Genomic DNA, 72,089 nt, shown 5'->3' with positions numbered 1-72,089 from the left:
ATTTTGTATTTTATTTAGAGACAGGGTCTCACTGAGTTGCTCAGGGCCTCCCTTTTGCTGAGGCTGGCTTTGAATCTGCGATCCTCCTGCCTCAGCCTCCAGAGCTGCTGGGATGACAGGCGTGCGCCACTGTGCCTGGCTGGCTTTAGTCTTTTGACCTCTAAACTCCCGACGTGGTAAATCTGTGTTGTTTTTAAGCTGCTAAGTCAGCGGCGATTTGTTATAGCAGCAGCAGGAGATGAAAACACCTGATCTTTATCTGCAGATGCCCATAATACCCCACCCCTGTTGTGATGCCCAAAGTGTCTGGGCACCTTGTCACATGTCCCCCTCCTTGGGGGACAAAACTGCCCCCCATGGAGAGATTCCAATAGAAGCACCAGCCACAGATGAAAGACCGCGGTGCCCTCAGTCAGGCCGCAGGGCTTCAGGTGGGTGTGCTGTCAGCCAGGCTGGGGAGCTGGGGACAGAGGCCAGCCGTCCTGTTCACTGTCACTCCTCTCTGCTCCTGCGTCCCGTGGGGCTTCACGCCTGGATGCTCCGGTGTGACCGCGCAGGCTGGGAATCCTTATTGAAAGTGACAGCCTGCCCCGAGGGGCCCCAGCCGCTGAGCGCAGGATGACGGGAACTCTCCCTGGCAGCCCTTCCCGGGGGTCGGGCTCCTCTGCCTGACCCACCAATTCCCTTCTCGCCGCAGGAGGACTTCCCTTCCACCCAGGCCACAAGACCTAAGCCTCTGCTGGTTCCAAACCAGAGAAACTGACTCTGGGTAATAGAAGGAAATGGGATCTCTGATTGTTAGAATAGCAGGGCGTTTAATCAGGAAGGAAAACACTCATCTGGCTCACGTCTCATGTTCCCATCTTCTTGTAATTTTTTTTTTTTTTTGGTACCAGGGATTGAACTCAGGGGCACTCGACCCCTGAGCCCCATCCCCAGCCCTATTCTGTATTTTATTTAGAGACAGGGTCTCACTGAGTGGCTTAGGGCCTCGCTTGGGTGGAGGCTGGCTTTGAACTCATGATCCTCCTGCCTCAGCCTCCTAAGCCGCTGGGATGACAGGTGTGCACCACTGTGCCCCGGCTGCATCTTGCTTTCTTAGCTTCGGAGTTCTAGAGGAGAGAATCCTGTGGCTTGGGCTTGGTCGATCCATCGGGTGAGACCATGTCAGAAGGACTTAAGCAGGTCTCACAGCCCCTACAGCAGAGCTGGGCCTCTTTCCTGACTTCCTGAGCTGCTCTGTTTTGCAACCTGGGACTGGAGTCTTTGGGGAGAGCAAGTGGTCCGATGGGAGAGCTGCTAGGACCAGGGGGCACGGAGTTCTTGGAGGCTGCAGAGACCCTCCCACCGTTCCACACGGGCAGAGGTTTTTCTACTGAGACTCAGGCACTGAGACTTTTTTTATTTTTTATTTTTTTGGTGTCTAGGAACAACACAGGTTTCACCAAACAGACTTAAAATAGTTATGATAGAGTTTGGGGGGATATAGTTATAAACCGTGGTGGAGTGGGGTTTTAAAAGGCTCCTTTATCTTTTTAAAATAGGGTTCAATTCCCACCTGAGTTCTCTGGGATCCACCAGCTGTTTGGATTTTCAATTTCTGACAGGGGCGCCCCAGGATCCCTTTCCTGGGTCTGCTGGGGCTGGGATTGAATGCTTCCCTTTGGGTCTATTTAGACATTGCAGCCTTTATAGGTGTCACTTAGTTTTGATTCAGCCATCAATTCATATTTATTGCATCAAAAACCCCACAGAGATGCCAAGCGGATTTTTAAGCATCACCCATGATCTCCCCATCCTTTACAACAGCACGTCCCATTTTTCCTTTCTACATCCTTCTGGTCTCTTTTCCTGACAAGTTTCTACTTTAAGAAAAAAAAAATTGGGATTGCACGACCCTCTCGTCTGTGACTGAGTCTATTCCTTTAGTCACCAAAACCTCTTTCAAGACCTTCGACCCGGGACTCGGACGCCTTCCCTTCCGTGGTTAAGCCACAACTGGTTTCACTTGTCCCTTGTTGGGGACGCTTTTGGTTTCCGTGTGGTGGGAAAGTCTCTGGTGTTCCCACGGCCACAGAATCCGCCGGGAACCTTCGTGATTTCGTGAATGAGGTTCTTCCTGTTTGTGTCTCGTGAGAGAGTCACACGGCTCTCTGTCCTTTCTGATCCCGGGATGCTCTGCCGTCCCGTCCCCTTGTGACGTCAAGGAAGGCGCGGGCTCTTTCTCGAGGTCCTCTTGATGGCGCTGCGTTGGCCTGTGAAGAGCGGTCAATCTTACGTGCCTGCCCACATTGACCAACGCCGGCTGCCCCCGTCTGATGCCCCGAGGAACAGGAGACAAGGCGTCTTGCTGCAACCACGGCCTGAGACTCGGTCCACAGGTCACTCTCTGTTCTCCACCCAGCAGTCTGCAAAGCATCCTGGCCTTCTCCGCTCCTGGGACAGGATTTTACTGAGCACGTAGTATGTACTGGACAGGGCGCTGGGCGTTGGAAACACGTACGAATCGTCTTGTGGCGTCCAAATCCTATCAAAACTCAAGGGCGTTCTTGGTGTGAAATACACAGTTCTGTAGCGATGATTCAAAGCCCAGCGCCCTGTCCATCAGGGTCCATGTGGCTTCGTCCGTTCTTTGTGAGCTCTCCGCTGCGTCTCCTCGAGAGCCTTGTCCCCTGGGTCACCTTGGAGAAGGACAGTTCTGAGATGGGACCAGGCCCGTCTCCTCTTCTGATCCGGGAAAGGCTGGGATCATGCTGAGTTCTGAGAGCTGGCCGGCGGCCGGCAGAGGAGCCGACCTTGAACTCCGGGGCCTTCGCTTATTAACCAGGCGACCGGGCTCATGGCCAAAATGAGGTCCATCATGACTGCAGCTGGGTGCCTCGCGGTGAAGGTCAGTGGGGATCATGAATTCACGGACCGTGTTTCACAGGACGCTGGTCCACGCTGAGCCCCAACCAGAGCTCCTCTTCCCGTTCCTGTTGGCGCAGAGAGAGGATGAGCAGCAGCCCCACCTGCAGCCTTTACAATCCAGGGGATGGTCTTGGGCACTTTGTTAGCACCTGCCGGGTGCTCGCCCTCCGGCCTGGCCTTGGACGGCAGAGGCCCCTTCGGATTTGCACCAGACTCTTCTCCCCTCTCATCCTTCCTCTCCCGGGGTTTCTACTCATGGCTCCTTGCCAGAGTCGTGGAGCAAGAATTCTTCCTCTTTACAGATTTTCTTCCCTTAATGGTCCTGCTCTGGGCGGTCACCCCCGGTGCCCTTCCACCTCTCCTGCTCCCGGCAGCTGGCAGGAAATGTTTACAGAAGAAGCTTTTCTTTCTAATAGCCTCCTAGGCCGCAGTCCCCGGAATGAGAGCCTTGTTCGCCAGAGGACTCTGAGCTGCTGATTTGTATTCCAGTCACACGGAGGGTGGGGGGGTTACAAAGGGAGGAGGAAAACGCGGATGCAGCCGGGGACTGATCCCCACCCCCTCTCGGCAGCGCTTCGTGGCCTGGATGCTCAGGAGGCTTCCAGATCTTTGGTATTTGACCTGTTGTCTTGGGTCACATGGATTCTCTGTGCCTCTTGCGAATTTGCCGAGAGCCGAAGGAACCGTTCCGTCCTCCTGCGATTTCATGTAAGAAAGCCACTCGTTCCAGCAGAAGTGTTGGTGTCTCAGCACCTCGTGGCTTCAGAGGATGGCCAAGGGCTCTCTTCCCATCACTCCAAACTCTTATTGAAGGGGCGTGATTAGGCAAAGGTCCCAAGACACCCAGGTAAAGACCTTTGGTGGCCAGAATTCTAGCTCGGAGCTGGGGGTGGTGGCTCATCCCGTGATTCAGCAGCGTGGGAGGCTGAAGTTGGGGGATCGCAAGTTCAAAGACAACCTCAGCAACTTAGTGAGGCCCCAAGCAATGTAGCAAGACCCCGTCTCTAAGGAAAAAGGGCTGGGGATGTGGCGCCGTGGTTCAGCACCCCTTGGGTTCAATCCCCAGTACCAATAAACGATAAAAGAATAACATTGGTGTCATAGACACGGAATCTCTGCTTTTTAGCTGGGCCCTTCACCCCCCCGCCCCGGGCGGGGCTGCAGTTCTGTGGGACAGGGCTGGCAGCAGTGGCCACGATGACCCCCTGCCATGTGACTTTGTGACTCGCCCCATTTAGCAGTGCAACCCGTTTCTTCATGCTTGAGTCCAGGCCAGTCTTGTGACCTGTGTTGACCAATGTCGTGTGGTGGGGGAGGGGTGACAGCGTGTCCACTCAGAGCCTGTGCCCCAGCAGACCTTGCAGACTCTTACCCGGTCCCTTGGAGCCCTGCCCTGCTGCCATGTGGACGAGCCAGAGCTGGCCTTCTGCAGGATAGGAGGCCACGTGCAAAGGGACCAAGGGCCTCTGAGGCCAGCCAGGACCTAACCGCCCAAGCAGTGGACCCCTGAGAAGAGATGGGTCCAGCCAAGAACCAGAACCACTCAGCTGAACACACCCCCAATTGCTAACCCAGAGAATCAGGGGCTAAATAAATGCTCACTGTCCTCAGTTACTAAGTTTTGAGGTGATGGTTTGTGACACAGTAAAGCTCAGACGGATCCCCATGCAACTGGGTATGTCTGTGGACTGAGTTTCTGTAAATAAATTGTGTGTGTGTGTGTGTGTGTGTGTGTGTGTGTGTGTGAGTGTGTGAGTGAGTGAGAGAGAGAGAGAGAGAAATTTGGAGGGTATTATCTTACAGGGAGGAGCCAGGGTCTTTTCCCAGTTTTCTTTCTTCCTGTCAGAATGAGAATATGATTCTCCATGGAATATGAGAACTAATGAGAATATAAAGCTCCCTAGCTGGAGCTCTGGCAGCCATCCTGGACCATGAGGAGAATTTAGGAGTAGAAGACACCCGTGGCAGAACAATGGGCTAAGGATCTCTTTTGTTGTTGTTGTTTAAATATTATCTTTTAGTTGTAGTTGGACACAATACCTTTATTTTAAGTGGTGCTGAGGATCAAACCCAGAGCCTCACACGTGCTAGGTGAGCGCTCCATTGCGGAGCCACGACCCCAGCCCAAGGGTCTTGTTCCTTTGAAACCATGTATTACTTTTTTGATCGTATACCGACTACATTTAAATATATTAAGCAAAAGAGATAAACAAGCTTTCATCTTATTTGGGTCACTGTTATTTTGAGTCTTGCAGTTACACATAGTTGAACCTAATCCAAGATGGTACTGATGATCCAGATTTAGGTGAGCAAGTGTGTTGTTAGTACTGTGACAAAATACCTGAGAAAAGAAAATTAAAGGAGGAAAGGTTTATTTTGGCTCATGGTTTCGAGGTATCAGTCCCTCATGGGCTGGCTCCATTTCTTTTAGGCCTGTGGGGAGGCAGAGAGGCTGTGGTGGAACAGAGCTGCTCACCTCATGGCCACTGGGAAGGACTGAAAGAGGCGTGAAAGAGCAGCCAAGGACAGGAAGCGCCCTGCAAGGAAGAGCCTCAGTGACCTCCATCCTCCAAAGGGCCCCACTTTGAAAGTCTCCATCACCTCCCAATAGCACCACCAGGGGGGACCCAGCCTTCAACACACAAGACTTTGGAGGGATGTTCCTGTTCCATCCAAAGCATGACAGCAGGATGGTAGACAAGGGCATCCATGATTCAGGGAACACATCAAAGGAATGTTCATGGGTGATGTTGTAGAAAAGGGAAAGGGCAAGGAGTGTGCATGGGCAACTCTGGACAGTTCCGTGTAATTCCCCTGGAAGTGATAAAACTGGGAACACCGTGGAGCCAAACTTTGCAGTCTTCCGATCCTTCTCAGTCAGATGTGACTACAGTTAAGCCGCATAACAAACATCCCCATAAATCTTGCTTATGACAAAAACACTTCTTTTCCTCACTCCCAGGTTGACACGTAGGCTGAAAAATTCCGTGGGGGCTCGGTTGGCTTGGCTTGGCGTGACTCCAGGTTGCTCCGAGTCCACATTACATAACAGTTCTTTCTGGGACCAAGGGGACCTAGAGTTCGCTCTTCTCAAGGTAGATGGTGAAAGTGCAAGAAATCAAGCCAGACCACAGAAGCACATATAATGCCCCTGCTTGCATTGCAACCACTGACACTAACTGGCCAGAGCAAGTCACATGGCCAAGACTGACATCATGGGATCAGGAAGTGCATCCACCCGCACCAGCAAGAGAGCAAAGTTGCAGATAGACTTATGTTAAGGGTGAGAGCAAAGAGCTGAGAACACCAGTTCACCTCACCGAGGAAAAGGGGTGCTTCTCCATTTTTTTCCCGAGCTTTCACGTAGGTCTGAATAGTTTTACTATTCAAGAAATCATTGATATTTCTTGTTAGATTTGTTGCAAGGCACCACATTTCCTTTTGTTTAAATTTTACTTAAAAATGACACATGCACATGCAGTAAAAAGTTCAAAAAAGCAAAACCAGAAGATTTAACAGTGAGAAAAGAAGGCTGGTCCTTGTTTCCTTCCACAGATGCCAATACTGACTGTGGGCACACAACCAAATATCTGCATATACTTAAAAGAACCAAAATGTTATCATATGATCCTTCCTCCCCTGCACCTACCTTTTTTTTTTTTTCTATTTAACAATAGATCTTAGGAGGAGTTCAATTCCATTTCAGCCAGGACTATTTCGCTGTGTTCAATGACCGTGTGGCTTTTCATTGAGGGGCTGTGCCCTGATGGATTGAAGCAGTAGCACACCGAGAGACACTTGGATTATTTCCATTTGTTTGCTCCGATCACCAAGGACTCATTAAATATCCCGGTACATTGACCTTTATGCACATGCCTAAGTATATCAGCATGTTAAATTTCTTCCATAAAAATTGCTAGCTAGGTTAAGGGATAGGCTTCCCAAAGTTTGATGGGTAGAGACTCTCGATTTCTAAAAAGAAAGGATTCCTTCCGGTTGCTCTATAGACATTTCTTTATCTTTCCTGTTCTCTTCTGATTCTTGCTCTATGGTGTCTTTTGAGGGCTGAAAGAATGCGATAAAGCAACTGAAAACTTATTCCTACAGAACCTCTTGGGACACTCTTTTGAGTCGCGTCCTGTGAATGGGCCGAGGTCCCCAGTTTGAACACAGGAAGACCTCGGCAGCACCGATCATCCCTCTAATGGACATATCGGAGGAGCTTCGAACGTTGCTTTCACACACACGTTGGAGGATGATTTATCTCCCTGAGAGAGCCCAGCAAAAAATGTGCACAATACCCTCTAATTTGATCTGCTTTCCCTGTAGCCCCTAAATATTTAGGGCAAAGAGAAAAATAGTTCTGATTTACAATCTCTATAAAAATTTTAAACAACCTAATAGGACATTTGATCATGGAATTGCTGGGAATAATGTGGGCAGTACTCAGCCGTATTTCTTCTAAACGGCCTGTCACTTCAGCGCCGACCCCCAGACATGGATTTTTTTTTTCCTCCCCGCTAATAACAATCTTATTAATAAAAGAATGATTTTTTCCTTGCTGATCCTCGGCAGCTGTGTTGCGGGTGCCTTTGTTCAATCAAGGTAGAAATAATAACTGTCAGTCGGGAGAAAATGGGCTGAGGTTCCCTGGAGAAGCGGTGGAAAGAGGTCTTTTATTAAATCATATCAAATGGTGTTTCTTGTTTACTTTTTTTTTTCCTCCCCATTTCAATGGTATCTGCTGGGTTTTGTAAACCTCGCCTCAGGGGGATAAATTTGACATAATTAACTGCCGTAATGACATTTCCGAGTTTGTTTCTCTTTTGACCCCTGCGTAGAGAAAGACACAGGGACCTGTCTGGAGGTGTCCCTGGCCCAGGTCCGGGGCGTGTCCTGGCCTCCTATTTTCCTCTGAGGATCCGCCCTTCCCTGAGCCTAGGGCGGGTGGCCTTGGGGGCCTGATCTGTTCCCAGAATCAGGGGGGACACACACAGTCAGACCTGGGCAGCTGTCGCTCCAGCTGGGCCAGTCCCACCCAGTGAGAATCCTGGGACTTCTGTTACAACCACCGGGAAAGAGAGCCATATCTATTTTTACTGGACGTTCTAAATGGGCTCTGGGTTATCTTTCCTTTCCACGGAGAGAGAGCCCTTAGGGGAACCCACGGCAGAGGGTATCGTGCGTGAGACGAAGGAAGCAGATTCCTGATGAGGTCCCTCGTCTGATCTTCAACGAGGCCAGCTAACTACTTTTTAAAAATCGCTGTTCTAATTTGTTATACGTGACAGCAGAAGGTCACTATATACACAAATGGAGCACAACTCTTCATTTCTCTGGTTGCACGGATGGTGTGACTCTACATTGTGTACAATCATACGGGTACCTAGCGTCATAGTGTCCGTCTCAGCCCACCGTCTTTCCCACCCCCATACCCCTTCCCTTCCCTCCCTCCCCTCTGCCCAATCCAAAGTTCCTCCATTCTTCCCTTGTTCCCCCACCCCTTATGGATCAGCATCCACTGATCAGAGAAAACATTAGACCTTTGGCTTTTTGGGATTGGCTAACTTGGCTTAGCATGATACTCTCCAACTTGATCCATTTACCCGCAAATGCCATAATTTCATTCTTCTTTAAGGCTGAGTAATATTCCATTGTGTATATATACCACAATTTCTTTATCCATTCATCTACTGAAGGGAATCTCAATTGGTTCCACAGTTTAGGTATTGTGAATTGAGCTGCTATAAACTTTGAGGTGGCTGTGTCACTGTAGTATGCTGATTTGAAGTCCTTTGGGTATAGACCAAGGAGTGGGATAGCTGGGCCAAATGGTGGTTCCATTCCAAGTTTTTTGAGGAATCTCCATACTGCTTTCCAGAGTGGCTTGCACCAGTTTGCAGTCCCACCATCAATGAATGAGTGAACCTTTCCCCCGACATCCTCGCCAACACTTATTGTTGCTAGTATTCTTGATGACTGCCATTCTGACTGTGGTGAGATGAAATCTTAGTTTTGATTTGCATTTCTGCTGCAGTCTGGCTGGGCACAATTCAGGAGCTACTTGTCAAGCAGAAAGGAACTTTATTTTTAGAACACACAGGCCACACCACACAAGCTCTTCAGGAATTCCCTCAGAGCCCAACTGCCACCACCAGCTTCCCACAAGCCTCTCAAACCCCCCCCCCCACTCCTCCTGCTCTTGAGGCTGATTGGCTGGGTCGTGTGGGTGGAGCCAAGAGTCCCCCAGTGAGCAGCTCCGTGGTCTGAAAGGGCGGGGAAACAGCCCAATGAGCATCACCGCAGAGGAGCCAATCAGCTGGCAGCTGGAAGTTTGCTGGGGCTGCTGTGAGCCAATCATCAGCTGGCAGCTGGAAGTTTGCTGGGGCCCCTTTGGCTGTGGCTCTCAACACATTTCTCTAATTGCTATCGATGTTGAACATTTTTTTTCCATATATTTGTTAAGTGCATGTCTTCTTCGGTGAAGTGTCTGCTCAGTTCCTTCACCAACTTCATATTTTGCTTCACTTGGTTCGACTTGGGTTTCTGTGATCTGCCTCCCAGAGAGTCCTGGATACTTGCATCTTCTGATTCCGGTGGAGTTGGTGAGTAGGAGGATGTGGTCACAACTGCTCCACCCATGTCCATCAGGTCCGTGTGGGACCAGCTCTCCTCCCTCCTGGTGTGGGTGACCACTGCTGTGTCATGCACGGTCATTGGGGCAGAGTGACTGCACTGCACACAGTGCACACAGTCCTGGGCCGGCGGATCTCCTGCCTTCCCAAGCACTGTCATGGCTGAGGTTAGTCACAGCTGCCCTGGCGCCATGCTCTCAGGCTCGGGTATGTCCTGCCAGGCCCTGCCCGCCCCCTCCTCGCCCCCAGGAGCTCGGTAACTCCTTCTGAAGGCATCACACTTCTCTCAACTGACACCGTCCCGCTGAGTTTCCAAGTCGACAGCTACTGAGAACTTTCTTCCCGCTTTGCATCTCTAAGATCTCAGGCCATTTCCAGCTCCTTCCTTGCCTTGCTTGACGTAGGTATGACCTTTCTGTGGGGGAAGAGGAGATGTAGATGGGCAGGGACTAACCATACAGTGTGCCCACTGCCTGTGGGACGCGGTGCTTGGCCTCTGTCCTCTCCTGGTATCTTGTGTTTTGCATGATACCCAACACATTTTAAGGGCTAGATGCTGTCAGTGTCTCGTGAAACAGCATCTAATTTAACCCTTGCAGAAACAGAGGAAAGGCATCCTTATCTCCATGTATAAGTGAGGCTCAGGGAGGCCGAGCCATTTCCCCAGTATCAGACAATGAGGAGATGGCAGAAGCCACAGTTCAGTTCAGGTCTCCACGGCTCTGAATTCAGTTTTCTCATTGCTGATGTCAGCATTTAATGTTATTTTGTTGGTCTGTGTGCCTCTTTCACCTGAGATTTTATGTACTCTGTGTATCTTTGGATTCCCAATCCCCACTCTAGCCCTGTGTGAAATGAGTTCTCAAACACTGTTTACTGAGTAGAGGAGTCTTCGCAGCGATTTTGTAAGGTGACCATTTTCTTCCCACTTTACATGTAAGCAAATTTAGAATTGGGAAGGTTGAGCAAATTACCCAAAGGTCAGGAACTAGCAGTCATGAAATATAATCCTATATCCTGGAATTTTCTGCTTTAATTGAGGAGTACTTACATTTCAGTATAGGTAGGTATATCAGTCAGTTTCACGTTACTACCACAAAGTACCTGAGGCAGCTAACTCTGTAAAGAGAAAAGGTTTATGTAGCTCACAGTTTGGGAAGTTCAAGTGCAAACAGCACAGAGAAGACTTGTCAAGGTCCACCTGATGGCACCAATGACAATGGCCAGGAGCATATTTTTTAGCATAATGCTCATACCTGGAACTACAGCAGAAAAAGGGGACTGGCCAGGGTCTCATCGTCCTCTTTGAGGACACCCCCCCCCCAGTGTTCTAAGAACCTCCCACAAGGTTACACCTCCTGAAGGTCCACAGCATCTCCTAATAGTGGCATCCTGAGGACCATGCCTTTAAAGCATGGGCCTTTGGGAATATTTAATATTCAACTATAGCAATAGGTCACACAGAAACAGGAAAGCAGTTTACCAAATTTCTTAGTGGAGGATGGGTTTCCATGCAGAAAACAGCAGAGAGGTTCTTATGTGCCAAAGCTCAGCTGTGTCATTCTGTCTGCACGGAGCTCCTTAGGATTTGCCAGCAGGAACAACATTGTTTAATGGCGCTGGACGAAGCTCAGGTGCACAAGTCTACAGTGGGGAGACCTTTGATGGAAGCGGAAATGGTTGCTTTAGGAATCTGAGCTGCCCCCTTTCCTCCCGAGTCTCTGCTCTCTTGAACCCTGGTCACACGGTGGACACCTTGGGTATGGAATCCTGGTGGCTTTGCCCAGCGAGAGGACCCTGTAAGGAAGGTCTGACGTTGGAGACCAGTGGCCAGTGGGGACACTCGCAGAGCTGCATCTCTGCTGGAGGGACCCGGCATCTCTAAAGGGCACCTCACAGAGACCCACTTCCCAGGACATTTCAGAACCTGAACGCCAAGCCCCGGGGCAGATGCAGCGCTCTGGGCTCCAAGCCCGACATTCTGTTAAGTGAATGGTGAGTTTTCTCATCGTCTTTCCTTCTAATGCACAGACTGGGCAAAAATGCAAGGTGAGAAAGAACAAGAAGCCATTTCCAGAGTCTTCAAGGTCCTTAGGGTGGCTTCTGACCCGAGTCACAGTGCGGTCACCCTCCAGCTGCTGGCTCCTCTGGCGCAGTCACTGGCAGATTAGCAAGTGTTGAGAAAGTCAGGAGGAAATGCCGACTGAAAACAGGACTGAATGCTTCAAGTGCACATTTTGAAATACTTTGATCACCCCATGTACTCAGGGAAGTCTCTCTGTAATGTCATTAGTTAAAAGTCATTTTTTTCTGCCATGGAGACAAAACTATATATAATTTAACTAACCCTAAATTCCATCCATCCACCCACTTACACACCCATCCACCCACGTATCCATCCATCCATCTATATATCCATTCTTCTACCAATTCCTTCCATCCATCTACCCATCCACATATCTGTCTGTCCACCCATCCATCTGTCCATCCACATATCTGTCTGTCCATCCATCCATCCACATATCTCTCTGTCCACCCATCCATCTATCCATCCACATATCTGTCTGTCTGTCCATCCATTCACATATCTATCTGTCCATCCATCCATCCATCCATCCACATATCTGTCTGTCCATCTTTCCATCCACCCATTCACCCGTCCATCCAAATACCCATCAATCCATCTATCCATCCATCCATCCATCCATTCATGTATCTGTCTATCTGCCCATCCATCCATCTGTACATCCATTCTTCTACCCATTCCATCCATATATCCACCCACTTACCCAACCATCCACCCACATATCCATCCACCCATCTGTATATCCATTCTTCTACCAATTCCATCATTCATCCATCCACATATCTGTCTGTCCACCCACCCATCTAGCCATCCAAATATCTGTCTGTCCATCCATTCACATATCTGTTCATCCATCCATCCATCCATTCACATATCTGTCCATATGTCTGTCCGTCCATCCATCCATCCATCCATCCATCCATCCATCCATCCATCCATCCACATATCTGTCCATCTGTCCATCCATCCATCCATCCATTCACATATCTGTCCATCTGTCCATCCATCCATCCATCCATCTATCCATCCATCCATCTGTACATCCATTCTTCTACCCATTCCATCCATACATCCACCCACCCATCCACATATCTGTCCATCTATTCATCCATCCATTCACCCACGCACCCACCCACCTGTCATTCATTCATATATCTATTCTTCTACCCATTCCATTCATCCTTACATCCACCCATCTACATATCCATTCACTCATCCATCCATATACACACCACCTTCCATCTACTCATTCATTCATGCATCCATCCATTGATGCACCCATTTTTCTACCCAGGCCATCCATATATCCATCCACCCATCCACATATATGTCCACCTACCCACAAATCTATACATCCTTTCTTCTATCCCATCCATCCGTATAGCTGCCTACACACCCATCCATCCATCCACCCATCCATCCTCCCATCCACTCGAGCATTGATAATGGGCTCGGCGTTTTTCAGGGCTACCAATGCTTGGTTCTCAGGAAATTCCAAGACTGCACTTTTTGATATAATATGATTTTGGAAGGTAAATTTACTCTTGAGATTTATTTTTTGTTAAGGTGAAGCAAAATGTAGTATTGAGTTTATATAGATTTTGACTCTTATGTAACAGTACACTTGGCTTTGAAAATCTTATGCAACTTATGAGGGAAAAGATGGTCTAAGGGTACAAGTTGCTGCATCATGCAAAAAGATGGTTTGTGAAAAACAGATTTTGTTGAGGCTTTGTTTTTCATTAGAAGCTGTGAAATTGTTGAGCTCAAGTTGTTTTGCTTGGTCAGGTGTTGCTAGTCAACTAAAAATAAGTCTGTATCACTGAATATCTTATATTCAAAGAAAACTTGGATGTGAGGGAAGTAATTTCACCTTCTTGCATTCTGCTGTATGACACCACATTGAACACTAGGGGGCTCTCTGAACAGAGTCACCCACCACTAGTTCCAACTCCTCCCCTACTACTAAATTGCTCTGTGGCCTTGGGAAAGTTCCTTGCCCTTTCTGAGACTTAGTTTTCAAAACCATAAATGGGATGAACAATGGCATCTCATAATGTCATTGTGAGGATTACCTGGGATGATGCACATAAAGCAACTCTCCCACCTTTTTGGGGGGGAGTGAAGTTGCCATTTAAAGGAGCACAGGATAGTTCTGTTCATATTCCTTAGCCTGCCAGGGCAAAGCAAGATCCTCACATATTTTATTTTTGCAGAGCTGGGGATAGAACTCAGGGCCTCGTGCATGCTGGCGGGTGTTCTACCCCTGAGCCGCATCCCCACCCTGATTCCTTTTTAAATATTTTCTCTTCCATCCCCATAAAAAGAGAAATCGAACTCTTCTCTAACATAAGGGCATTCTAATGTGTGGAATAGACATGTCCCAGTTCTCCATTCATCTGTTGATGTGGACACATGTAAATAATGAATAAAATATACAGAGTTGCTTTATGGTTTGAAGCCAAAATCTAATCCCCCCTCCCAGCTGTTCCTGCACTCCGTCCGGTATGTTTGACATCTTTTTGCGTCACTCTGTGTAAACTGAAGTCACTGAATTCTGGCGAGGACCTGGGAGTCCCTGAATGCATAGCTCACGATTGCTTATCCATTCCCAGAGAGGGACGGTATAGGGACACCAAGGTCTTTGTTGTCACAAATTATGAATGTCCTTATGCATAATATGTCCTTCTGGTTTTGTGGCATTTCCCTGGGACACTGATCTCAATGTGGGGCTTGGGGTAGATGCACCGAGTCCTGAGTAACTGGTGCCCGTAACAGGGCTGGATTCCTACTTTGCAGCACCTGATCATTTCTGACTTTATTATTTATTTTGCTGGTTTGATGGCTGTAAATCAGTTTATCATTGTTTTATTTATTTATTTTGCTCTGGTTAGTGGTGAGGTTCAGGATTTTTTCATCGACTTAGTGGCCTGAGTATTTCCTATGAATCTTCTTCTTATGGACTTGGTCCAATTTTTTTCCCCCTATTGGGTTTCCTGAGTTTTTCTTGCTATCTTGCAGGAGTCTCTCTGGATATTAATGCCAGCTCTGTTTTAGATGCTGTGGATATCCTCTTACAGCCGACCACTGTGTTATCTGTGCGGGTGAAGTCCTTTTCTGAGCACAAACCATAATTTTAAAATAGTCAAACATTTCCTGTTTCTCCATCAGGGCTTGTTCTTTTTAGATCTTGCTTAAGAATCTGCCCGATCTTGAAGCCGGGAGGACATTGCCTACATTTTCTTTGATGACTTTTATAATTTACCTTTCTCATTCGTGAGAAAAGGAACAAATTCAATTTCATTTTTTTTTTCCAACAGCGAAGTATTTGCCATTGCCCCCAAATCCGCAGAGTGATTCATTCTTTTGCAATTGGATTATGGCACGGAATCTCCTAGGTGTGTGGGGGTATTTCAGGAATTCTTTGCTGCTCCATTGATCTAGTCTCTGTTCCTAAGACTGTGACCCACTTTTGAAAATGTCTATGACTTAGCCACGTGTCGTGACATTTAGTAAAAAGAATCCTTCCTTTACCCCCATTTCTGAAAATTACCTTAGTCATACCTTTTTGTATTTCCACGTCCGTATACATTTTAATATCAGTTTGTCAAACTGCTCCAACATCCTGCTGGAATTTTGATTAGAACTGCATGAAATTCAAGGATCAGTGTTGAGGGAAATTAATATCCTTGCGCGTTAAGTTATTCTATTCGTGAAAATGGTGTTCATCTTCACCTATTCAGACCTTCCAAAAGGGCCTCTGTAAAAGTTTACTTTTCTCTACGAATCTCCATTGTATTCATTTTTAGATTAATTCCCAGACATGTAATTCATTTTTGTTGGTATCGGGGTTTTTTTGTTGTTGTTGTTACTTGTTTGTTTTGAAGCGCTGGGAATTGAACTTAGGACTTTAGAGATGCTGGGCAAACGCTGTACTGCTAAGCTACACCCCCAGTGGATTTGCTAGAGTGTGTGTGTGTGTGTGCGTGTGTGTGTGTGGTGCGTTATAGTCATACCTAACATTGGGGTGCATTTTGACACCCATGGATAAGCATGGAGTATAATTGGCTGCAATTCAGTCCTCAGTACCCGCCCTTCCTCCCCTCTCCTCTCCCTGTGCCTTTCCCCTAAAGTGGTGTTTTTAGCACTCTCTGCCACGCCAGGCACAAAGGGAGTGTTCAATAAGTGGCACTCTTGTTTTTATTGTAGCTATTCTAAAAGGGGAGAGGGGGAACAAAGAGGGAAGGTGTCCAAACGTGTCCAGGTACCGTTGGGATATGCCGGAAATAATATAGGTATAGAGTCAGGCACAAGCGGGCTCTGGTTCCCCTCCACCATTAGCTCTGTGACCTTGAACTTTTCTCCTAAACCTCCAGGCTTCTACTGGAGACTGATGTGCGTGCACCGGCAATCCCGGTGTGGTGGGAAGAGGCAACGAGGTCGCGAACTAATAATGACCACAGGGACTGACACACAGAAGCACTCAGAATCCAGTTCTCTTTTCGCCCCAGTGAGACAAGAACTTTGTCCAAGGCCATTTTCTTCACACACACACACAAAATCTTTTCTTCATTTAAAACCCACTTCCAAATTTTGCCTGTCCTGGCCGGATGGATACGGAGAGCAGGTGCACGTAAAAAAAGTTAGAGCTGGGAGTGGTGGCGCGTGACTGTAATCCCAGCGGCTTGGGAGGCTGAGGCAGGAGGATCGTGAGTTCAAAGCCAGCCTCAGCAACTTGGGGAGGGACTTAGCAACCCACCAAGATCCTTTCTCAGAAATAAAGAAAGAAAGAAAGAAAGAAAGAAAGAAAGGAAGGAAGGAAGGAAGGAAGGAAGGAAGGAAGGAAGGAAGGAAAGAAAGATCTACTTCTCCAAGCATTCCCATTTCAAAGACTTTGCTTTTGCTTTTTTTTTTTTTTTTATTTTTGGATACCGGAGATTGAACTCAGGGGCACTCAACCACTGAGCCACATCTCCAGCCCTATTTTGCATTTTATTTAGAGACAGGGTCTCACTGAGCTGCTTAGGGCCTCGCTTTTTCTGAGGCTGGCTTTGAACTCGAGATCCTCCTGCCTCAGCCTCCGGAGCTGCTGGGATTCCAGGCGTGGGCCACTCTGCCCGGCAAAGACTCTTGTCTTTTCATCTCTTGTTGTAAAATCCTTCAGCACTATGGAACCACAAGGTGACTCCACTTCACCAGTTCCCCTCCAGGTCACTCCAAGTCACTCCAAGCCCATCTGGTGATTGATTCAGAGGTGGGAGGGTCCATGTGCCTCTGGGCCAATGAGATGCTCGGAGGGACTTGATGCAGACTTCTGGCAAAAGGAATCCAGGTCTCCTTCCCTGAACTGAACCATGGACCACCCAGGCGGTGCTTGCTCATCTCCCGTCAGGGAGGGGAGCCAGCCTCGGCGGAAGCCCACACTGTGGTCGGGGGAGGTTGGCCACAGGCCCAAGGGGCAGACAGACCTGAGTCCCTGATGCCAAATGGAAGGAAGTCCAAGCAAACCCGAGGTCTCCTCCTCCAGCTCCCTCGTAGTCACTGATGCTTTTTGTGATGTGGTCAGTGTGGATCGGGTGCCCTTTATTGGCAGTGCCAGGTGCTACAGTAAATTTAGTAAATTTGACTTTGACGTGAGCCTGCAAACAACAGTGCTCGGGAAATGCCCATGGTGAGCGCTAGCGTGGAAATGGCACCGACCGCAGGGTGCAGGTGTGCACCATCCACCTGCTCTCAGGTGAGCTTCCCGACGCCCAGGTGAGTGGGCTCCCTGTTATCTGAGGCTGAGTAGGCTCCATCGGCTTGGGCTTGAGAAGACTGGTAAGTGATCCCGTTGCAATAAGAACTCGGTCTTTTAACTCCTATTTCAGTGCATTTTCTAATATTCGTAGACGTCACTAGACTCTGAGATCCTTAAGGATGGAGGCTACATCTTCATATTTTGGTAACTATCATGCCTAGCAGAGGTGTTTTTTTTTTTTCTCTCTGATTTTTTTTTTAATTGGAGCAATCTATTTAATTTTGTATTCCCCAACACAATTTTTTTTGAATTCTTTGGATTTATATAATGATTAGGTGGCTTGTTCAGATTTGGAGGTACAAAGATAAATTTCATCTTTTCTGATGAGTTTTCTTTTATTGGAGCACAAGTCTTTAATATAAAACTGGACTCCTGATGTCTATTGTTTCCCTTGCATGAAGCTACGTGACACTATTTAGGTGATTTGTGCCATTTAATCTGTGTTAATGAGGGTCGGCATGACCATCTGGACTATAAAATCAGGCCACCTCTTGAGGAAGAGAAATTACTGAACATCCGAACCCGCGATACGACTTTCCTTTTAACAGTATTTATTTAATTATGGTGTCGAAGGGTAATTTGATCCTTCAAACAGCCAGATTCTCAGTGGTCACCCATAAATGTCAGAAGACCAAGACGTCACCACGTGCCTGGCCAGTGGCTCTCACGGAAAGACAGCGGGAGGGGCTCCTTCTAAAGCAGCGTCCAGTTGACAGTGTCCAGCAGAGAAGGTATCCCATGACACAGGTGACGGTCCTGAATGGGTGTTTGTCCCCCAGTGTCCACCTGCAGCCTCCCAGAGGAGAGTGACAGGCAGGGATTCTCCTGTGAAGGTCGTCTGCCTGGGACATTCTTTCAGACCTGGAGGAGGAAGGAGTCGAGCAGAAAAGGCGGACGAGGGGGTTGAGAACTGTCATGCTGGGCGCCCCTGGGAGCCATCTGCACTGGGCGGTAAATCAGGTTCAAGGTCAACCTGGTGAGCGAGACCCTCGGTGCCGTTGGCTTCTCTGTCAGCTACTGAATTCCGACGCTGGGTCGTGGGTCTATCAGCGATGGGCTCCATAAATCCAGTTTGCATCTTCTGGGGGCGGCACTTGGGAAGCTGTTTGGTCCCTTGAAGGTCCTTGTCCAGCTCTGGCCTTGAATCTCAAGAAGGCCCGGCAGCTCTTTCGACTCTCGATTCTGAACATGCCCGGGCGGACTTCCAATGACAGTCCTCAAAGCTCAGCCAGGGAGTCCCCTCCCACCAGGCTCTGTCATTGTTAGGGGGAGTCCTGGGCACATGGCAGTGGCTGTATTTGTCTCCGGTGGTTTCTGTTGCCTGGTGTCACTTTGGTAAACTGTCCCACCTGTGCTGCTGGGCTCTGATGATGCCTCTGACTGTGTCACTCCAGCCTCTGGCTTCAGAGCTGGGTCTGCAAACCAGGTGGGTGGATCCAAGCTCTTTTCTGGGACTCGGAGTCTGGCCTGGAGCTGCACGTGGTGGCAGATGACTTACAAAGCTGTTTAACTGATGTGATTCGAACCCTTAGGTTCCCTTCATCTCCATGACCTTCCAAATATTCCTTCTGTAAATATTAGTTCTGACTTGAGAGTGTTTCTGTAGATCTCTGTCACTTGCTTTTCAATACCCCAAAGTTACCCAAATGTAGATAGCACACAATAGTGCATTTTATTATTTTCCAAAATGGAAATATCTTTGCCGAACCTTCTAATCATAACAACGTTGATGATTCAAAATATGTTCTCATTCATCATATCTTCCTATTAGCCTAGAGAAATAGTAGCTAAGGTTATTGAGCATTTTCTGTTTGCTGAGCTCAGTCTTAGGAGATGATGTAGACACTAAAAGCTTCGGCTTTGCTTGGGTTCAGATCGTGGCTCTATCAGTTCCTGGGCTGTGTGACACAGAGTCAGTTACTCAACCTCTCTGAATGTCAGTGTTTTCATTTGTAAGATAGAAATAATAATATTAATTTACAGGGCTTTTGTGAAGCTTAAATGACATACATTTAAAACCTACCAGGAATATGGCAAATACGCCATGCATGAAACCCCTTATTACGTGTTTTGAGTGAAAAAGAAATGGGATGTCATGGGACTGATAAATTTTCCTAAGGCCACACTGTTCGGGGACAATGTGAGCTGAGATTAAGTACAATTGTGCTTATCGATTACCTAGTGCAGACAGAATGCTCTTTATTCTTTTATTTTTTGGTGCTGGGTTGGAACCCAGGGCCTCACACATGCTAGGCAAGTGCCGTACCACTGAGCCACATCCCCGGTCCCAGAATGCTCTTTAAATCGTGGCTGTAATTATTCTTTTAAGTAATTTTATCAGTCCGTATTAGGGAGGCAAGTGGATGGAAACGGTGCTTGGGACAAATTAAAAGCAGTTTTTAGGCGCTGCCTCCTTCCTCTGCCAAGATCCTACATGTGTTCTTCCCCCCTCCCCTCAGAGTCCCTGATGAGTTCGGTCCAGATCATCCTGCTGCTTTGCTAAGAGATAACTGAGCCATTAGCTGGTGTTTAGGATAAAGCCCTTCCTAGATCCTTTGCTTTTTGGGGTGGGGGAGAGGTGGGGGATTTCTGACGCCCTCATTGAAAGCATTTATAGGACATGGCTGTCTCCTCTGGGGGAGACCCCGAAGATGTCCCTTTGGGGTCTCAACATCTTGCCTCAGGAGAACAGTGTGGCGGAACCACACTTCCCACTTTTCATTTCTATCGTGGGTTCAGGGGATGTGTGGTTGCCAAGGTCAAGGGCAGATCCTCAAGGAATTAGAATATCGGAATGCAAGGTGTATGTGCAGGCGGAATAAATAATTTATGAGGAGTCAGCAGCTAGTGCCGTTTGGTATTATATGACTGCCTATTATTAAATTCCGCTTTCACAGTACTTCTGGAAGCTTTGCCTTCATTTCTCCATTTTAGGTTAAGAAATTGGGACTCCAGTGGGTACTGGGGCCTCGCTGAGTTTCCTTATCTCACCTCCTCAACCCGCTTCTTTGGCTCTAGCGGGACTGCTCTTCCATTGGCTCTGGTGCCTAAAAGAACCAGCCAATTGGAATACGCCACCCCCTCTGGCCACTGTGATTGGCTGAGAGATGGACTTAAGAGACCAATGAGAGGCAGGCTCGGGGCCTCTGCGGGGGGATGCAGGAAAGGGCTCCTTTTCTGACTTGGGATGCTGAGCGGTCCAGGGTCAGCAGGAGGAGCCGCGGGCTGTGGTTCCCAACTGGAGATAAAACCAACACCCAGGAGAGAGGGGTGGAAAGAGAAAGAAGGGCTCCAGGTGGGTTCATTGGAGCCTCTGATTCCGACATGGCCGAGAAGCCAGAGTATCCCTGGACTGTCCAGTTTGTGAATTTGAAGATCCCCTTCTAAGTTTTATTTTTGCGCTGGGGTTTCTGTCGTGTGCCATGGAAAGAACCCTGATGGAAACAGGCGCAGAAAGCAGGCTGGAGGCTGTTTCCTCCTGTAAATCATGTTAGAGACCCACCCCTAGGAGATGGCATTCGGAGGAGGGGACTTTGGGATGTCATTAGGTTGAGATGGGGTCCTGAGGGTGGGGTTCAAAAGATGGATCAGTGTCCTTCCAGGGAAAGCAAGGGATCAGAGCTTTTCTCTCTCTCTGTGCTGTGGGAGGACACAGGGAAAAGGTGGCGAGCCACAAGCCAGAAACCGCTTCTACAGCCCGGACATATCAGGTTTCCAGCCTCCATAATTGCAAAAAATAAATGTCCGATCTTTAAGCCACCAGTCCATGGGTATTCTGCTCACGAAGCCTGAGCTTTCTAAACGGAGGGGATCAGTGTCTTGGGAAATGTCACATAGCTAGTGGTAATAAAGGTTCCATGGGGTCATCAGGGTGAGGCCCTAATTCAAGAGGACTTAGAAGAAGAAACACGATAGAGTGTTGTTGTCACCCCCACCCCCCACCCCATATGCTCAGAGAGGCCAGGGGAGCCCACCGTGGGAATGCAGGTGACTGCAAGCCAGGCAGAGAGGTCACATCGGAACCTGGATTTTCCAGCACCTTGATCTTGGGCTTCTTGCCTCTGGAAGGGTGAGAGAGTAAGTGTCTGTGTTTTAAGTCACTCAGGTTGTGGGTTTGTCATGGCAGCCTGAGCAGGCGAACACAAACCCCTGGCCCACATCTCATCTCCTTAACCATCCTGAGAGGTTGCCCACATCTGCCTACGGTGCCCACAGATTTAACATAAAAAAAAAGAACTTACAGACACTTGTCTGAGGATGGCTTCTTCAACTGGGCTGGAAGAGGGCAGGGCAGTGGGTGGTGGATCAGTTCCTTACAACCCAAGGACGGACTGACGGACACACACGGCGGCAGACCCAGAGTTTTATCTTTCTCCAAGTCTCTGCCTGCGGCTCTCGTGCTTTGATAGCTGGGTGGGTTGGCAAGAGGTCTGTGCCTCCCGGGCTTCATCACAAGTTTAAGGTTGTTCTGTTCCGACTCACTCCCTTTGTGGTCTGAATAAACAACCCTATAAAAACATGGGGAACCTCCATTTTTTTTTCCAAGAAACTCCTGCATGGAAGCCTGGTTTTTTCCCCTTTGAAAGTGTCAACCTAGATTCCAACTTAATTCTGGAAATTATAGGTGGTGGGGGGGGCAACCACGTTTCTGAACTCTGAGACATGGCGCAGGTGGGGGAGGCTGTATGTACGTGCCTCGTGTAATTGTGATAAGGATGAATCTAAATATTTGAATCAGGGTCTCTCGACATTGGGCACATGCATTCAAGTCACCTGGGGTGATCTTCGGAAGTCCTGGCACTGGGGTCTTAGCCCAAGAGATTTTGATCTGGGGCTGATCAATGGAACTGTCTTGTAGGCGTGCCAGGTAAGGCTAACTGGAGGACCACTGCTTTAAACCCATTTTAGGGTTCAGCATGTTTGCCCTCTGCTATGGGGTGTATGTGGTTTGTTTCTAGAGGGTTCATGTGTCAGAAATCTTGTCCCCAATATGGTGGATTAATGTGGGACCTCAGTGCAAGTTATGCTGTTCATTTAGGGCCCTGTGAGAAGTTAACGTAGCACTCATGGAACTGGGGTTAGTTCCTGCAAGAACGTTGTTAAGACGAGATCAAGACTGCTCTTCCTCACTCCCTGGCTTTGGGTCTGCTATGTGATCTCTCCATTTCATATGCACTTCTGCCATGATGCCATCTGCCATGTCGTGACCCAGACAAGGAGTCCTCTCACTAGAGAACAAAATGGTGGGTTCATATAACCGTGGACTTCCAGCCTCCAAAACGGTGAGCTAAACAACCTTCTTTTTTTTTTATAAGTTACCAAGCCTCAGCTATTTTGTTATAACAACAGAAAACACACCCTTAAACAGCTTAAAGAAAACAAATGGTATCTATGCTGTATAGATAAGATTTATTAACTGTATTATCTTGGACAAATTATTTTACCTCTTTAATAAAAGTTTCCTCAGTTTCTTCTTTTCTTTTCTTTTTTTCCTTTCCTTCCGTCTTTCCTATCCATACCATTTGGATGATAGGAGCTTCTAACTCATAGGGATATGTGAGGATCAAATTAGGCAAATGAAGTGTCAGGCAGAGAGTAAACATTTAATAAATATTGGCCATTTTTATTACTACATTCATAACTCACTGGTGGCCGATAAAATAAACTAGTTTCATTTAAACAAAGGTCACATTCGACAATCCATGCAACCAAACCAGTAATAGGCTAGGGGTGGTTCTGGCCTTTGGACAACTTGGTCCAGGGACTCAACCTCTGGTGCTGGGGATAGAACCCAGGGTCTTGTGCACATGAGGCAAGCACTCTACCAACTGAGCTACATCCCCAGCCCACCAGCCACTCTTTCTTGGTCTCTCTCATTTCTGCTTTTCTCTCTGACATCATCCCTGGGTTCTGGGACCAGCTTTTCTGGAAGAGGCATTGCTCCAAGCTGATCTGGCCCACATCCTATGACCAGATAGGAAGAGGAGATTTTTCTACCGGTTCCCATTGGACAATATCTTGAGGAGGGACTCCTGAGGAGGGGTCACGTCATCTGCTCACAATGGGCCCGAACGCTGTGGCCGGGGAGGTGGGACTCCTTCGAGGAAGTATGGGTGAACGAGGTGGCTGAGAAGTAACAAGATCAATCCTAATCATCTCGACTGTGTCCCTTCAACAGACGCATATGAAGCAGCTGCGATGGCCCAGACGTGGCTCTAGATATGAGGAATGGACATCGTATTTTAAAATAACATTGAGGCATAGTTTCCTACAGTAAAATTCACCCTTTTATGGGGATGTGATTCAAATACAATAAAATCCACTCTTTTTAAGATACATAATATTTCATGTCTTTTGGTGCCATTGTAAATGGTAGTAAAACTTGAGATTGGGAAGGATTAGGTCTCCAACTTTGTTCTTTTGTGAATTCAGACAAATACATAAGCCATGCATCCACCACCACAGTCAAGATATAGTCACCCCCTTTCTCTACCCGCTGCCCCTGTGACCACTGATCCGATGTCCATCTCCCTAGGTGGCCTTTCCCAGAATGCCCTTCAAATGGAATCATCTAGCACCTGGTCTTCTCTCACTTGGCAATCGAGACTCAACACTTGTTTCTTTCTTTGTTGTTTTTTAAATCATATATATTAATGGAGTACCATGCAACATTTTGATTCATTAGTCCTTGTGTAAAATTCACACTGGGCTACACATATCTAAATCCTCAAGCATTTATCATTTCTTATGGTGAAAATTTCAAAATCTTTTCATCTCGCTTTTGGAAATGTATATTATTATTATCTATAGTCACCCTACTGTGCAATAGTGGTATTTTTTTTTTTAAATTCAACTTCCCATTGTGTGTTGGTAGTGTCTAGAAATACAATTCATCTTTTTAAAAAAAATTTGTTTTAATTATTTAAACATGACAGTAGAATGCACATAGGCACTTTGATATATCCTACAGAGATGGGATGTCATTCCTCATTTTTCTGAGTACACATGTTGCAGAATCACCTGGGTCACGCAGTCACATCTACACACAATAATAATGTCTGTTTCCTTCGATGATCTTTCCTATCCCCACATGAGTTTCAAGGTGATGGTCCCCTGTACAGGTGTCCCCGTCTGTTTACCAGCTGATGGACACTAGGGTGTCTCCAAGTTTGGGATGTTTATGAAAAAGTTGGCAAAAGATGGGCGCACAGAATTTTGTGCAGACATTTTTATGTCACTGGGTGAGTGTCCAGCAGAGGGGTTGCTGCTTCGTATGGCAAGTGCGGGTTCGACTTCATAAGATGCTCTTTCCAAAGGCCTTCTCTCTCACAGTGTCTGGGAGTGACGGCAGGTTCCCATCCTCACCCATGAGTGCTTTTGTTAGTGTCTAGAGAAACCCTTCCTTGTAGCTGGGGGTGGCGCCTCACTGTCGTTATCCTCTGTGACAGATGATGCTGATCTGGTTTTGCTGACTGGCCGTGCACATAGTTTCTTTGCTAAAGTATCTATTTGAATTTTTTTTCCCCTTGAGTGGCTTATTTCTTATTATGAGGTTTTGAATTTTTAAAATATATTTTGGATGTAAGTCCAAAAATCATGTATGTGCTTTCTTTCTTTCTTTAGTTACCAGGGATTGAACTCAGGAGCATTCGACCACTGAGCCCCATCCCCAGCCCTATTTTGTATTTTATTTAGAGACAGAGTCTTGCTGAATTGTTTAGAGCCTCGCTAAGTTGCTGAGGCTGGCTTTGAACTTGCGATCCTCCTGCCTCAGCCTCCAGAGCTGCTGGGATTCCAGGTGTGCGCCACTGCGGCTGGCTATCTATGTGTTTTCCTCTCATCCATAGCTTGCCTTTTTCCCCCTTAACATTGTCTTCTGAATAGCAGAATTTTGGTCAAGTCAAATTTATCAATTTTTTGAATTCATGGTTCAGGCTTTGGGTGTCATTATATAAAACTGCTCAATGAAAGATTACAAATATTCTGCCCTTTATTTAGAAATTTTATAATTTAAGGTTTATACTTGGGTCTGGGGTCCATTTGGAAATAATTATTTCAGGATATGTGATGGAGGGATTCATTTTTTGGCATATGGATGTCCAATAATTGGTCCAGTATCATTGAATTGCTTTTTTTCTTGCACATTTGTGGAAAGTAAGTTGACCATGTTTGTGTGGGTCCACTTTTGGGTTCTTAATTCTGCTCCAGGGACCTATGAGTTGATCTCATCATCACCAACACCACAGAGTCTTGATTTCTGTAGCTTTGTAGTAAGTCTTGAAATCAGGTAGTATGCGTTTTCCAACTTTGTTCATCTTTTTCAAAAATTATTTTTGCTATTCTAGTTCCTTTGTCTTTCTACATTAGAATCAGATGGTAGGGTACCACAAAAACATTCTACTGAGAGTTTTATTGAAATGACAGTGACTGAATATATACTTGGGAGAATGGGTGATTTAATAATGTTGAATATTCACAGTTTATGTTTCCATTTATATATGTTGGTGTTTGTAGTTTTTAGCATACAGCTTTTGCATGTGTTTTTGCTAAGTGCTATGTTTCTTTTGGTGCATGTAAAATTTGAAATCAAGAAGTACACATTACCCCAACATTCTTCTTTTTCAAAGTTATTTTGTCTCTTCTGGGTCCTTTGCTTTTTTTATATACATTTTAGTATCAGCTTTCTGAAAAAAAGTCTTTTGGGTGTAAATGTATGCATATATAACCAGGAATCCTACTATTACTGCCATAATTATCCTATGTAGAATTATGATGCACCAATAAAAAGATTTTTTTTAGAAGTATGCTGGGATTCTGATAGGAATGGTGTTGCTATAGACCGACTTGGAGACAAGGGCTATTTTTAATAATTTTGAATCTTTCAATCCATGAACATGGCATATCTTGGCATTTCTTCAGTGTCTTTTACATTTTCATCTGCTACTTTTTGTCGCTCTCAGCATACAGGGAGTGCATTCCTTTTGTTAAATTCATTCCTAAACATTTATTATTTTTGATGCAATTGTGAATGAAACTGTCTTCTTCATTTTTCGGATGGTTCTTTGTTGGTATATCGTATACAATTGGTTTTTGCATTCTGATCTTTTATTTCTTCTTGAGTGGGTCTTGTAAGCTTGTGTTTTTTGAGGAATTTGTCTAGTTTATGTAAGTTCTTGAGTTCATTGACGTAAAGTTGTTGATAATATTCCCTTGTTGTCATCTGAACGTCTGTAGTATCTGTAGTGGTGTCACCTCTTGAATTCTTTTTTAAAAAATCTTTTATTATTTATTTAATATGGTGCTGAGAACCAAACCCAGGGCCTCACACATGCTCGGCAGGTGCTCTACCACTTGAGTCACAACCCCAGCCCTTTGAATTCTTGACATGGATAATTTATATCCTCTCTCCTTTTCTCTTGATCAGTCTGAGTAAGGGCTTATTAAGTTCATTGATTTTTTTTTAAAGAACTGACTTTTGGTTTCACTAATTTTTCTCTAGTATTTTTCCAGTTTTCATTTCCGGATTTTCTATTAATTTACTAATTTCTTCTTTCTGCTAGTCTTGAGTTTTAATTTATTTTTATTTTCTTGCTTTTTTTTTTAAGGTAGATGTGTAGGTCATGATTTGAGATCTTCCTTGCTTTTCAATATAAGAATGTAATGGTATAGTGTTCCCTCTAAGCTCTGGTTTATTGATGCCCCTCAACATTAGCTTTTAAGGCTCTTTTGTGTGTACATATACATTTCGGATGGTTAAACCTTCCTGGTAAATTGATTCCTTTAATCATGCAAAGTCTTTCTGATAATATTTCTCATTGTGACATCTAATTTGATATTAGTCTTTTAAAACTATTATTTTAATTAATATGTAATTTTTAACAGTGTTAGCATGGTGTGTGATTTTTCATGCTTTTATGTTTAACCTATCTATTGCTTAGTGTTTAGAGTGAGTTCCTTAAGGGCAACCATAGTTTGATCTTGCTTTGTAAAAACCGATCTCTTGTCTTTTAATGTGTGTATTTAGGCCATTTACACTTAATGTCATTATTAATGTAGTTTGATTAAAATATAACATCTTACTAGCTGTGAGGTTTATTTTCCTTGATTGTCTTTCTATTATACACGGATCTCTTGCACATTCTCCAAATGGTGTCTGTTGACCTGTGGCAAACCAAGGGGGAGAACTTCTTCCCTTCCTGCAGCACGACAGTGCTAATGGGGTCTCCAACAGGGGTGAGCTGTGCTCACTTACTGCCCTCTTACCTAGGTCTCAAGTGGCAGAAGCAGCAATGTAGCAGTTTGAGAAGACGGCCAGTTACTCCACAAGACCCTCAGTGAGTGCTACCCGACTAGTGTGGTAGATGCAGTCATTACACTCGCAGAGTATAGAAGAGAAAGCCAAAGATCAGAGGGACCAAGCAACTTAACCAAGATCACGGAGCAGCAGAGCCAAGATCTGGGTCCAGGTCTGTCTAACTTCAGGGTTTAAAGTCTTAACCACCATCTGGAAAGTCTATAGATGAATAATTTGAGCCTATACAAGAATTACCTTAATCCAAATTATTATCAATATGTAGATTGAAAGATATAATTAAAATTTCCACTTTGTGAGGGTTGGTCCTTTGAAGGTAGTTAACAAGAGCTTGGCATTACCTGCTAGAATGTCTATGATAAAAAAGAAGGAAGCTGACAGGGGTTGGTTACATTGTGGAGAAATTGGAACAATTACATTGGTAAGAATGTAAATCATAGCCATATGGAAAACAGTATGGAGGTTCCTAAAAACAAAGAAACAGAAAAACTCCAAACTACCTGCTGGGTACTGTGTGCTGCACTCCTGTAATCCCAACAACTTGAGAGGCTGAGACAGGAGGATCACAAGTTTGAGGCCAGCCTCAGCAACTTAGCAAAGTCTTAAGAAAATTAGTGAGACCCTGTCTCAAAAAATAAAAAGGACTGGGGATGTGGCTCAGCGGTTAGTCACCCCTGGGTTCTGTCTGCAGAGAGCAGAGGGGTAGTTACCTGGCACGCGGGGCTGGTCATCAAGGAGGGATGGGTAAAGTACAGAAGACTTCAGCCGAGTTCAAGAGCTGTGTCGTACCATCTGGCGAGAGCAGTTAATAACGATGCATTCTTGAAACACTGGAGTAGACCTTCAGTGTTGGCATCACAAAAGCAAAAAGATAATGACGCGAGGGAATGTCTATGCTAATTAGCTGGGCTTAGCCATTGCCCAATGCATCGACTTCAGAGCATCGTGTTGTGTGTGATAAATAGGGGCCGTTTCATTTTTCAATTAAAAAAATAATTAATTCAATTAAGAAGGAACTCCACGTTGTTTTGATTGCCTTCATTAGAAGTCCAGTAATTTAAGAGAGACAAGGGAATGGAATGGAGTTGAAGACTCTATCAACTTGTACTGATGAGTTGGCCCAGGGACTCGTCGGCTAATTTGCCTGCTTCCTGGGTCTGCAGAGCAGGGTGCAGATGAGGGCCTCTGCAGGGAGAGGGGCTCCCTCCGCGAAGGGAACGGGCGGTTTAGCTGAGTGACTCTGACATCTGCTAACTGGATAAGTACACGGACGCCACCAGCTCATTGCTGTACCCTGGGGACTTTTCTTTCAGCCAATCCTTGATCAAATAATGAACCCGCTGCAGAAATAAATTATGGGGAAGCACGCATCCATCGCCACTTCCCTAATTCAGAAAAAAAAAAAAAAACCCAAGCTTTTCTTTTTCTTTTTCGGTTCTAGGCTGTTTCTTGTCATGCATAATATAGCAAATTAATTAGTGGATCTGGAGGCATTTTGATAATACAATTTCTCCCTCTTGCTTGAGGTGAATCATGTTCATGCTTCAGCCACTTGGATATTATTCTTCCGTGTTTGAAGGAATTATGTTATCAGGTGATGATTATATTGCACACTATCTGATTCTAATTAAACCAGAAAATGGCAGCATTGTGATTAGAGCAGAATATTGTCACGGTCTGCTCTCTGCACCCCTGGCTGCTCCAGCCCTTTTGTGAAGCTTTTCTGAGCTGTGCAACGTCTCTGAGGCTGACATGGTCTTTCTCTGCTTTCGACCGCATCTTCTTGGACCTGCTTTGTCTTAACATGATTTTTTTTTTTTTGTACCAGGGATTGAACTCAGGGGCACTCGACCACGGAGCCCCATCCCCATCCCTGCTTTGTATTTTATTTAGAGACAGGGTCTCCCTGAGTTGCTCAGGGCCTCACTTTTGCTGAGGCTGGCTTTGAACTTGCGGTCCTCCTGCCTCAGCCTCCAGAGCTGCTGGGATGACAGGCGTGCGCCACTGCGCTTGTGCTAAGGTGAAGATCTGTATACATGGAGTCCGGGAAAGACCCTGTTCACACTTGCCTTTTAAATCGGAAGCTCGATGCCCAGTAGTGACGGTGACCGTTTCAGGTGATATCGAAGGAGAAGATGTTGTTTGGTCAAAAAAAAAAAAAATTGTTTACATCATTTGAAAAAAAGAGAGGTCCTCGTTTGAAAGAAGAGGAACCAAAATTTGGGGAAGGGAAGGGAGAACCAGATTCAGAGACAAAAGGGGAGGTGACGCCGAGCAGGGGACCTCAGGGCCTGAGGTTGAATTCTGGCTGTCCCCCATCTGCCTTGCGCGGTAATCAGCCTGCCCAGGGGCTGGGACCCCACCCAGCCCTCCTCCTCCTCCTCTACCATATTGAATGCAGACCCCGGATCTGCTGGGTGGAGGGGGAAGGAGAGTCCCCCCAGACACCAGGCAGCAGGTCACTGGCTGCCACAGTCTCTCCTCTCCTGAGGAGACAGATGTCCTTTGGACGGAGCCTCCGTTCCCCTTCCATGAACCTCGGGGACAAGGAGGCGGAAGAGCCCTGTAAAGCCCCAGACAGCTCCGAGGTAAAGCAGGCACCAAGCTGCAAATTCAAGGCACTTTTATGGTTGGCTGGAAAAAGGAAATGTCCAGCTCGTTCCTTTAAACCGAGAAAGGCCAAGGGCAGGGCACGGTCCAGCCTGGGCGGCCGGCTTTGGTCCTTTGTCTGGGCTCCGCAGGGGGAAAGATGGGAAGGCTAATTGCTGGAGGGAACCTTGTCCTGCTGGGATAATGGCTTCGAACCCGCAGGCCTGGTCATTTTGCAGACGGTTTTTCTTTTGGAGACATGGACTCCCACCTGGCAGAGGAGAATGTGTTGCTCGGGCTGGCCTCGCCCGCTCCGGGGAAGCCTGCTTGTCCTCCAAGCAGTTAAATGGCACCTCTCTGTGAAGTGGCCCTCCTGGCCCACAGGAAAGGCCCCCCACCGAAGGCCTGAATCTGCTCAGGGGGAAGATGGACTTTTTGGTAACTTCTGGGTTGGAGAAAGCACAGGGATCAGCTTCTTCCCCTCCCTTCCCCCTCCCCCCTCTTCCTCCTCCTCCTCCTCCTCCTCCTCCTCCTCCTCCTCCTCCTCCCCCTCCTCCTCCTTCTTCTTTGTAACTTATAGGACTCAGAAAGCAGAAGAGAACTTATGTTTTCTTTGCAGAATTTCTGCTACACAAAGAGGCCAGGCCCAGCAAGGGTCAGAATATGAAACACAAAAAGCAAAAGCCCCAGCCCTGTAGCATCGGGCTCCTGGTTCTGGTTTGTTTTTAGTTTCTATTCTGGTGAGGAGAGATGTACGTTAGGCAACATAAAAAGGGAGAGTACAGTGGGGTACCCTGGTGCAGGCCTCTAATCCCAGCTATGTGGGAGGCTGAGGCAGGAGGACCACAAGCTGAAGGCCAGTCTGGGCAACTTAGTGAGACCCTGTCTTAAAATAAGACTTTTAAAGAATCCTGGGAGCATAGTTCAGTGGTAGAGTGCTTGCCTCAGTACTGCGGAAAAAGAAGAGAAAAAAGAGGAAAGTCTATCATGTATTGATGATGATTCAATGAAGAAAATTGATCAAGGGAGAGAGATAAGATAAAGGGGAGAGAGAGGAGGGAGGGGGAGGGAGGGAGAGAAGCTTCTAGTCTAAGCAGGAGGTCAGGGGCTGTCCCCATGTTTTCATGGTGCACTCTGCTTGTACAGGATGCAGGGTTCCTTGTTCCATATCTGCACACACCTGGTGTGACACACAATTGTCCACACCAATCCCTACTCTCTCCCCTTTCCCTCCCCTCCTCCCTGATCCTGGTCCCTGCCCCCCCCACACACACACCTGAGAAGGGGAGTTTTGAATGAAGACTGAGAGGCGGGAGAGTGAGCCAGGTGGAAGAACATTCCAGAAAGCAAAACCAGGGAGAGCCGAGTTCTCCAGGTGGATGTCTCTGATGTGTTTGAGGAAGACCAAAGGGGCCAGGTGTGGGTGGACAAGAGGAGGGGAAGGTTGGGCGGTGGAGAAGGGATCATCTTAAGTGCCTGCAGTTTATTTAACTGATGGCTGCTGGCAGGAAGGGAAAGAGTGATTTGAGTTATCTCACTAGCAGGAACTTACTAGGAATATAAAGCCTGATCTGGGCTCCCCTGGACCCAAGGACGTGGAGGATGACCCTGCCCTCAAGGACCAAGCAGGCTAGGTCAAGACTGAATATCAGATCACACGGAAACTTAGATAACAATGAGGCCCACGTGTGATACATAGGGAGTTTTGAAGGGAGGGAAAATTCTAGAGCCCTGGATGGAAGAAAAGGCTCTGGAGACAGACTGCCTGTGTATGAATCATGGCATATAATATTTGTATGATACTCATTTTTCTGCTGGGAAATCAAGAGCTCAGAGACATGTGGTGATTTGCTAACGGTCACACAGCAAGTAAGGCAGATTCTTGGAGTCCACGAGGGGCTGGTCTATATCCCCATCTTCACCGGGCCCTGATTGAATTCCCAGAGCGCTGTCCAAGGTGCTGAAGGTGAGGACCAAGGTAGCCTCACAGGACTCCCGGAGCTTCCAGTTTAGAGATCAGCAGAGCTACAGGTGCATTTGGGGTGTTTGGACAGACCATCTTGGCTTGATGGAGACAAGGCATGGGTTTTCTTTTCTTTTCTTTTAAAATTCTTTCTGCAGTACTAGGGACGGGACCCAGGGCCTCATGCATGCTAGGCAAGTGCTCTACCACTGAGCTACAGCCCCAGCTAAAGGCGTGAACGTTAAAGAAGACTGACTCAATCCTGCCATTGCATTACTGGCTAAATCAATTTGCTCAGTCAGTTTTCTACAACTCCATCAATACTTTCATCTTTGTTGGGGAAAAAATGATCTCCCTTATTTTGAGTTTTATTTCTTTGTCTAATTGGAGATGTTGAGCGACTTTTATACATATTAAATTTGATTTTTCCCCCCTTAAAAAGATTGTAAAATTTTGAGATCGAGGTAACAGGCTATGAAAGTTACCTCGTCCACGTTCTTGATTGAGCTTGGCGGATTTATTGAAGGCATTATTATGATTATTTACTGTAAGATAAATTTCAGTCCCGAAAAAGGAGGAGAGCTCTCGGAGAGGAATAACTTCAACTTTTCAGAAATAGCTTTAACATATCAGAGGAAAATGAAATCGAACTCTTCTACCAACCTACTGAAATAAATAGAAACTAAAACAAAATAGACATAAAACCACACTCCAGCTACTTGTGACTCCTATACCAGGAAGATGATGAATTTGATCAGGAATAAGAACTGAAATTTACCAATGTTGTTGACTTCAGCCATTTTCCTCTCATGATTTGAATGCCAACTATTTTGTTTTTATGCTCCAGAGGATGAATTTTCTCACTTTATCCATGTATTAGTAAGTTGAAATATCCTTTTCTTGAGATAAATTATCCCTCTCCTTTAATGAAAAATTTAGTGGCTTTCTTCATTATTCCAGGATGGGGTGGCCCGAATGCCACTGTTGATACACGTTGATTGAAGATGCTCTTCTCCATTGCTGGTTGGTGAAGACATACTCTTGGTTATCAAACGAAGAATGCTATTTAAAAACTTTTTCAAAATTCACAAAACCCTTGATTACATCATTTATATTTTTGGTAACAGCAATTTTCTCTTTACTCTTTTGGAAAGACTAAAACTGAAGTTTCAAAGACTAATTTTGGTTTTTAGGGCTGCTGCTTACCTTGTGTTTGAATGCTAAATTGGCCCTTATTGCTTATATGAACTTGAGCAAATTTGGACTCACAGGAGACTCAGTTTCATCATCTGTAAGTTGGGAATAGTAATAAAATCGACCTTAGAGTCAATTATCAAAATTAACTAAAATCATGCATGTAAAAAATGTCTAGCTTGGGGCTGAGGTTGTGGCTCAGTGGTAGAGCACTCACCTAGCATGTGTGAGGCACTGGGTTCAATCCTCAGCACCACATATAAATAAAGATGTTGTGTCCACTAAAAAAAAAACCTAAAAAATAAATAAAAAAAGTCTAGCTTATTTAATTTCCAGGATATACAAAGAACTCCAACAAAACAAAACAAAAAACTCCAAACCAAAAACAAACAAAAACCAAAAATAGTCAGTAAACGGGCAAAGGAACTGAACAGGTACTTTACAGAAGAAGAAATACAAATGGTTAACAAATACATGAAAAAAATGTTCAACATCTCTAGAAATTAGAGAAATGCAAATTAAAAGTACACTGAGATTCCATTTCACTCCAGTCAGAATGGCAGTTATCAAGAATACAAGTAACAATAAATGTTTGTGAGGATGTGGGGGAAAAGGCACACTCATACATTGCTGGTGGGACTGCAAATTGGGGCAAGCACTCTGGAAAGCAGTAAGGAGATGCCTCAGAAAATTTGGAATGGAACCACCATTTTACTTGGTTACACCACTCCTCAATATTTATCCAAAGGACTTAAAATCAGGACACCACACTGATGCAGCCACATCAGTGTTTATCACAGCTCCATTCACATCAGCTAAGCTATGGAACCAACCTAGGTGCCCTTCAATGAATGAGTGGATAAAGAAACTGTGGTATATATACATAATGGAATATTACTCAGTCATAAAAAATGACTATGACTTTTGCCAATGGATGCTTTTGGAGACTATCATGCTAAGTGAAATAAGCTAATGCCCCCCAAAACAAAGGTTGAATGTTCTCTGTAATATGTGGATACTAACACACAACAAGGAGAAGTGGGAGGGGAAGAATAGAAGTTCTGTGGATTAGACAAAGGGGAATGAAGGGAAGGGGGGGAATAGGAAAGCCAGTAGGTGAATCGGACATAACTGACCTCTGCTTATGTACGAGTACATCACAATGAATCCCCACATCACCTACAACCACAGACTGGGATCCTAACTAGAATAAGATGTACTTTTTTTTTTTTTTTTAAAGTGCCTAGCTTATTGCCTGCAAATGTATTAATGCCAAACAAATTTCATTTATTATTTCAATCCATCCTTCACGAGAAAGCGATTTTACTATCATAATTATCATAATGGGAATCAGAAGATCACCAGGGTTTTTGCTTCAGTGTCTGAGGAGGGACACGAGGGTCATTTCCCCTCTAGCACGTTCTTTTGTGGGTGATGCTGGTGGCCCGGGACCACGCTTGGAGAAATGCTGCTGCTTCCCCACATTGTCCCTTTGGTCCCTGCTCCTCAGTTGCAGGGGGCAGGCTCACCTGTGGCTGCAGACTGATAAGCAAGGAAGGTCCAGCAGTGTCCCCGAGGCCAGGCAGCCTGGCCTCGGGCCCCTCCACCTACCTGTGATGGTGTGTGGGCCATCAGGACCACCCCTGCCCCCCAACCCACGCCACGCCAATCATCATGATTGACAACCACCCCTTGCTGCCCTCTGGGCCACTCCATTCTGCTGCTTGGTGGGCTTGGCAAAGTCCCAATGTCCTTTAGAGTGAGAAGTCGACTCAGGAGGGGTCCCCGGCCCCTCTGTGCAGCACAGCAGGTCCAGTGGCTGACCGTGGGCCCACCTGGAACCCACAAAATGTCATCGAAGGAGGCCGTGATACTGCCCATCACCATTTCCAATTCTTCACCCTCCAATCATCCACATAAATAGGGTCTGGAGGAATTCAGTCAATGTGCGAGGAGTGGTGACTCCTGCCTCCGTGAGGCTCTTCCCTTTGATAGGGAAATAGAACCGTGCACTGCCTCCGAGACGTAAAGCAGTTCGATTCTAAAACAACAGGCATCCATTATGGTACTAGATTCTCCTGCCACCGGCCCAGCCCCGTGGGACACCGCAAGAGTCAAGTTTATTTTTGGTACCAGGGATTGAACTCGGGGGCACTCGACCACTGAGCCACGTCCCCAGCCCTATTTTGAATTTATTTAAAGACAGGGTCTCACTGAGTGGCTTAGGGCCTCCCTTATGCTGAGGCTGATTTGAACCCACGATCCTCCTGCCTCAGCCTCCGGAGCCGCTGGGATTCCAGGCGAGCTCCACTGCGTCTGGCCGTGAGTGAAGTTCTGAGGGTCAGGAGTGAAGGTGACGGATGAGCCAAGAGGGCAGGCTGGGGCGATGGCGGAAGGTCATCTTGATGCTTCAGCTGGAGGGCAGCACGGACCCCACCCACGTGGCCAGTGTCCCCGCTGCTCCCTGCCTTGCGCATCCTGGTCCCGTCACGGTGGTCCCCTGGCTCGTCCTCCCTGAGCTCTTTTCCCTGGGGTCTCCTCTCCTGGGGACACTTTCCTCCCTGCTCTTCTCACCTCGCTCCTTCTGATCGTTCACGCTGTCGCTCAACATGAGCTCCTGGGACCAACCCGCGGCCTCGCGGTCATCCTGACGACTTTACCTTGCAAGGTCACCCTGCGTGCCTTCACCCCTCCGGAGCGTCCTGGTGGCTTGGTGGGCTTACCTGCCCACTGCCTGTCTGCCTAGAGTAGAAGCCCCCTGAGCTCAGGACTCTGTATCATTCCCCAATGTTGGAAAAAAAAAATAGTGCCTGGCACTAAGTAGATGATCAGGAAACTTGTTATCCAAGGGGCTCCGGGGGCTGGAGGGTGGTCGCCCCCTGTGGGTGGGTGGGAGTAGTGCGGGAGGAGGCTCAGGTGGGCTTCTGAGGAGAGGTGTCCTTCTGTCCCCTGGTGTGGGTTCTGGTGACACAGCTGTGTCCCCTGAACTGCAGGCTTGGGGTCCCTGCACTTCTCTGCATGCAGGTTCGACTTTGATGTGACCTCCCAAAGAAAATAGGGACGCACTGGGTTTAGAACAAAGGAGGGCAAGACTTTTTGGCCTTTGAAATAGTGGTTCCCAGCAGAAGGACCCTGTCCCCCCTGTCTTCCTGAACCTAGAGGGCATTTGGCTGTGGTTGGGGACATTTTTTTGGTGGTCACAACTGGGGAAAGGGGTGCTACTGGAATGTGGTGGGTGGAGACCAGAGAGGCCACCCAACAGCCTACAGGACCCTGGACCCTCCCTCCCCCTAAAGATAAAGTGGCCCCGCGCCCAGAGCTCTGAGGCTGGGAAGCCCTGTGAGGGGCCTCAGGGTCCCTGAAGTCTCAATCTCATCCCCCAGAGCTTTGGCCGAAACCCAACCCTCATTCACTGGCTCCGACAATGTTCCCCTTCCCAGGGGCACGGTGCGTCTGAGAGCAGGAGCGGGTTTCATTTGTCACCTCGTAAATCTCTGAAATGGAAAACAGGTCTGGATCTCTCTCTCTCTCTCTCTCTCTCTCTCTCTCTCTCTCTCTCTCATCTTTGAAGCCCTCTGAAGCAGGCCACAGCAGTAAGCTCACAACAAATTCCCCAGACACAATTTAAATGTCACTTCAGGACGGGGACGCGGGCATGAATATTAAGGATGTAAACTGTCGGGGTCGTGCTTAAATCTTTCATAGATTTCACTCGAGGAGAGAAACCAGCCCCTACTTTCTGATCAGTCCGTCTGCCCTGCGTGTGACTCACAAACCCAGCCAAGCGGACCGACGGGGTGTCTGCCCGAGAGGACCGGGAGGCTTGCTGGGGACGCGTTATTAGATTTCCTTCCCAGCGTGCTGCATCTGTGATTCAAAAACCAAAAACAGGTAGGAGATTTGTCCCAGGTCAGGATGTCCCTTGATGGTGGGAGCCACGAGGCAAAGATGTATGGGCAGAGGGCAGAGTGGAGGTGACATCAGAGAATCTCAGCCCAGCGGGAGAATTCGGTGACACTGAGAGTTGATTATACAGAAATATTGGAATTACTGGACCTGAACTCCAGGATGAATCCTTTCCTGATGTCTGGTTTGAATCCCAGGGTATGAGTACAAATGAGAGGCAAGGAAAAAGAGATCAGGAGGAGGAGAGAGAGAATGAGAGAGAGAGGGGGAGAGGGAGGGAGGGTGATAGGGAGGGGGGAGGGGGAGGGGGAGAGAGGGGGAGGGAGGGGGGAGGGAGAGAGAGAGGGGGAGGGAGGGGGAGGGGGAGAGAGAGGGGGAGGGAGGGGGAGGGGGAGGGGGAGGGAGGGGGAGGGGAGAGAGGGGGAGGGAGGGGGAGGGGAGAGGGAGAAGGAGAGGGGGAGAAAGAAGGGGGAGGGAGGGGGAGAGGGAGAAGGAGGGGGCAGAGAGAGAGAGGGAGGGGAGAGAGGGAGGGAGGGAGGGAGATGGATAAACTGAACAATGTTAAATTGTACAGACTCTAGAAAGACTATTTAATCTTTTTTTGGAAGAAATTATGCCTCCTATGTCTCATTTCCCAGTCTCTCCCCAGAAATTAATTCTGAATGTTCCTATGAAAGCAACCTTTCTCATTCCCTGACTGTTGCTTTGGATTTTTGACAGGGCATCTCAAAGGCTGCTATTAGACAAATTTTCATTAACTAATAAGCGAGTTCTTGGGCAAAACATGAATTTTTTGTCATCTCGTGTGAAAATGGGGGAGGGGGGAAGCCATAATCAGGAAGGAAGTCACTAATTGTAAGGCACAACATTTGTTTCCTAAGAATAGCCGTGAAGGGGCCACGAAGCCTTGGTAACTCAATATCGGAAAACAGCTATTGAAATACAAGCGGATCGGGGCCCTTGCCCAGACTTAACGAGGGCCCTCCACCTGCGGCCTGAGATCGTGGTTTGACTGCAGCATTGTGGGTGCATTTCCAAGGAGAATATGGAGGGAGCGAACTACTTAGGGTACCGTCGCTTTGGGGTTCCAAATTACAGACTCCAGTTTTAATTTCTAGAGGAGGCTTCTGTGAGCAGAGCTGCGCAGCTCTCCCATCAGCACAGTTATTGCTTTAGGATGGTGAAGAATGGGGCCAAATCAGGACAGAGAGTGATGTTTCTCGGGCCCAGACGGTTCCGGAACCACCTTTGCATGCCAAATGTCTGGGTGTCTGACATCCGTCTGAAGTTTGCACAACTCCCGGTGATTTATTTCCCTTCCGAAGAAGAGCCTTGTTTCTATCTTCTGACAAATAGACTCCTTAAAGAAAATTGGGAAAATTCTGAAATTTTTAATGAAAGGACTTAAAATTCTGCTTCATTCCACCAGGCAGAGAGATCTAGACCACATTTGGGCATATTTCATTCTTCCCTTTCTTCATGAATTTAAAACTGTTTATTGACACATGACAATTATGTGATCGAGTGTTATGGGATCACACATCTGAAGTGTCTGGCTTGAAATGAATTTTTTGTGGATGCATCCAAGTGGCTGCCCCCTAGATCAAGATTGAATACCACTGTCCTTCAAGTCTTTTGTGATTCAACCTTAACTCCCCTGTCCTGGTCCTGGCTTCTATTATTCTAATTCTTTTTTACAATACACTCAGTGCTTTTTTAACATCAATGTAAACAGAATCATACAGAATATTCCCTCGATTTTTTTTATTCAACATTATTTGTGAGATTTATTTACCTTCTAGTATCTTGCTACCTTTTTCACTTCTGCATAATATCCCATTATATCCTATGCCACGATTTATCCATTGATAAATTATTTGAGTCGTCTACCTTAGAAATGGTTTCCAACAAAGAACAAACATTCTTCAAGGTGTCTTTTGTGCATCTGCACTGATTTCTTTTGGATTCCTGTCTTTTTGTGTGGGGGCATGTAAGTGTAGATATTTCATAACTGATTTGATTCCCACTTTCTCTCCATCTCCAGCTCCATATCCCTATCCGCCACAGGATTCCAATGTCTCCCAGGCTCAGGTCTGTCGGGATCCCTGGACATGACCTAGGTCCAGTCTTGGAGAAGCAGCCTGGCTGGACCTGTCGTCTGGTGCTCTGAGTCCTTCAGGTGTGCAGTTTGGGACGTCGATCTGCCATCAGGACCCCTCTCTGCCAGCTCAGCCAGGGATGTAGCCCTGGTTCTTGGCCGGGCGTCCAGGGAGAAGGCACAGGCAGGCCTGCTGGGGGCACCTCTCACCTTACCCAGGAGAATGGCCGCTGGGTCTCCCAGGCCCGGGCGCTACCTCTGCACCCGCGGGGAGTCCTGGGTGGGTGCGGACCCCTGTTTTCACAGACATCCACCCAGATGTCTCTGTGTCAAGTTTCAGGATGGCAGGTGTCCCCAGCCGGTCCCCGGCCGCCACATAACAGACCGACCTTGGCTGATGTGACAGTTTGGATAGGAGATGTCCCCGGAAAGCTCCTAAGGCAAAGCAGGAGAGATCCCAGGAGCAGGGACTGGGCCAGGCCAGCGGTAACCTGCAGCGGGTGGCTCCCGCCTCCTCTGTGTCTCCTGGCGCACTCCTGCTCTCCTGCAGCTGCTCCCTTTCAACATTCTAGAACATTCCGGGAGCAGGCACCTGACTCAGGACACTGAACCCTGCTCGGGGGGACACGGTCACAGATGGAACCCGGTCGGGGAGGCCGACGCCGAGTGAGAACGATGGACACTTCAACAGATTTTTAAAAATGTTTTCTCTTCTTCACACGGAATCCTCTTTAGTGATACATGACAGTTCTCAATAGCAGCATCTGTCTCTTTACATCCTGGGTCTCCCACCTTCCGTAGGGAGCTCCTTTATATAGATTCCTTTTCTGCTTTAGTCCCTTGCTTGCAACTGAGGACCCCAAAGCGACGAAGCTCCACATCTAAGGTTTCTGATTTTTAGTTGCTTTTTTTTTTTTTTTTAAATGAGAGAGGATGTCCGCCCAGGCAGAGTCTAGGAGGGCTGGGCGTAGGCAGGGGGAGCCCTGGCTTCCGGGATTTCTTTTCCTGCCATCTTACAGTTTTATTATTATTATTATTATTATTATTATTATTGGCTAGCAACTGTCCTGCTTCCAGCTACAATTTTTTTTACTTGCAAAATGCTTTATCAGCATGGCATGATGGCCCGCCCAATGGGCAGTGCTGAAGGATTCAGAAAACAGACAATGGGAATTGCTAGCCATAGAGATGGACTTATCTGTTTTGAGGACGGGGTGGAGGGTAGCAATTTGACCGTGGCTCACAAATTGATTCTAGTGCTATTTTGATTGCTGGTTCAGCCTCTGTGGCTTTGAACAATTTACCTTTTCTCTAGTTCTTTTTTTAAGGGACTTGGATGATGGGGTGTTGGGCTCCGCTCCAGATGTATTTATTCAGATATTTAAAATACGTCTACCTACTCACATAGTCACCTGATGAAGAGACTGCCCCGGATCTAGCAATTCCAGTTTTACTTAAACGATGGAGAACAAAGTATCTTTCAGGTAGGATAGCACTTGAAAATCTGAATAATTCTCTTTAAGTTATTAAACTCCTCTCTTGGTCTGAATACAGAGGTACATCTGTAAAGCCAAGGAAATTGGCTTTGGAGTTAGACAGACCTTGGTTTGAATCCTACATCTTCCCCTTAAAATCTGCCACCATAGGAAAATCAGTTTTCTCAATAGTAAAAGGGAGTAATAATTCTATGAGTCTACACCTAATTCTGCATTCTGCAGAATTTTGTCTTGGGGAGATTTCCCCTACTAAGTCACACACATCTGGCCTAAGCATAGGTAGACAGATGCATGGATTAGGAAAATGTGGCATACTATTCAGCCCTGAAAAAGGATGGATTCCTGTCATTCATGGACACCTGGATGGATCTGGACATCATTTATGTGAAATAAGCCAAGCACAGAAAGGGAAGTGCCATGTTTCCCTCATATGTGGAACCTCAAAGAAAAATCCAGCTCCTAGAATCGGGGAGCAGAATGGGGAGTACAGAGTCCTGGCTAGATATGATTGGGTTGTGCTGTTGTGTTACAGAGAAAGGTCATGCGGGTCCACATGCTGGAATTCAGAGAGGCTGGAGGAGATGGTGTTGGATTCTTCTCACCAAGAAATGATCAATACTGAGATGATGGATGAAGTGTCCTGAGTTGGTCATCACACAATACAGACTGTGCCAAACTTCACACTCTCCCCCATGACCACACACTACGATGACCTGTCAGTTGAAAAATGAATGAGAAAATTGGTCCAGGTGGTCAGCTTATCTCACCAGAGTTAAGAAATTGGAAAGCTCTAAAGTGCCCCTTTGGCAGTGGGCAGTATGTCCCACTTGGTCATTGTGCTGTTTCCACAGCTCAGCTTCTCCACCCCGCCTCCCAGCTTCTCCACCCCTTCCCAGTTTCTCCACCCACCTCCCAGCTTCTCTACCCCCTCCCAGCTTCTCCACCCCTCCCAGCTTCTCCACCCCCTCCCAGCTTCTCCACCCCCTCCCAGCTTCTCCACCCCTCCCAGCTTCTCCACTCCTCCCAGCTTCTCCACCCCCTCCCAGCTTCTCCACCCCCCTCCCAGCTTCTCCACCCCCTCCCAGCTTCTCCACCCCTCCCAGCTTCTCCACCCCTCCCAGCTTCTCAACCCCCTCCCAGCTTCTCCACCCCCTCCCAGCTTCTCCACCCCCTCCCAGCTTCTCCACCCCTCCCAGCTTCTCCACCCCCTCCCAGCTTCTCCACCCCCTCCCAGCTTCTCCACCCCCCTCCCAGCTTCTCCACCCCCTCCCAGCTTCTCCACCCCTCCCAGCTTCTCCACCCCTCCCAGCTTCTCAACCCCCCTCCCAGCTTCTCCTCCCCCCTCCCAGCTTCTCCACCCCTCCCAGCTTTTCCACCCCCCTCCCAGCTTCTCCACCCCCTCTCAGCTTCTCCACCCCGCTCTCCTCCCCTCCATGGCAGTGGCTTCTGCACACTCAAGCTTCTCTTCCCTGTGCCCTCTGATGCCTGGTGGCCCGTGCTTCTCAGCTCTCTGGGCCTCCCTCTCTCCCTCATTCAGTCCTTCTTCCTGTCCCCATCTCTCTCTCTCTCTCTCTCTCTCTCTCTCTCTCTCTCTCCCTTTATCTCTGTCTCTATCTCTCTGCTGCTGTCTCTCTACTCTGTCTCTGTCTCAACATCTCTGTCTCCAGTTCACCTTCCTGGAGCCAAGATCAGATTCCACTGGGGGGCGTCCTAGACTGGGTCCCCTGGACGCAGCTCTCTCTGATGAAGATCTGCCTTCAAGGACTGGGGGGGGGGCTTTCAGCCTCAGCCCCTTGAGGAGTGGACCCTGGGACTGGGCAGGAGGGAGGCTGGGTTTCCATTGGGTCTCAATGCAGGCCTTGGCCAACATCACGGGGTGCTTTGGTGCTGGGACAGGGTCTCACAGTTGTCCCCGTCAGGCCAGCGGATCAGATTTTATCCCCCGGCGTTGTCCTGCTGTTGGATGCGGACCCGTGACGGGTGTGACCTGGGGCCAGGTGGCTGTCTTTCATGGAGGGGTCCCCCGGGAGCTGGCCAGCTGCCTCCTGAGCTGTAAGCATTCCCAGCAGCAGGGCAGCCTCCCCCTGCAGGGAGATTGGGGGGACCCACAGTGTCCTCTGCGGGGGGTCATCCCTCTCCAGGGTACAGCTGCCCGGGGCCACCTCAGTTGCTTCCTGTACCCACTGTCTGGACCCCCATGGTGCTGTGACCTGGAGCACGGCCACCACGCAAAGGAGCAGCCGATGGAAGGAGCCGAGGGCCCAGCAGAACCTTCCAGAACCCTGGACTCTTCACCTTAGCCGTCTTGTCCCCAGCTTCCCAGAGGCCAGGGGGACCCTGTGCTCCCAGCAAGTCTTCCTGGTCAAGGCCGGTCAACCCCGTGGCCAGAGTCATAGATCCAAAGAGATTCTGGGGTCACCCTTCGAGTGGCACGACATTGTTATGTCACCCAACCTCAGAGCACCAGAGGCCGGGCACTGAGGCCATCTCCTCTGGTGCAGGTGGACCAGGCCAGACGCAGCCCCTGCACCATCTACCTGCCACTTCTCCTCCCCGGATTCCTCTGAAGTTTTCCTGTGAACAACTATGATCATCGATTTTTTTGTCTGCTAAGTCTGGGTCTCTTCCTCTCTAGAAATTTGCCCCAGGAAGGGAAAACACATCTGCTACCTGGTACCAAAATAGCACCGGCCATCAGCCCCCGCCCGCTGCAGTGGAGATGTGGCAGGAGTCCCGTCCTTTCCCTCCCCTGGACTGATCTCCAGGTTCAGCCTCCTGGGACGGCGTCTTGGCTGCATTTCCAAGTTCATCCTCTCCACCTTGATTTAATGCCTCTCGGTGGTGAGAACTTCTGCTTCCCACCCACCTACTCGTGGGCATCTGGCTGATTTCCTCATCCTGGGGAACTGAGCTTCCTCAAGGTGGAACCTGTGTGCATTGCATTTAGATGGTGAAGAGTGACAGTCCTGTACCTTCCCAGACCGCCGGCAGGATGGCGTTGGCATCTGGGGGAATCCAGGTGTGGCCCCCATCCAGATTATTCTCTGTTAAACCCAGGATCCCAAGGGCCCCTGCAGGGAACAGCTGGGAGATGCTTAAAGCAGTTTGGGAGAACGAGGCTCCTGGGCCAGCGCCCGGTGGGAGGGGCTGAAGGGCAACCTTCCCACCTCCACCTTCCAAGATGGAACCCAAGAGCCTGTTCTTGGAGCCGACGGCTCTTCAGCAAATGTGTGTGATTGACTTTTCACCATCCTCCTGGACGGGAGCCAATCCTTGTTTTTGCTAAAATAGAGATGCAGGGTCATGACAACCCTGAGCACCCTCCTGGGTCACTCCTGGGCACCGTGGTGACGTGGTGACACACGTTCTCACGTCCACGTCGTACATCCCTAACAGAGTTCTTCCTGTCTAACATGGACATCCACGGTGAGCAACCCAGGTCATCTAGGGAGTCAGACTTCTTAGGTCTCACCAGCTTCTTGGGGGCTATTAAAGCCACTTGAAGGTAAGCGTCCGGAGGATCTAGGACCCCAGCTTTGCCCTCCTCCTTCTGGACCCCGTGCATGTCCAGCTGGCCTCCAGGGGGTCCTGTGTGTGCCTGAGAGCGCTCCACTCAGGTTTCTTCATCTCGGTCTTTATTTTGGAGCTTGTCCCCGACAAGCCACGTGAGGGCATCATCTCTCTGCTGGGCTTCTGCTCAGTGTCCCCGGACAACTCGGACCTCCTGCCCCTCTGGCAGATATGAGGGCACCTTGGGTTCCTTCCAAAACGTGCCACAGTCCCTGCTGTTGTGACCCTCTGTGGCAACGGAAGGATGTCCCTCTGCCCAGCCTTGAATTCACGTGGGTCAATGGGCTCTCAAAGTACGTTTTGTGCTAAAACATCTCGGTCACCGTTTTCTCTCTCCCCACCAAGATGCAAGCCACCGAGACACGCCCTCTGGCTCCAAAGAGCCCGCGTTACTATGAGAAAAGGAAGGGCAAGCGTATAGGATGCTCCTGGAGAGGGTGTGGAAAAGCAGATCAGGTGATTCCCACCTGGTGCCGTCCATCAGTCCAGCTCCCCAGGCTGTGCCTCCGGCCGGTTGTGCAAGCAGCCCGTGGTGCAGGGAATGGAGTGGGTTCCTGCCAAGTCAACATCAACACTGATGACACTGTGGACAATGATAAAGTCACCCCAGCAGCAACAGATGGCGGGAAGAATTCCAGTCAAGCCAGGGAACTGTTAGTGACATCCACTGTCTGGGGTCTTAGCTGGTCAAACCAAACCCGATCTCAGTCGCCAACAGATAACAGGAGTGCGCTCCTCCAGCCAGAGGACGAGCCAGTCGGTCCCACTGCCCTGCAAAACGGTCCTCTGGGGAGCTGCTGGCGGGGGGTGGGGTGGCCATTTCTGAGCATCAAAGAGCCCTGGGTGCCCACGGAGGTCCCATCCATCAGAACCGGGGGGAATCGGACGGGATTTTCTCTCACTCGTTGGTTTCCTTTATTAATGGAACTGTTTATGCTTCTTCCATGGACGAAATCACAATGCTCTTCACAAAAGGGAGCAGATGGCACCGAGAGCTCAAGATGGGCCGATTGCATCTCTTGTAAGTGGCGCTAACAGAGCCTTGTCTTGGATGTAAAGGAACTTGAATCTAATTGCAGGGTTGGCTGCTCCAATTCCGTATAACTATGTGTTTCTTTATCTGTGTCTTCCCCCCTCAAATTGGATGCTTTTCGGAGCGCCTGTCAAATAACTCCCTTGGGAATCTGAGTGGCGTAACTGAGACTGAGTTTAATACCCTGGTTTCTCTGCCGTGGAGCGTCTGACACCAAGGCTTTCTCTAGCCACATCCCCCTGGGGACCCTCCCACTGGGGAGCCATATTTGATGGTGAACTCTCTTCCTGGCCACAGGTGGCAGGGACTGGCATTTAGGCCAAAAGTAGCCAGTGGGGTCACAGCCTCATACGAGCACGCTCTCTGCATATAGGATCACCATGGACTGACCCCGTTAGCTTCTCTCTCCAAAGGACTGGAGTGTGCGGCAGGCTCAGAGGAAGTCTGTACAAGTAGGGGCCTGGTCTGTGTTCTTTCCTGGTTCACCAGGATGGTCCAGCTGGGCGCAGCGAGTGACGAACGCCTGTCATCTTGGGAGGCTGAGAAAGGAGGACCACGAGTTCAAAGCCAGCCTCGGCAAAAGTGAGGCGCTAAGTCACTCAGTGAGACCCTGTCTCTATGTAAAGTACAAAACAGGGCCGGGGATGGGGCTCAGGGGTTGACCCCTCCCCTGGGTTCAATCCCCAGTTCTCCCCACCAACCCAGAGAAAAGAAAATATATTAGAAGGATTGTCCACCCTGGTACCCAGCCGGGAATGATTGACAAATAAAACAAACACAGAGATCTTACAGAGAAAATGAATGAGCATCTGTCTCTCTGTATTTTACATTTATCCTCTTGCTACTAGGTAATCAATCAGTTTCTTCCTCTTTCCTGCTTTTTAAGTATTACGATTTTAATAGATTTTATTGTTTAGACATATTTTAGGTTCACAGCCAAATTGAATATAAGGGACAGAGATTCCCATTTAGAGACCCCCCCCCCAACACATGAATAACTTCCTTCCTTATCCATCTTTCTCACCGAGTGGCACATTTGTTACAATCAAGGAACACCCATTGACTGACATATCACCATCACCCAAATCCGAGCTGACATCAGAGATGTGTTTGTGTTACACATTCTATGGGTTTTCACAAAAGTACAGGGACAGGGATCCACCCTCATGGGGTCGCCCAGAGTAGTCTCAGTGCTCTCAAAATCCTCTGTGCTCTGTGGATCCATCCTGACCTCCCCTGACTCCTGGTACCCACTGATTCTTTGACGATTGTCATAGTTTTGCCTTTTCCTGAATGGCATATAGTTGGAGTCATACAGAACATATCCTTTCCAGATTGGCTTTTTTTATTTTTTATTTTTATTTTTTGGGGGTACAGGGGATTGAACTCAGGAGCACTAGACCCCTATGCCCCATCCCCAGCCCTGTTTTGTATTTTATTTAGAGACAGGGTCTCACTAAGTTGCTTAGTGCCTGGCTGTTGCTGAGGCTGGCTTTGAACTGGCGATCCTCCTGACTCAGCCTCCCAAGCCACTGGGATGACAGGCGTGCACCACCGCTCCCGGCTCAGATTGGCCTTTTGAATTTAGTTAGAAGCCCTCCAGTATCATGCGTTGATACCTCATCTATTTTTACACTAAGGTCCCACTCTCTGGATGTGCCACAGGTCTTACCCACTCACCCACTGAAGGATATCTCCGCTGCTTCTGTGTTTGGGCAATTATGGAGAAAGACAGCTGTCAACATTTGCCTGTAGGTTTTGGGCAGACATAAGTTTTCAAGTCGTTTGGGCAAATACCAAGGCATGTGATTGCTGGATTTTAGGGCAGGAAGATGTTTGGTTTTGCAGGGAACCTCCAAACGGCAGGTGGCCATAGCTTTTGCGTTCCCACCAGCAGTGGCTGGGAGTTCCGGGTGCTCCATGCCCTTCTCAGCACTTGATGACGTCAGTGCCCAGGATCCAGCCATCCCAGGAGGCGCGTGGTCGTGTCTCACTGTTGTTTTACCTTGCAGTTCCCCCGACGCTGGGTGATGGCGAGCGTCTTTTCCTCTGTGTCTTTAGGGGTGTGTGTGCTCAGCTCTTTTGCCCATTTCTGATGGGGTTGTTTGCTTTCTTATTGTTGAATTTCAGGAGTATCTTGCCCATGTTGGATGCCAGACCTTTATCTTTCTGTTTTTTTGCATGTTTCTCCCCGTGGTTGGTTGGTCTCATTCTTCGTCCTCCTCCTTTTCCTAGCAGCATGGTGGGGTGTCAGGGTCTGGATGCAGGGTGTCCTACGAGAGCTCCTGTGTGGATGTGGGGATGTTTGAAGGTGAAATTACAGGAGGTGAGAGCTGGAACCTGGTCAGTCTATCCTAGTCTGAATGGACTCACTGGGTGGTCACTGTCAGCAAGGTGGGCTGTGGCTGGAGGATGTGGGTCTCTGGGGACTTGTCCCTGCACCCCCTTCCTTCTCTCTGCTTCCGGACCCCGTCATGAGCTGAGCTCCTTTCCTTCCCTGGGCCCTTCTTCCATGACGTGTCGCCTCACTTAGGCCCAGAGCAATGAAGTTGGCCGTCTGCGGACTGAGACCTCTAAACCCGGGAGCCCCAAATAAACTTTTCCTCTGCTAGGGTGTTCTTATCAGGTGTTTTGTTCACAGCATGGGAAAAATGAATCCAGGGGCATCTGCCTCTTACGTCCTGATTTGGATACTTGCTCGGACAGTCGATCATGCCACTCTGACTCTCAGTATCCTCCTCCGTGAAAGGGAGATCATCGTTCTGCCATGGAAGAGAGCTGTTGGAAGTCAGGGATGTCCCACGTGGAGTGAGCAGGCACTGAACTCGTGGCCGTTGTTATTATCGGTGTTTTCTCTTTATTTGCACCATTTGTGTTCTCCTCTGCTACCAGACCCGGCTCGGCTCACTCCATCAGGGCACACCCCAGGCTCTTGGTCCTTCCCTCCTTGTCCTGAAGGGCTTAGCTCCTGAGATGCCCTGGCTCCTTCCTCACCTACCATTCAGGGAGATTCATTTTTCACCAGTTCTGTGCAAAAACAGTCTAAAGGCCATGGGACTGCTCCCTGCACCCCAGGAGCAGCAAGTGGCCCAGCTGCTAGAATTGAAGGCACCATGTAACTTGAAGCTGAGGACCTGGTGGTACCCAAGTGGACTGATGATGTCTGCGGGGAGGGACGCTCTCAGGCCTACGGTGACATGAAGTGGCATCAGCCAGAGTCATCAAGGGGAGACTTTCTGCCAGTTCACGAGGACAAGGCTCCAGGTCAGCAGAGGGAACTCGATGCCATCTTCTCGCCTCCTAACTATAAAACAGAGCAATGATGTTCAGATTTAGAGATTATCGATGAAGTAGATCTCCATGCCCAAGTCTCCCTGTTCACTGCAGTGTGAACCAGCTTCCTGCAAGGTTACCTTCAGGGGTCTACAACAGCCTCTTCCGGTGTCTCTCCTCCTTTGCTTTGTCTTCTCCACCAGCCCTTCTGGAACTGCAGGTAAGTCACCTTCTCCAAGCACACTTCTGAATTGCTCACAGCAGATGAGCATGAGGTGGCACGAGGTCCCCTCTGTCCATAAACTTTTAGTCACTATGCAGAGCAGCACAGGTTTTTGATTCTCCCCTCACTGGGTGTATGGACGGGATACCTGCCTTGGCCTCCTGCAGTTGAGTGGGACCTGCTACCAATGGGTTGGTGATGGGAGTGACATCTGTCAGTTCCAGCATGGGACATTGGCCTATCTGGGAATCTTTCCCCTTTCACGGACACTGAAGCTGGCCATGTTTGAGATGGTGGCTGCTCCGTGGGTCAGCCCTAAGTGGATTAAGATGAACCGAGCCTCTACCCAACGACGGGGCGGAACTTTAGTGAGAAATGAGCTTCGGATGTTGTAAATGGATGAGATTGGAGGCTGTTGGTTTGGTAGCCTCAACTACCCTATCGTGAAGATACCCACCCCCAGTTCCCCAAAGTGGCTGCTGCCAAACTGTTCAGACCAAAAGAAACCTTCCAAACACCGGAATTGGCATATCTTTACCAAAATATATATATATATATATATATATATATATATATATATATATATATATATATATTTTGTCTTGGCAAACAGGCTGAGAAGGAAGAGGCTGTTGCTATATTTGGAGCACGAAGCTGAAGTGCTGGTGTGGAGTGTGCAGACAGATGAGTGTGCTACAGAACACCTCCAGACTCTTGCACCGACGGCCTGGTTAGGAGCGCTAACAGAGCGTTAAGGTCGGCGGTTTCCTGTAGCACGTGGCGTGAGTGTGTTCACCACACCTGTGTGTTCACGCCAAGACTTGTTTGGCAAAAAAAAAAAAAAAAAAGGAGTATTTGATCAAATTCCTAGAAATTAGGGATCCAACTATGTCTGGGAGGCAAGACTGTGACCCAGGTCTTCAACCTCCCTGTGGCTCTCGGTTAATTTTGAGTCTCATGTTGTTTCATGAAACCATCAGGTTCTCAGATTCTCTCTTTTCATCCCAATTGGCAGAGTTTTCACAGGCTTTGTGCATCGATTCCTTATGAGGGTTGTGATTATATGACGTGGTGCTGGGGACTGAACACAGGGTCTCGCTGATGCTAGAGGCGTGCTCTGACATTGAGTGACACCCTCCACCCTCTCGATTTCTTTTTTTTTTTTTGGCATTTTTTACGGGTGCCTTCCAGTGGCACACAGTGGTGGGATTCACGGTTTTCCATGTGTGCCTGCACGTGACCTAGCAGGATGACCTGTCCACTATCACCCCCAGGGTTTCCCCTTTCCCTCCCTCCTTCCTCCCCGGCTCCCTTTCCGTGTCTCTTCCGATCCCTCTTCCATGTTCAGCAACCCTCCCCGAACTTCCTTCCCCGTTTTCCTCTCCAGCTTCCACAGATGAAGGGAAGCACTGGCCTCTCGGCCCGAGTTTGGCTTCTTTCACTTAACGCCGTGTTCTCAGGCCCCACCCATTTTCTTGCCAAAGACATGATTTCATTCTCCCGGGGGCTGTGTGTGTGCATCTATCTCACGCTTTCCTTATCCATTCATCCGTCGACAGACACCTGGGTTGGCTCCACAGTTTGACTGTCGTCTCGGAAGCTTGTTTGACGTTGTCGTACTCAGTGGAGCCGGTGAGGGATCTGACATCTGACAAGTCAGCTGTGCGGTCGCGGGCCAGTTGCTCAGCTCCTTCTCTGGGTGATGATCAAATGGCTTCGTGAGGACTGTTAAGGTGACATCTGGGAAGGACTTCCGTGGCATGAGGACCCATGCCAGGTTTTTTTTCTTACAGTGAACAGGGGACAGCATTTCCTAGTGGTTAAATGTCACAGCTGGGCGCTCCAATCCCGCATTCTGCCTCTCCCCGTCTCCATGTGCCTGGGGGCACATGGCTTCACTTCCCTTTCCTTGGGTGCGGAAGGAAGATCGGATCTATGGTGAGAAACAAGTGAGATGTCGGGTGTCCAGCACCAAGCCTGCTGACCCCCTCAAGGACTGGCCATCTCTGCGGGTTTCATGGTTACCTGCAGGATTCTCTGGCCACATCATCTCCCGTCTTCTCACGGGAGTGCACGGTCCATGATCTGAAGCCCTCGCCACGACGAGTTTGGAAATTCAGGACGCCACGGTGAGACCTGGCACCGTTCCTGCTCAGCCAGATGAGGGGTATAAACAGCTCGGTGTCAGCCCAGGTCAAATTTCGCTGCCAAATGAAGTTGTGCCAAACTTTATGAAAAAAAAATTTTTTTCTTTTTCAAAGCTTCTTGGAATCCACGGACCTGTGCCATCATTAAAAACCTCTCCCGTTCTGTGTTGGAAAGTTATTTCTAGCACCGTTTCTACTTTCAGCTGGGCCTCCCCTTCCTGTCTGTGTTTTTATTTAACGTGTCCAGGCTTCCTTTGAAAACCCAGCCCTCCGCCTGCGATTCCCTGGGTCTGACTTCTCCTCTCCTCTCTCTTTCTAGTCCTTATGGACTTCTGGATTTTCTCCACAAATGACAGAAGGTCCCCCCACCACCCCTCTTTTATTTGTATTTTATTTTTTTTAGCTTTTCTCTCTGGTACCTTGTCTCCAGGATCCTGTCCCTTCCTGCCCTCCTCCACGGAGTCTGGCTTCTGCAGGGAGACCTCCCGCCTCTGCGTGGGCCTGTGGGCCATCTCCCACGGTCGCCCTCTCTGCCCTCTGCTCCTGGCTGGTGGTCCTGGCTCTGCCACACCATCGTCATCTCCCTCCCTTCATCCCGTCCTCTCCCCTGCTCCCTCTCTGGCCACACTCTCTTTCCCAACGCCCACACTGCCATCATGGTCATTGACGGAGCTCATACCGTGGTCTGAGCCCTTTACACGGACCGTGACATTTATTCTGGCCACAGAACTCGAGGTCGGGTGGGACCGACCGCTTGGATCCCCCGAGTCCAGGCAAGAAAATTCGGGCCGAGAGACAAAGTGACTCGCTTAAGATCACACGCCTGGTGGGCGGCAGAAATGGGATGCAGACCCTCTTGTGCTAAATCTTCGCTTTTAACCCCTGTGGCTTGAAACGAACCCCAAAGCTTGGGATTTCAGCCACTGGGCCTTTATCACCCCTGGGGGCAGTGGGTCTGACCGACCCAGTGACTTCATTTCTCTCCTCTTGGTGGATCTTGGTGAGCTCCTACATCTGCTCATCCCTGCCCGCCTCCTCCTAGTGACACGCTGTCATTATTTAATCGTCACCACCTGCCTTAGGGGGACTCCAGGAACAGGCCCAATCCCAAATGTCCTGGTGCTCACAAGCCACTCGCGGGCCTTCCACGTCGTGTCTCTTCCCCTGGGACCTCGTGCCTGCCCCTGAACACACCAGCGTCACGTTTTGACCAAACAGTTCCGTGGAGACTTCCAAGGTAACTGGGAATCACTGAATCCATGTGGATTCTGTGGGCTAAGCTTGCTGTGCGGCGGGAGATCCAGCCCACCACGTCTCCAGTCTGATACCACAAAGATGGTCCCAGGCTCTGCGACACAAAGAAGTGTCATGGTCACTTTCCTTTCCCAGATGAGGAGACTCTCATGGACGTCATGGAGGAGTTGACTCTCCCAAGTCCTTCCACCGCTCCTCCTGCCTGCGTGGTCTTGGTCACTAGAAACAGGACAGACATGTTGACGACTCCTGCCTGGACTCATTGATCGCGGAAAGTCTTTGGAACTTTCCCGTCTTTTCCCTGGGAAATTCCAGCACAAGTTCCAGGGAGGCTCCCATGAGCCAGGCTGGGGCCACACGTCCACCCAGCCTCCAAGGGGTCACCGTGGGCGGACGATTGAGTGTTCCGAGGTCTGGGTCGGGTGTGGAAGTGACCTCACGTGTCACGGGGCACCTTCACCCCCTGCCACCCTGTGCCGTGGGAATGGCAGGGAACTGTGTCCCCAGAGGAAGCTGTGACGAAAGCGGAAGCCATCGGGCAGGCAGAGCGAGAGGAGGTCCGTCAGGTTGAACAACGGAACCAAGTGGGAACTGGAAGAAGGACTCAGTGGCCGGGGACATTTACTAACGAGCCGGAAGGAGCAAGGGCTGCTTCTCGGGTGGAAGATGAGGAAATCCCCCCAATGGACAAAAGTGAACCCAGGGCACGTGGGTGGCCCACGGAACCTGAGTCTTGTGGGTCCCGTAGCTTGTGGGCGAGCTCATCTGGGTCAGGGCAGGATCCCCAAGGGCCCAGATGCTTTCTAGGGCCCAGGTGGGCTTGGTTCCCTGTGCCCTTTTGGTTTCTCCCAACCCCACTGGAGTGGAGGCCAGAGCTCCCAGCGACCGGCTGCTTGTCCCGTCCAGAGGAGTTGCACAGAGGGGAGTGGGTCTCTTCTCCCTGCCCCCGACCCCAGGGCTTCCCTCTGTCCTTTGATTTCCTGACCCACCCCTCCTTGTCCTTGGAGAAAGCCGTCCCATCACCAGGGCTGAAAGCGGCCAGGAGGCTCATCCGAGTTCACCCCGTGGGGAGGGTGACTTGCTAAGGCCCGGCCTGGGTTCCTTCCTCTCTCCCTGAGTCAGCGGGATTCTGACTGTAGGCTCTCTGTTGTGTTCCTCCAGAGAGAGGTAAACTGCCCCTAAGTAATTGCTGAAGAAGGCATAAACCAGGGAAATTTGATTTGAGCCTGCAATTTGAATCAGGAAATGCACATATAAATATCCAAAGCAGCTGAAGGCGGCAGGTTGGTGCTTTATAGATTTTTTTTTTTTTTAATCTCAGGGTCTTCAGAACAGAAGTTGTGTCACAGCAGCTTACACCCCCCGCCCCCTGAGGTCTTTGCACTGTGGTCTTGTCCTAGTTTAATACTGTTAACCACCAGGCTGGGGTTTGGTTAAATTGAAGTTATATAATTAACCTGTATCTTTTAGGAAAAAGAAAAAAAAATATGCTTGAATACATACCCACCCCCCCTACTCCCCAAAGCATGCTGTAGGACAGAGTCTTTAAAGGAACTCCCCAAAGGAGTGTGGAATCTTTAAGTTCAACTTCTCCCATTAGAGAATGAGGAAACAGAGAGGGTGAGTCACTTTTATTGGAGAGAGTAAGTATCAGTTAGCTTTTGCTACAGCGACAAACAGCCCCCTCAATTGTAGGGGCGTTCATGCCTAGATTACTTTGCACCAGAGCTTCAGGTCACCCAGGACTTCCTGGTCTTTTCTAGAAACAGCAAGTCTCTGGGGCTTAGTGCTCTCATGGGCCATGGCAGCTCAGGAGGGGCAGAACCAAACCACGGGAGTGCTTGTATGTCCTGCTTGGATGAATAGATTTTCAAACATCTGCTCACATTCCATTGGCCAAATAGGTCCCAGGGCTGCCAACACCAGTCACAATGGGGCAGGGATTATACTCCACCTAAAAGGAAGCACCTATAGGCAGAGATAAACCTCTATGAGTAGATCATACAGGGCAAGGTATTAAAAACCTTTGCCAGACAGGAGAAGGCATGAGAACCAAGAAAGCTTTTGAAGCTTCTGGATTCTGCTTTTTCTTTTTAAATAATGGTCTTGCTTATTTTTGGCTCCATCTTCACCTGGCCTCAGATTTCAACACCCTAGTTCCTCAGACTCAGATCAGGGATGAGCCCTGTTGGTCTCCTGCCCTCCAGCTTGGAGATGACCGCTCATGGATAGGTATGTTCAGCCTCCTTAATCAGGTGAGCCAATCTCTCACCGTGAATCTCTTCCTATGTATCTATATCATTCCTATTTTTGTGTGTGTGTGTGTGTTTCCTGGAGAACCCTGGCCAACACAGAGGGCAGAGTCATCTGTCTTCCGCTAGCCTGGGCTGTATTTCTAATAATGAACATGGTGCTCCCCACGTGATGGGCAACTCAGAAAGCCTTTGTGGATGGGGGAATCGAAACGGCGCGCTTAACAGCTAAGGATGACTGATGGCTCCGGAATCACGGGCCATCCGGAGTCCCTAGCAATGGCTCATGAAACCATTCCTTTTTGATGTCCAAACGCTGTGTGCGAGGGACCTCCTTCCCCTCCCCATTATTGGAACAGGCCCTTGTACTCCATTGTTCTTCAAATATAATTAGCTGCTGCGTCTGACAGCCAACGAGACTCCGATACTTTGATAAATGACTCGTTTCTGGGAAAGGAGTATTTGTGAATACAAAACCCAGCCTTCCCCCCCTTACGTCTCCAGTCTCTTCCTCTTCCTCCCCAGTTTGGACTGTGCCAGAGCGTTCCCCTCTCACCTTCAGGAAAGACAGGCTTCTCGGAAAAGGATAGCCACATGGAAATAATAGTCCTCGTTTATTGAACACCTAGTACATGGCAGGTAGATGCATTGTGTACAGTACCAGGATCCCAGAAAGTAATTTTAAAAAGCCCTTATGTTCCTGCTGCATAAACTGAATAAAGCAAATAAAGACTATAAAGAACTTATTAAAATCCCACAGTTACCAGGACGCTGAGCTAACAAACTCAGGGTGTGCGATGCCAAAGGTTGTCTTTTCCATGATTCTGTGTCCCCCTGAGGCAGTAAGTGGCTGGCCCTTATCCAGTAGCCTCTCTTATTGTTGGAACGAATAGCTTTGGCTTTGCTGTCTTAGAAAGGGACCTCACACTTCTGGTTGCTTTAGCTTCGTTATCGCAGGTGATCTGTTTGGGCTTCTGGTCAACCTCCTGGGGGCAGTGGGAATTATCTCTTGTGTCTAACAGATGAAACTGATCACGTCGCACACAGGTCGAAGGAGAAGATCTGAGCATCCAATTCAGGGGAGCTGGACCCCCAAGGCCACACCAGCAGCCTTCACCTGATCGGCTCTTAGATGCGTGCACACCCCTAACCCATCGACAAAACAACATCATTTTCCAGGCCCATGGATGTCATTTGATCTCTAAGCCAAGACTGATGTGCTGAATGCTTTTAGAAATCAGAAGTAATTTGAAAGATCTTCAAAATCAACTCAGTTATTTCCCTCTGTCCTGACCCAGAGAGGTGCACAGAATTTCTCAAAATTGTTGGTGATGACCTCACCCTCGTTAGGATGGTCTCGACCCAAAGAACAGAAAACAGACTGGGTCGGGAAGGCGCAGAGACGTCGGAACCTTTGTGCGTGGTTGAGGGTCGCTGTGGAAAACAGCATGGGATTCTCTCAAAAAGGTAAAAGTAGAATGAACTTTTGATCCAGCAAGCTGACCTCTGGTTATCTATCCCAACACCGTCAGAGATAGATCTCAGAGAAACATCACCTTCCCGATGTCTGCTGCAGAACTACTTCTCACAGGTGAGATGGGAGGACAGTGGATGAGTGCATGAGGCAATCATGGGATACACATATGATGAAACGGTATCTAACATTTTTTGGTTCTTTTTCGTTTTATATAACTTCAGGATTCATTCTGACATAATTATAAAAGCATAGAATATAATTTGCTCTAATTCATTCCCCTTCCCTCCCCCTTCCCTCCCCCTTCCCTCCCCCTTCCCTCCCCCTTCCCTCCCCCCTTCCCTCCCCCTTCCCTCCCTCTTCCCTCCCCCCTTCCCTCCCCCTTCCCTCCCCCTTCCCTCCCCCTTCCCTCCCCCCTTCCCTCCCCCTTCCCTCCCCCTTCCCTCCCCCCTTCCCTCCCCCTTCCCTCCCCCCTTCCCTCCCCTCTTCCCTCCCCCCTTCCCTCCCCCTTCCCTCCCCCTTCCCTCCCCCCTTCCCTCCCCCTTCCCTCCCCCCTTCCCTCCCCTCTTCCCTCCCCCCTTCCCTCCCCCTTCCCTCCCCCTTCCCTCCCCCCTTCCCTCCCCCTTCCCTCCCTCTTCCCTCCCCCCTTCCCTCCCCCTTCCCTCCCCCCTTCCCTCCCCCCTTCCCTCCCCCTTCCCTCCCCCCTTCCCTCCCCTCTTCTCTGCTGGTCTTCCTGCTATGCACTTGCAGGTTTAACATTTATTTATTTTAAGTTAGTGTCTTGTGGATGAGCATGATGGCGAGGTTCACTGTGGTATATTCATATATGTACGTAGGAAAGTTAGGTCAGATTCATCTCTCCGTCTTTCCCTATTCCCATACCTCCTCCCTCCCTTCACTCCACTGATCTTTGTTATATCTTGATGGATACCCCCTTTCTTTCTTCCTGCCTTCCTGCTCCTCCTCCTCATTCTTCTTCTTCTCCTCTCCCTCTCTCTCTCTCTCTCTCTCTCTCTCTCCTCCCAACACCCTTTATTTTGGATTAGCTTCTGCATATCAGAGAGGATATTTGGCCTTTGGATTTGGGGGATTGGCTTATTTGACTTAGCATGATCACCTCTTGTTCTGTCCATTTACTAGCAAATGCTACAATTTCATTCTTCTTTATGGCTGAGTAATATTCACTCAGTGTGTATCTACATATATCACATTTTCTTTGTCCATTCCTTTGTTGAAGGGCACTTCGGGTGGCTCCATAGCTTGGCTGTTGTGAATTGTGCTGCAATAAACACTGATGTGGCTCTATCTCTGTAGTACGATGATTCTAGATCTTTTGATATATACTAAGGAGTGGGATAGCTGGGTCATGTGGTGGTTTCATCCCTATTTTTTTGAGGAATTTCCATACTACTTTCTAGAGTGGTGGCACTGATTTGCAGTCCCACTAACAATGTAGGTGTGTACCCTTCCCCCAAATCCTCCCCAACACTTGTTATTATTTGTCATCTTGACAATGGTCCGTGGGTTATTTATTGGCAGGTTTTTGGTGTTAAATTTTTTTGAGTTTTTAATATATTCTGCCTATAAATACCTTATCTGAGGAGCAGGTGGCAACAATCTTCTCCCATCCTCTAGGCTTTCTATTTACGCTCTTAACCGGTTCCTTTACCTTCTCCAGACCTCGGGGACACTTGGGTCAGGGGGCTGGCCTGCCAGAGGACGCCTATTTCAAGTCACTTTCGTATCTCGTAGGATGGAGCCTCCAAAGAGCCCTATGAGGTGACCCCGGGGAGGGTGTTATCAATCCCACACGGAAAAACCAAGACTTGGGACAGTTCATGGAGTGTTCTAGAAATCCCGGGGCATCGGTGACGGGGAGAAGCCTAAACCCCTGAATTCTGATGTTGGGTCCTGTTGGTGACATTGGAGGAGTAACACATGTTTAAGGCGGAACCCAAGAAAGAGATGGAAGACTGATTTTTAGTATTCTGCCTTAAGAACTTTCTAGAATACAAAAGAAAATCGTTCCATAGAGACGCCCAACCCTGACCCCAGATCCCAGGGCCCATCAGTGTCTTCACACTTGGGCTTCCTTGCAGGCTGCGAGACACCCGTGACACGCACATCCTCCAGGTGAACGGACCCTCTAGGCCCTCTCCTGGCCCAGAACTAGATCTTCCTTTTTGATGCTTGAACTCCAGAGTTCTCCATGGCTTCTGCCGTGATTAAAACTTAAATTCACTCATCATTTCTTAACCTGCCCCCTGGGCAGCTGACGTGCCAGAGTCATTGTTGGGAGGTTGGGCTTGCTCTGCTTTCCTGCCCTTGGAGAGCGGAGGACCCATCGGTGGACATTGCTGCCTCCTACCCTCACCCCGCATCATAATCCTTGCTCAAGCACTTTGCATACAAAAGTCTGCTTTCTGTGGTAACAGAGAGAGCCACGTTCCCCATTCGCCATTCACTGATGGGTCCTGCTCTGTCCCCTGTTCCTGTTCCCAAACTTAGTAACTTACAACTTACAACAATAGCTACGTATTTGATTCACCGATTCTGTGACTCGGGGCTTTGGGCAGCAAAAATCAGAACTGGCTGGTGTGGGACCTCAAATGGGAATGCTAGCCAGGACGCTAATGGCTGGGACTTAGAATCATCTGGAAACTTCTCCACTCACAGGTCTGCCCTTGGGCTTGGTAAAAGATGGGCTCGTCTGGGATTGTCAACTGCGAAGCCCACGGAAGGTCTCTTCTGGTGGCTTGGGCTTCCTCCCAACATGGTGGCCTTGGGGGGGTAATCAGACTTCTTCATATGGACCCAGGGCAAGCAGAAGCTTCCAGGTAGAAGCTGAATGAGTTTTTATGACCTAACCTTAGGAGTCATATAGTTTTCTTTCTGCCATACTTGTACTTTATAAGTTGAGGCAGTCAGGAGCCAGCCCAGATTGAAGGGGAGGGGACAGAGATCCTTCCACCGATGGCAGGAGTATTAAAAATTGCCTTCCCATTTAAAGACCGCCATGGCATCCTGATTACCGTGTTCAGAGGTCTGAATTTCTCCAGACCTTTAGCAGAGAATCCAATCTCACCTTGAAAAAAATCTCTCCAGGTGTATTTACACCAAAAGCCTACTTCAATTAATCAATTCTAATGCTCCAATTACTCAGCTTATATTTTCAGACACTCTAATAAGCACCACAAATGAACAGGAATTAAACCGACAGTACATTACCCTCCGCTGTTACAAAGACCAGCCGAGTGACTCAAGCAGGCTTCACCTCTGTGACACGGACTCCCTCCTCTTCCTTCTGTTTAGCACAAGAGGTTCCCCTCTGGGCTGGGGTGGCGCTGGAGCAGTTAGGAAAGCTTCCAAGAAATTGTGCATTTCAAAAGGTTTTGGGTTGAGATCCTTGACATGTTGGGGAAGCCTTGGTTCCTAAATCATCTGGTTTACTCATCCGTAGAGGAGGGGATTTGGGCTTGAGATTCTGTAAGGACTCTTTTAGCTTAAAAAAAAAAAAGTCTGTGATTATTATAGAAATTTTCTAACCTCAGAGCCCATGTAACAATCACATTCATTTGAATAACTCTTGCTTGCAAGAAAAACTTTTGTGTTCCTTTTATGTAAACATGCCTTTTGCTCTGAATTTACATAAACCCATGCACTCATTTCTATGGAAGTGGTATTGTGATGGGCTCTTTCTTCTGCAGTTTTCTCCCCAGCATTGTAATATAAATTTAAAAGCTTCCGCATCAGTATATAAAATTAAACTTCAAAGGGCTGGGGCTGTAGCTCAGTGGTAAAGTGCTTGCCTCGAATGGGTGAGGCACTGGGTTCGATCCGCAGCACCACACAAAAAATAAAGATACTGTGTGTTCATCTACAACTAAAAAAAAAAATATTTAAAAAATTAAACTTTATAAGATCAAATGTTCGTATATTACTTAAGTAGACCTCTTCCATGTAAATTTAGGCTCTTTCCAATGTTTTGCGTTTGTATTCACCAGGGTGCAATGAGTACCCTGTGCATTCATCCCTGTGATGGCTGATTTTAGGTGTTGACTTGCCTGGGCTAAGGAATGCCCAGATAGCTGGGAAAAACATTTTTGGGTGTTTCCAGAAGAAAAAAGACATTTGAATACATAGTTTGAGTAAAGAAGCAAATTCAGTGGGTGAAAGGCTATGGGCTTTTATAATTTGGATAGCTATTGGCAAATTGCTCACCATAGAGATCATACCAACTTATTTTTGGATGAATTATGTATGAAAGAGCCCTCACCAATGTGGGTGGGTACCATCCAGTCTACTAGGGGCCCAGGTAGAAGAAAAAAAGTTGAGGGAGGGTGAATTCTCTCTCTTCTTGAGCTGGAAGGTGCCCGTGGACATGGGGACTCCTGGTTCTCGTGCTTTCATGCTGGGATTTACACCAGCTACCACCCCTGACTTATGCCACCACATTTTTGGTTCTTTAGCTTCCAGACAGTCACATATTATGGGATTTCTCGGCTTCTCTATCCATTTGAGCCAATTCCCATAACAAGTCTCCAGCTCCAGCTCTATACATCTTGATGGTTCCACGTCTCTGGAGAACCTTGACTGGTATGATCATGATACTCCTGTGCCGGTGTATCTAGACAAGAACATTCTAGAAGCAAATTCGCTAAATGAAAAGCTATGGACTTTTGTAATTTGGATAGCCATCGACAAATTTCTCATTGTAGAGATTATACCAATTTATTTTTTGATGAATTATGTATGAAAGAGCTTCTCCCCGCCCACCCCCCCACACACATAGGATGTGACCAAACTTTGTCATTCTTCCCACACTGATAAGATAAAAGTGAAATCTTGGTTTTTTTTTTTTTTTTTTTTGGACCAGGGATCGAACTCAGGGGCACTTAACCACTGAGCCACATCCCTAGCCTATTTTGTATTTTTTTTTTTTAATTTTGAGACAGGGTCTCACTGAGTTGCTTCGCACCTAGCTTTTCTGAGGCTGGCGATCCTCCTACCTCAGCCTCCCACCTCAGCCTCCCGAGCCCCTGGGATTACAGGCGTGGCCCTGCACTCAGTTCTCTTTGTAGTTTTTGTCTCTGTTTCTCTTTGGTGAGAAAGCGATCACCATTTTTTACATATAGGAGTCCTTTGTATTGCTGTGCCTCAGAACAATCTTCTTACAGATTTTGAAGAAAATCACGTAAAACATTTTGAATGGACTTTAAAAAAAGTGTGTCCAGGGGACCCACCGAAGGACATGGCTCTGGTCTCCTCTTGGAATTGGTTTCCAGAATCACATGTGTCCAAGTCCTGATGCACACGGCGACCCCCTCACTCCACAGTACGCCTCTTTGTGGTTTCCCCAGCATCATCCTGAGGTGGGGTGAGGTGGGACAGCATCAGAGTGACCTCCAGGAGCCACGGAATAGAAATACATTTGGTAGAGAAGACGAACAGCAGGGCTTTCCTCCCACTCCCCCATGCAGTTTTGTTCGAGAGCCTGAGAAACACCTGCCACTTGATTTTCACTGCTCCTTTTTCTTTGCGGTACATTTTTTTTGTCATCATTATGAGTGTTGTCTAGAGGAAAACAACTCCGTGGTCTTCCTGGAAAAAGTCGAGCATGCGCTGGTTCACCATGTATCGACGTGGGCTCCTTCTGTCCATATCCCCGGCCACCCCTCCACCTGGCTCTTCAAGGACCAGACGTGGGAAGCCTGGCTTTGACCCTGAGCCACACTGGTCCACGCAGCCGGGCGGAGCCAGGGGTAGAGGGCAGGCTGGACTCCGTTTCCCAGGTGGACTCAGGGTCTGGAACCAGCAGGTGAAAACCCAGAGGGAGGGGGTTGGAGCAGCGGGCTGGATCGCATCACTTCCCTGCATCCCGTTCTGTGGGAAGGGTATTAAATGAACTCCCTCAATGGCGCTCACACCTCGGTGCCGGTCCACTCACCGTGTGGTCAGTACCACGGCAGAAGGATGCTTCCCCATCAAACCCGGGGAGGAGACACACCTGGCTGGAGACGCACCTTGGTGAAAATATGGGTGTGGTTTGGGGCTAGGAGAGCAAGACCGTGTGATCCCAATAAACCCATAAGGGAGAGAAAGAGGGGCGTATGTAGGGATGTGTGGTCGATGTTTCTGGAGCAGGGAGAATAGGAAGAGGGTTGAAGAGGTGGACAGAACCCGGGGGACCTATTCCTTTCCGGAGACTGTGATTCGTCCCCGAGGCTGACCTGTTTTTCCGAGGCTGGACACACAGGTGACGTTCCACTGTGTAATATTTTGTGTCTAGGCTGGCACACGATTGCCAGGTCCCTGGTCATTTCTGTGTCCCTTTTTTCTATCCAGCAAGTGAGTGAAGGAGTCAGAGTTTCCACAGTCCTCACCAAGCCAGGACCCACCAGGTTAGGAGCTTGGAGAGCGGAGGAGATCCAAGAAATGCAGCCTGGGGACAGGTCCCCCGTGCAGGGAGCTCAGACCCTGCACCCTGGGGCGGAATCCCGTGTGCATTTTGATGTAACAGAGTTGGGTTCTTTATGATGATCAGGGGACATGTGAAAGCAGAATATGGGGACAGGCAAGGGAGAGAGTGGGCACGGTGGACCTCAGCCCCTGGCGCTGGAGGGCAGCCTCACAAACTCGTCTGAGGAGTCTAAACCCTTGACCTTCCATCTTGCTTGAGGCCGTGAATGACATTCACGTGGGTCCACTTGGTCCCATGCCGCCCGCCTCTTCCAGGGACCTGGAACCTGAAAATTCTAACACAGTGAAAATCTGGTGTTTGGCCTCTGGGAGTTGAGTCCCCAGGGACCTGGGCAGAAGCCGAGATTTGATTTTTTTGGAGAATGTCTACAGAGATTGAGGGGTGGGGGGTCCAAAAAGGGGGAGTCTCCCTGACGCGTGGGAGGGGAGCAGGGTGGCACCTGTCTGCCGGGCGCACAGACCCAGGAGACAAGAGCGCCTGTACCTTCACGGAACAGCGCAACTTCCATTTATTTGGGAAAGTGACACAGATCTGTCACATGCCTTCTGAGATGCCACTTGACTGATTTACATAACAGCGCCGTTTCTGCCTCGTGGACGCACCAGTTACACAAGCCGTCTGGCAGCCGAGGTCTTGTCCCTGTCATTTCCCAAGCAGGTGGCTCAGAACAAGGCATCTTTGCTGACACAGAATCGGGAGGGAGCCGGTCCCCGCCCTTCACAGATCTGGAATACGCCCAAAGCACCTTGGGTTGGAAGAGGGAATGGTTGTCCCAGGCTCTGTTCCCTGGGGGGTCTGCCTTCAGCTGAGCATTCAAGGGGCCATGAGCAGGGAGTTTATCTGGTTTGTGTTCCTGCTGCCCCTGGGGGACTTTCTTCCACTGAGGGGCTTTGCAAGGTGAGTTCTAGGAAGTGGCTCTAGGCACTGATACAGCCATGTCTCTGAGTACACACAAGACCTGGCAGGGCCCAGGGATGGCTGGGCCTGGACCTGCTGATCTTTGCGGCTCACCAGAGAGCGTGCACGCCCGAATGCTGTGTGCACATTGGGGGTCACCTGGCTCCGTCCTCTGCAGTGACCATCTGTGACGGCCCATATCTGTTTCCCCTTTTCTAGTGAAATCGTCTGATCTCCCCTTCCCCCCACTTCGAGGGCAGGCTGGGGACAGGAGGCAGGTGTGTTCTGCCACCGTCCTGCCTTTGGGGATCAGTGCATGACTTCATCCAGGTCAAAGAGGGGAGTCCAGGCACTGGGGATGGAACTCTTGGGAGGAGAGGGTCTCATTTCTCCTGGGGCTACCCATCTAGAACCCTAGGAGCTGGGGTCGCTGGGCACCATCACGGGGGCCCCCGGAGATGGCATGACCGAAGGATGAGACAGACCCAGAAATGAAGGCTTCCCGTGTAGGAACGGACACCAGGAATCTGCCATAAATAAAGCCAGGTGCAGCGTGGACTTCCGAGTGTGGTAAACCAACAGCACTCGCTTTATTTTTCTTAGGCTCATTTTATTTCTGTCGCTCATCCTGAGCAGGAGGCAGGGTCTCCGCTCTCCCTCCTATGGCTTAGACGTGGTTTGAGTGTGTTCTCTGAGGGTTCACGTGCTGTGTGCTTGGTCCCCTGCCTGGGGAGCTGAAGTGAGGGAGCCTTTAAGAGGCGGGGCCTAGGGGGAGGCAGTTAGGTCTTGGAGCTCCGCCCTGCAAAAAATTAATTCTGATCCCATGATGTGAGTTTCCATCAGAACAGGGTGTTATAAAGCACATTTTGCTGTCTCAGCTTTCTCTCTCAGATCTCTCTCTCTTACTTGCTCTCTCCCTCTCCCACTTCCGGTCTTGCCATGCAATCTCTTCCATGGATCCTGCCATTATGATGCCATTTGTCATGAGGCCCTTGCCAGAGCAGAGCAGATGCTGACACTATGCTTTTGTCCAGACTGGGAGCTACACAATTTTTTTTTCTTTATAAAGTACATGACCTCAGATATTTCATTATAGTAACAGAAAATGGACTAATATAGGCTCCACCTAGTTATTGGCAGTGTTGGGAAGTGGGTAACTTTTCTATGGAGTTATCCTTCCTTTTCCTTCAACATGTATACCAGGAGAAGGTTATTGGCTTTGGAATCTTGGCCTGGCCACACCATTTGGTTTTATGTAAATGATTAATCTCTCAGTATCTCAGTTTCCTCACCTGTGATGTGGGAAGAACACCAATGATCTCATAGTGTTCTGCAACTGTGGCCATCAGGTGAGTGGGTAACTGTGAGTTTGCTCTGCAGCATTCCAAACGTCAGAAATGCCAAAATAATTTACTAGTTTAAAAATCAAAATTAAATGTGGCTGTAGGCTTCACTAACTAGAGTGTTGAGAAATTCAACCACAGGCATGTTTGGTTCAAAAAGGAGAGAAGGCCTTGGGTCTCAGCCCTTGGGGCACCCTGCTCAGGATGCTGGTTCCACTCCACAGTGCCCACGCACTCTCTACAGCCCCAGGACTGTGACTTACTATGCCTGCATTTTCTTCTAGCCAGAGGGTTGGCCACAGAGGCTTTTTGCCTGTGCTGTCCCAGTCTCGACACTTTATCCATCGCCCCCGAGTGCACAGAGATAGGTGCTCAAGCACGCGCTGAGCTCCGCCCCCTCTCCAGTGCCCCGCCCCTCTCCAGTGCCCCGCCCCTCTCCAGTGCCCCTCCCCCTCCCCCCCATGGCTGAGCTTCTGCCTCCTCAACACAACCCAGACAGGGATGATCTTCTGGATGCATCATGATCTATATTTGTGACCCTCTGGCGGAGTTGCTACATGTCGCCTGTATCCAGCTTTCCTTCTTTCTTGCCAGTGGAATTTTTAGCTGCAAAGGAAATGCTCAGAATAAAGCTGACATTTAGCAGCTTGCTTTGCAACTGGGGATCACCACACTGTTGAATTCTGGCTAAAGGGATCTAGGTGGAAAGAGGGAGGTGGCAGCTTCTGGAAGGCTCCTCTGAGACCCACTTTATACTTTCCTCTTTGCCCCTTTTCTTCACCCTGCTGCTGGACATGCAGATGCTGCCATCTTGGATCAAGAACATCATGGTCCTATCCTAGAAGATATTAGTGCATCAGTTAGGAGGGGACTGGATCCTCAATTATAAGAGGCAGAGAGGAAGAAAACTCCTCCACTTTGGCCCAGTGTCATGATGGCTGACCACTGAGGGGACAAGGTCAAGGACAAAGGCCATCTGCTGGGCATGGCAGAATGCAAGGAAGGACAGAGGGGCCTCCCACCTCCAGACTTCTTGTGATGTGACTTGAACTATCTTCCTCACTATTTAAACCACTTCTGTTGGGTATGTTGATACCTAGAGGCACCCTCGTGGGTAGGACGTGGAGGACCACCATCCTGGGACACCAAGGCTGGGTCACTTGTTTGTAAGACAAGGCAGGGAAAATCCTTGATGAGCTCTCAAACACCCTTCAGCAACCAGAACAAGCGCTCACACATCTCAGTAAATCATCCCCCATATGTAAAGAGCACAGCGTGGAACCTGACACTTTTAAGCAGTCAGTAAAAGGTAGCTATTTTTCTTTTCCTCATTAGCATAATGCCTCAATAAATGTTAGTTTCCCATCTTATCTCCTGGAGTATCTTTCCCTTGGCTGCTGAGCTCCTACCACCTCTACATTTATCTCCCTTCGCCCCTATTAGACCCGGCTCTGGAGAAGACTGTCAGCTGGCTTCCAATGAGGTGTCAGTGATAGATAAGGCGGAATGGATGACCTCATTTCCCCAAACGCTATCAGCACGCCGCGAGATTTACATTTCCCAGGGCATCAGAGCCCTGAGCCAAAGGAATGAATCTTTAATGGTGGAATTTGAGGCACTGCAAAGCTGGTGCAAGGACTCACATTGAAGGTGTGTGTGTGGGGGTCCCCCCTCCATGAGATCTCCATCTTCTCAGGGGTTCTCCAAGACTTCTCCAGATTCTCCCAGGTGTTAGAACATGGCACTGTTCAGCAGTTCACCGCGAGCGGTTGGTGAAGGGCAGATGGTGGTGGAAGTCCGTGGAGCTGAACGGGGTGGGCGTGTGGGGGTGGGGTGGGGTGCTGTGAAATGGGAGGTGCGGGAAGAGGAGGGTGTCGGGGCTCCGGAGGGGGCTCTCTGTAGAGGGGGTGAGCCGGGCTGCCTGGGTGCACAGGGTGACGTCCCTGGGGGCTGGGGTGCATTGGGCTCTTGACATGATGCTGCATTTGGGGGCGAGATGGGCTGGGTCAGGGAGTCTGTGGGCATTCTTGCTCCTTGGGGTTTCCTCTCTGGGCTGCACCTCGTCTGCTGCTGCTTTACCATCTCCCCTTGGCCGGCCCGCTGATATTTACACTCCACCCGGGTGCACCCAGTGTCTGCCGTCCGCCCTTAGCCTCTCCCACCCGCCCCACCTGGCTGGCTCCCTGGAGACGGGGCCTTTTGGCCTGCACCGACTCTGGCCAATGAGTGTGACCCATGAGGAGGGAGGGGGAGGGGGCAGCAGTGCTGATTCAGAACCAGAAATGGGGGGGGGGGGCATGTGGCCTACATTTTAACCAGCTCTCAGGGTCTAGGCTGTGCTGGCTCAGGTGCGAGTTTAAGGGTCACCGCTTAAACTTTACTTTTCCACTTTTGCAATTAGCGATAGACTTTGGATTATGTTAAGCTGCGTGTCGCCGGTTTCTTGTTGAGATTCTGACCCATAAACAAAAATAACAACATTGGAATTCAGATCCGCTTGCACAAAATTGACTTGTAGCTGGAGTTTCTGTCTCAATGGTTGGAGCACCCTGGGACACGGTGAGTTCTTGTCCAAGGGGACATACTCCAGGATCCCCAGTAGATGCCTGAAACTATACACATGACCAAAACCCTATACACTCTATGACTTTTTTCCCCCTACATATACATGCCTAGGATAAAGCTTAATTTATAAATTAGGCAGTTAGAGACCAACAACAAGGACTCACTGTAGATCTTTACAACCTCCGCAAATAATTCTTTTCTCATTAGGTCAACAAATTTCACAAGACCTTAGCACATCGGAATCACCAGCATTGCTACCTCTGCATTTGGGGGCCATTATTAAGTAAAATAAAGGTGATATGAACACAGCACTGTGAAACTGTGACAGCTGATTTAATACACCCACCATATCCACTAAGTGATTAGCAGGCAGGTAGCCCATACTATGTGGATACACTGGGAAGAGGGGATGATGCACCTCTTACGCAAGATGGAATGGGACGGCTGGAGATTTTGTTATGCTGCTCAGAATGGTACACAATTTAAAACACTAATTTTTTTTTTAATTTCTGGAATTTTCCACTTAATATTTTCGGACCCAAGTTGACTGTGGGTAACTGAAAGTAAAATCATGAATAAGAGGGACTACGTTATATCTTCTTCCTCTCGGCAGCCACTGGTCTCTCTAATATCTTGTTGGTGCTCAATAAAAGCTCATTTCCCTGGAAGGGATTCTTTTTTATAGTTTCCCAGCATGCCGCACGTCTGTTTGTTCATGTGCCTAGCCAGACATCACTGGATTGGGGCTGGAGATAGGAGGTCAAATGCAACACAGTGTCTGCCCTCATGAGTCTTCCTAAGTGTCGGGTGAGATGTCGGTTCTCGGGGCAACAGTAACCCCACCTACTTTATGGGGGATCATAATAATAACTGCTCCATCAGGTTTGGTGAAGATGAAATGGGGTGACATTGAACCGTCAGTGTAGTGCCTGACATTGAAGCAACAATCAGTCAATTTTAATAATTATTGTTTTTGCAGGAAATAAATTGTAATCTGGTTTGGTGGGGGCCCACGAGGGGCTAAGACCAGAGCTTTGTGAGTGCTGCCATGGGTCTGAGCATCTCCTAAGGAAACGGGTTGTCAGAGTCCTTTGCGAATTGCTTGGAGTTTCGTAAGTACAAGGTGCTTATTTTTACTGGTCCAATTATTATTCTTGGCTTGTGTGGCATCTCCTCTCTTTTCTTCTCTAATATTGTCTTAAGTTTCATTTTGACCTGCTTTTATTCCCATTAAAAAGTTGTTCAGCGTGAAGGATGAACCCCACGATTCATTCTAGGTCAAGACACCATCAGTTTCCTCCTATTATTTCCCCCCTTTAAAATGAATGTGATTTTATTGTTTTTTAATCATTTAAAAATATCTATATTCATTGTTTTTTTAATCAAATGATAGAAGTACAAAGAACAAAATATATTCCAGTGGAAATAAATGATTCAGAGATACCACTGTTAACTTTTTGGTGAGTCACTTTTTGGACCTATCATTACACATTCGTCTGAAGGTTTATCTAGCTTTTCAATTTTACCAAAATGGGGTCATTCCACAGCCCATCCACTTTTTTAGCCAAAGCTCTGGGAAATTTGGGTGGGGAGTTGCTCGCCGCCTCTCCCTTCGACCACCAGATGGCGCTGCGTCTGAATTTATCCGCGTCCCCCGCCCCGTGCAGGGTCGGTGGCCCAGGTCCGGGGCGCTGGTCTCTCCCCACGCTCTGGCCTGATGCAGCAGAAGGGTTGCTTTTGTTTTCCGCGGCATCTGCGGAGGGTAGAATTCGTGCCTCGTTCTGACACGGAGGAACTCTCCAGCTCTTGCACTGACCTGGTGTGGGCCGTTATTCCCCTGCCTGTCTGCTGTCCCTCGACCTCCCTGTCTGGGAATCAGACTGTGAGATCCCTGCAGGAGACAGAGTCCCCGGGGCCCGGGGCTTTGTAGTCGAAGTCTCCATGAGGAAGGTGGCTTGGAAAATAAAAATAAAAACAGAAACATATTAAAAACTCCAAATCTGAGGTCTGGAATGGGCCGTAACTGCTTGCCTGACCTTGGACAAGCCCTTTGAACTCTCTGGGGTCAGATGCATTTATGTGTGTGAGAAAGATTGGCTTCGAGTCACCTCTAGGCTTCTTTTAGCTCTGATCTGTTGGTGTTCAAAAACCCATCTCCGTGGGGCTGGGGCTGGGGCTCAGTGCTAGAGCTTGGCCTAGCATGCCCGAGGCCTTGGGGTACTCCCCAGCCCCGGCCCCGAAGCCTCCTCCTTTTCTTTCCTTTTTTGGTGGGGTCGGATGGTCATATTGTTCTAGAAGCGAGTCACCCTGAGCCAGGACTCTGGGGAATGCGGTCAGAGCAGGCCTGGCCCCGGCCTGAGCTTTGCTTGGCAGTCTGTGCCCCTGGCAGGCCTGGGCACCAGCACTGCCCATCCATCATTATTAGATTCCCTTCACGGTGCTAATTGACACGGGATGAAAAATATCCAGCTTCGGAAACAGCCCATGCTTTCGCAGGCAGCCCGCGTAGCCGGCCAGAGGGAGAAAGTGCTGTAAAAGTTAACTGAGATTGAAGCCGGCCCGCGACAGCGTGTAGGTGCATGTTCCCTGTTACCGGGATCCTACTGCAGAGTGAGCCGTGGGCCCTGAGGGAGGGGGCAGCTGGGGGGCACCCATCAGAAGGCCCAGCTCCATGGAGAGCCAATACAGGGCACATAAGGCTGGGAGGAGGGAGGAGGGAGGAGGGAGGAGGGAGGAGGGAGGAGGGAGGAGGGAGGCGCCTCCCTCACCTCCAACCTGCAGGTGCTCATTCTACCTGCTGATCGGGGTCCCAGGGTATTTTCTGAGACAGGGTCCAGCATGGCAGAGGGGAGGGTGGAAGTCCCCGTCCTAGCTCCAGAGCTGTGTCTCTCAATGAGATGGGGTTGCTCCCCCAGGGGACACTGGACCATGTCTGAAGGCATGTTTCATTGTCATCACTGGGAAGTGTGTGGGTGACTTGGTCATCCAGTGGGTCCAGGCCAGGGGGCTCAAGACCCGGCAGCGCACAGGACAGCCCTCCTCTTCCTAGCAGAGGAGAGGGTCAAACGCCAGGGTACCAGAGTCTTCTTCTAAATCAATTTGTATCTTTGGAAAAGTCACCAAACCTCTCGGGGTCATTTTGTTCAACCGTAGAATTAATTTTGCACGATATGACAGCTGACAGAGATGTCCCCAGTCCCCCCCCCCCCCCCCCCCCCCGCTGCAGCCATTGCAATATGACTTTGTAACCCTGGCTATCAAGATGAGGAGTCTGTTCCCCACCTCTGAAACCGGGGGGTGGCTTTGAATGGGGGCGGGCCTTACGACTTGTTTTGTACAATAGAAAGTTCCAGAAGCCATACTCGGAGCCAAGTCCTCGGAGGGCTGTGCCCTTCCCTTCGGGTTGGCCTAAGGTCAGTGCCTCGTGGTGAGCCACAGAAGCGACTCTGACTTAAGCAGCAACCAGAGGCGTTTACCATAAGGACCTGGGACACTGAGGAGTGAGAGTCACAGGGACACCAGGGTCAGGGCTCCCCCGGGATCTGGGACGCAGGGACACTTGCTCTTCCAGAGTGCTGTCTAGGGTGACCGTGTCCTGACCTCCGTTCCTCACGGTGTGCGTGTGCTCCAGTGTCGAAGAGCAGGATGAGAGCATCTGATGGGGTCTCCTGTGTCACCTGCCTTGCCCACAGAGGTGGCCTTGTTTGATGGACAGCTCCACGTCCAGTGGGAAAGTACAGACAGAAGAGAACCTCAGGCGTCCTCTGCCTGCGTCCTTCCCTCCCCTCCTTGCCACACAATGCTAGAGACTGGGGAAAGTGAAGGAAGTTCCTTTCGGGGTTTTGGGTGGGTGGTCTGGACGCCCCTGACATCTCACTGTGGCCTGGCTGGAAACTGGAAAAAACCTTAGTCAGAAACTGGGAATCAAAGTTAGCAGAGCCGTGGATTCCCAAGGAAACGTCCCTAGGCCCCCTGTCCTTGTTGGGTGGACGTCAGCATTGGGGGCGAGGTGTTGGGAAGGAACCGGAGTGGGGAGGGAGTTGATCCCATTTTGGATGCACTCTGTGAGGACCTTGCTATAGTTTGGACCTGCATGTAAAAGGCTTGCTCCTCGGGGTGGTACCATCAGGAGGAGGAGAAGCCCTGAGGAGGCGGGGCTTAGTGGGAAGCCTTTAGGTCATTTGGGCGAGTCCTTCTAGAAGAACGTCGGGAAACTGCTCTCTTCCCCTCTCTCTTTTGCTCTCCAGGCACTATGTGAGCAGTTTTGCTCTGCCGGGTGCTCCCATCATGACATAGTGCCTTACCCATAGTAATGGGGCCAACCACTCCTGGACTGAAACCTACAAAACTGTGAGCCAAAAGAAACCTTTTCTCTTTATAAGCTGATTATCTTGGGTTATTTGTTACAGTGAGGGAAAGCTGACGAGTACAGATCTTATTCTTTGAGTCAGGTTTGAACCAGGACATTTTCTGCCACTTATGATCCAGTGAGTGCCAAGTATCAGTAGGAACCTCATCTAAGGCCCTTAGCTAGGCATGAAGTTTCTGCTGTCTCGAAGTCACTCTTATATCCCCTAAATATCCCAGT

This window comes from Urocitellus parryii, chromosome 9 (assembly GCF_045843805.1).
Source record: "Urocitellus parryii isolate mUroPar1 chromosome 9, mUroPar1.hap1, whole genome shotgun sequence".
Lineage (NCBI taxonomy): Eukaryota > Metazoa > Chordata > Mammalia > Rodentia > Sciuridae > Urocitellus > Urocitellus parryii.
Note: the sequence above shows the minus strand (reverse complement) of the source record.